Source organism: Coregonus clupeaformis, chromosome 4 (assembly GCF_020615455.1).
Source record: "Coregonus clupeaformis isolate EN_2021a chromosome 4, ASM2061545v1, whole genome shotgun sequence".
Lineage (NCBI taxonomy): Eukaryota > Metazoa > Chordata > Actinopteri > Salmoniformes > Salmonidae > Coregonus > Coregonus clupeaformis.
In genome coordinates, this window is record NC_059195.1 from 9,771,066 (window position 1) to 9,843,154 (window position 72,089).

At 42.9% G+C, this 72,089-nt stretch overlaps 2 protein-coding genes across 2 annotated transcripts; both read left to right on the forward strand.

Annotated features, from left to right (window-relative positions):
- The first annotated feature begins 5,610 nt into the window (after window positions 1-5,610).
- Window positions 5,611-37,111, forward strand: LOC121551654 (protein Wnt-6-like). Its single transcript, XM_041864364.1, has 4 exons — window positions 5,611-6,185; window positions 10,615-10,835; window positions 32,705-33,015; window positions 34,389-37,111. The coding sequence occupies exons 1-4, from the start codon at window positions 6,106-6,108 to the stop codon at window positions 34,848-34,850; spliced, it is 1,074 nt and encodes a 357-aa protein (XP_041720298.1). The 5' UTR covers window positions 5,611-6,105; the 3' UTR covers window positions 34,851-37,111.
- An 8,512-nt stretch (window positions 37,112-45,623) lies between these two features.
- LOC121551662 (protein Wnt-10a) lies at window positions 45,624-66,821 on the forward strand. Its single transcript, XM_041864375.1, has 4 exons — window positions 45,624-46,155; window positions 47,479-47,744; window positions 52,542-52,915; window positions 65,908-66,821. Exons 1-4 carry the CDS (start codon window positions 46,094-46,096, stop codon window positions 66,376-66,378), a joined length of 1,173 nt encoding a protein of 390 aa, XP_041720309.1. The 5' UTR covers window positions 45,624-46,093; the 3' UTR covers window positions 66,379-66,821.
- The last annotated feature ends 5,268 nt before the right edge of the window (window positions 66,822-72,089 follow it).

Consider the following 72,089-nt stretch of genomic DNA (forward strand, 5'->3'; position numbering starts at 1 on the left):
TGGCGTTTGACAGCAAAGGACAAGGGTTGCCTAGCAGTGTGTGTACTCACTCTACTAGGGGTGTGGTAGCTTCTTGGGCATTGTTCAGGGGCATGACGATTGGTGATCTGTGCTTTATTTTTATTTATTTTATTTAACCTTTATTTAACTAGGCAAGTCAGTTAAGAACAAATTGAGTTGGGCTTCCCCACTTACCTTTTTGAGGTTTTATCGCTTGGATTTACCTGCTGCCGGTGTGGCTCATAGTGTTCTTCTTGGAACAATGGGGTCTATGGACTTGGGCCGCAGTGGTCGATGTTAGGCAGCATTTTGTCTGGGTTACCAGAATTTCCCTGTGGGTGTGAGCCTTGGGCTGCCTTGATGGGCAGCAGCGTGCAGAGTGCACATTATCAGGGTTACCACAATTTCCTGTGGGTTTGTGCCTTGGGCTGCAGTGGCAGTGTGTCAGTGCGCATAACCAAGTTGCAGCATGTTCTGGTTCCCTACATGGGGCTCTGACAGTTCAGGCCTCATGAGGCTTCTGTAACATCCTTTTTGGAGCCGGTGGAACCTGTGTGTGCTTGGACTGCAGTGGGCTTCCTAGTTTGGTACCCTCTGAGCCAGCTTGGGGAGTGATTGTATGTCCCCATAGTATGTTATACCAAGTGACTGAAAGGGAAAGTACAGTTATGAATATAACTACTGTTCCCTGAAGGAGGGAACAAGGTATAACATATTTTGGCCCTGCGCCGTCAGGGGGTTTGGGCTTGCTGAAGAGTGGTACTGAATTGAGGAAATGGATGCGACACCCTGTTATTATAGCCACGAAGGTGGGGCTTCCGAGGGCGGGCTTCGGATCCATTGGCCCATTGGTCGTTGACTCCACCATAGTGTGGTATACCTTGTTCCCTCCTTCAGGGAACAGTAGTTATATCCATAACTGTACATTTTCATTGTTCAGGAACTGATTCAGGCCTGTGACACAAGAGGCCGGTTCAGGAGGGCGCAGAACGTTAAGAGATTAAATTTAGCCTATTGAAAATTATTGGAGCGTCCACATTATTCATAATGTAGAATACTGTAATACGGAAATTAAATTAAATTGAATTAATAAAAAGGTATTAGCTTACATCTGGAAGCTTAACAAATCAAAATGGCATTAAAAACTGTAACTGTTACAAAAGACCTACAATTTTAAGAAAAGGCCTATATTGCAGATGTTAGGTTAACTGTAAAAAGTATATACTTTACTCTAGGATACCCATTATGGGCAGTAACTGTAGAAACAAGGTAGCTTTATTCACATCAGTTGAATTTAGCAAAATGAGGTTGATTTTCACTTCAGGGGAATTTAGCGAAAAGTGGCAGCCTGTTTGTAAGGCACCTCCTTGTTATTACATTTCCATTTTCGTTTTTGTGTGTTGCACTTGCATTCAGTAGCGTCTATGAATCACATGATTATGAAGGCATAAATGTATGAAAGCATGTATACTTATTTAAAAAATATGCAGTTCTGTCCTTGATGTAGCCTAGCCTACTTGTCTATTAATGTTAGTCCTATGAATTATGTCATGTTTTATGTTTTGTGTGGACCACAGGAAGAGTAGCTGCTGCTTTAGCAGTAGCTAATGGGGATCCTAATAAAATACTATATAGCCTGCTAAATTCTTCCAGGTTGTGCCTTCTCATAAAAAATTTATGACATCAAAGCTCACACTACAGAGTAGCCTAGGTTAGCGATTCATTATTTCCTCTCTTCTCTCTGAAGCGTCCTTTACAAATATTTCCACAAGGTGGCGCTATATACTAATAAACCATGTCAATGTTTTACATACAGGAACACATTTAATCTAAAATGGTTCTTCATTCAAAAGGCTATGATACAGTATGTACAAATCAAACAAAACGAATTAAACAATATTTCCAAAGTAGCAAGGCTTGATTATGTAGTGTATCCACTGTACATAACATCATGAGGCATCATGTTGAATAATAATGTAGTGAGTGAGGGTAAAGAAAATAAAGGTAATAAAGCAAAGGAGAAAAAAAAGTTAAGAAAATAATATCTTCAATGTTGTTGTACATGCTCAAGAGAATGTATTTCTCCCTTGGTTGTACACTGTCGCGTACAGTGTTTTGCTACATCTCATTGTGAGCATTGTGTATGAACTGGGTTTATCATTCCATTGACCAGTGTGTGGCCTGTTATCTTCTGAGACCATCTCCTCCAGGAGAGATCCACAAGTACATAAATATTTCCTTTGTAAGACACAGAGGGGTGTATACTGTTGCACATTGAGACACATGCTCAGTGAAAGAAAATTCAGAAGCAGCTCCACTCATCTCCTTTTGTCTCTTTGTCTTTTAAACACAACCTAAGATAAGAACACATCTGTAGCTCTCTGTTTAATATCTATGCATAGTCACCTTACCCCTACCTACATGTACATATTACCTCAATTACCTCGACTAAACCGTACCCCTGCACATTGACTCAGTACCGGAACCCCTTGTATATAGCCTCGTTATTGTTATTTTATTGTGTTACTATTTTTCCTTTAATTTAGCAGATATTTTGTACTTTAAAAAAAACTCTGCATTGTTGGTTAAGGGCACGTAAGTAAGCATTTCACGGTAAGGTCTATACCTTTTGTATTCCGCGCATGTGACAAATAAAATGTGATTTGATTTAGTTCCATGGCTTTGTGAAAAATGACCCTATCCAATAGGACAGACCTTGGTGATATAAAGCAGCTGTACATATACCTGATAGACACACAGTGGGTCTCACTTTCACACAACACCATGGGTAACACAATCGATTGGGCCAAACCTAATCTAATAAACAAAAGTTGAACAGTGATGTTATTATGGAGTATTAAATGTGACGCACTTGGAAGATGCGATCACTGCTGGAATTAATTAGGTTTCCAATATGCCCGATTCTGAGGGGACAATATGCTGCTGAGGGGGTGATCTCATGATCAGTAAAAATATTAACACGTTTTTACAGTCAGAATGCGTAATCTGCTCAGGTATTATGTTTTTGTTGAGGAAGCATGCAGTCTGGACTCACTGAAAAGGGTCATAAAAAGGGTCAAAGGTAACAGGCAGATGTATTTGTGGGTAACATTGATTAGTGGGTGGCTTTTTCCCTCTGGGCAATTTACTATTTTCCTAATAATATTTACACAATTCTGATGAAAATATTGTGTCTGTGTCCCTCATTTGCTGTAGTCAGGGTATCATATAACATAACTCCATTTATTTTTCCAAACATACTTAGTGTTTAAATTACATATATGTGAAATCATATGGCAATATCAATGTTTTATAATAACATTCCCAGTTGCAAAGGAATTTCACAAACTTGACTTCTCAAGGGAATTCCAGAAATGACTGTGGTTTCTTTAAAAAGGTTAAGGCACATAGCTGTCATGTGTTTCTGATTTAGCCTTGATTTAACTCTGCATATAAAATATGATGTGTGATGGGATTTCTAATCATTTTGGATGATAATCCTAGGAGAATCTATTGACTGACTTTTTTGCCAAAGCAAGGGGATTGAAAGATTTGAGAAACAAAGGGCTAATGTATGGTAGAAAGATAAAGCTCTGGTAACCAGAGATAGAAGGTGCAATCCCCTGGCAGACAGTAGGTAGCCATTTCATGGTTGAATGAAAGCAGTGTGAAAAGGGGAGTGTGCTGGGCAAGGGTGGAGGGCAAAGTATGGAGCACATGCTAGCAGTAAAAAGAGATTGTTGAAGCACTGTCAGCTAAAGACATACTCTGGGTCTGCTTAGGGCTGTTCTCAGGCACACTCAGCCAAGACCCCAGGCTCAACACCCTGTTGTACTTTGAAATAGGATCTTTATTGTCCATAAAGTTTAAACCAAGTATGAAGAATCAGTCCTCCCTAACAAAAACACTCACCCAGAGAGAGAGAGAGAGAGAGAGAGAGAGAGAGAGAGAGAGAGAGAGAGAGAGAGAGAGAGAGAGAGAGAGAGAGAGAGAGAGAGAGAGAGAGAGACTACAAGTGGAGTAGTCATGCTTGACATTATGCCTCAGTTAAATATAGACAAGGAGTGATAACGCAATTTTCATAACTTTCTTATTTCATTAGGAGTGCAATTCACATATTCATATAAATAGCAGGGAATATATTGCAGGAATTCCAAAAATATAAGGATAAACTTATGTAGGCATATTTATTGGATTAGGTCAAATGTAATGTCTTGCACTCAAAGCATGTGGTTAATAAAGAGACACTTCAAACTTGATACAAAATTGCACCCAAAAAAATACACAGTTCAGTCTACTTTGAATGTTGTCCTACGTCTGATCATGAGTTTACTGTAGGACACACAAAATAAACTTTAAACATATTTGATTTAATGTCTGCTTTGTCACATGACCCAAGGATGCTTTCCTACTGTTCGATGCACATCAACCTACCATACATTGAGGCTAAGCCAGATATCACTTCTCTTTTTTCTAATGATAAATGGAACTATCACTACCGTGACACACCTGTGGCTTAGATAAAACTCTTCTATATCTCACCTTTGAAGTTGGAGCTAAAACAAAAGGTATGATTCAAAGAGACCTGTTCATGAGATAGACAAACGGCTCCTCTTCTTTACGCTCTGCTGCTCAGGGCTATCAAGAGAGAGAAATGAGCACTGTAAATGAGACTGGTGTTATTACCTGTTTGCTTGTGTCTGTATTGTGATTGATTGCATCACTGTATTGGAATGCAGAGGTGAATCTTTGATGGGCTACAAGTGAGAACAGATCTTGAATTTTAATTGGGATGCCCTTGTCCACTCTAAAGGGAGATAGATAGATGGCTAGATGAACATATTGTAAATAATTTATTAATGACTAATATGACAAAAATAGAATGTGAACTCAGCAAAGAAAAAGCACTGAAAGCAGGTGTTTCGATACAGTAGGGCCTATAATGGAAACATCATAAAATATACAGATGGAGGTAATAGCCTAGATTAAGTTAGGCTACTTGGCCTAAATAAAAATATAGATGAATGGATGAGCAGAAACACATTATTTGTTATCAGTCTGTCAAGAAATAGTTTAGCATGTTATTGCCTTTCCACAGCTGTTGTAGTTGCAATGAAAGTTGTGTTTACTGGTCTATTAGCCTACTTTATTTCAGAAAAACAAGTTATGGCCTACATTGTTTCCCCAGAAGTATGCATGTTTACGTTATCAACAAATATTGGCAAATATGGCAGAGGTAGGCCTATTTGCAACACCTGAGATGAGCTCATCCATTCCCGTGAGCTCTTATTTCTTTACTGTAAACACGCAAGGGAAATGTTTCTCTCTCTCTCCCATTTCACAAAATACCCTTGTGCACACAGGCTCTTCGAACTAATTATCCAGTTTTTCTGAGCGACAGTAAGGATTTCACTTGGCCCGAAGCTACGTCATACCGGGTGGGAGATGAGCGCATTTCTTATCCAAGGAAAATACGTTCCCACTTGAATACTGGAGCGGAAAAGTGCACGAGCGCGCAGACACCTGGGTAAACTTGTGCGCTTTGACGCCTACCTGTGAATCGAAAATTAACGACCATTTCGATTCCGAGCAACGCACAAATCCAACCGATATTACCAAGGCCAATACAATTGATTACTTTTGCGCTATAACGTCAGCATTAATTGTCCACACGGAATCTGCTGGGTCATTGGGTTTACTTTTCTGCCCAAAGTCTGGCTGCATCCCATCACCCCCGGGCTGTAGTATCCTTGCTGCCAGATTAAAATCGCTGTGCTATTGGAATTTGTGTGTTTTAGTTAGGACGTGCTTGTCACTTCTTCCTCTGGCATTTGAGTTTTGAATCTGTCTGCCAGAGAGAGGACTATGAAGAGGTTAACACATTTCACCACGGATGTCTCTTCCCTCTTGACCGAGTAATCGAACGTTAGTGATGCATCCAAAGAGGAGTTCAATTGACTTTTTGCGCGTTTCGTGGAGGTTCTGAATACTGCAGATCACCAACTCTGCAGGACGTCCCAAGAAAACAACAACACATTAATGTAATTGGCGATTGGCGGCTCTAACTTTTTAACATAACTTTTTTTTTGGTAGGATAATCTCATCATGACGATTCCATTATCTCGGACTCAACTTGCCCTGTTTTTCATTCTCCTATGTCCGGTCAATATTATTGGGTTATGGTGGTAAGTCATGCTACATACAATTAACATGTGCTCCCAGTTTAGTTGCAAATGGAAATGAGGTTTCTCAGAATAAGGTGAAACCACATTGTTATCTGATGTTCTGTAGGCTAGGTTATGCACGCGTGTCCATGTTCTTGATGTTGTGTCCATGTTCTGCAGATTGCACTAAAATACATACAATTCTGGATCCGACTCTATTGATATAACCACTATTCAAATAGCCTTGTATTGACAAGTGTAATAACATGGTAACACGTTTGATGACCTTGACCGCATTGTGAAGCTTTGTCTACAATTACGTTCTAATTTAAGGTTCTGGTTTTCTTAACCTCTCACCATACTGCAACCTTACTCAAATAAATTGTAATGATTGACTAAACAATCTCTGTCAATCTCTCAACATTTCTTAATTCACCACAAAATATTTTTTCAATACAGCATTTTTATTGTTGATATCAAACACATCTATAAAATTTGGTTATGTAAATAAAAAAATAATATAAAAAAGAAAGACCCTAAGGTTATGCCTTGGCTAGCCAGAAATATTAAGCTGCAGCTTGTGGAGGTCTGCCATTGTCTGTAGAAAAAAAAAAGAGAAATTAGTGGTGTCAGAGTTGGAATTTTAGGTGGACCTTGAGGCAGTGCCTATATGTCATCATAAAACAATTCTTTGTTCAGCACTCTGAGATGTATGAGACTTCAAAAGACTGAGCCAGATTTTTTTCTAAAGTATAATAAATGAATTTGAGACATGCACATCTGAAGGGGGATGTTTAGATAAATCAAACCGTTTCAAGTTTGCCTCTCATCCAATCTCGATAGAGGTCAGCTATTAGTACTGCTGAACTGTGAACATCTCTCCTCTAAGACAACATTTGAGCACTCAGGTGAGCATACCTGGAGGTCCTGCAGTTTGACAGGACAAAGATGCTTTCTGTTGAGAGCTGGGCATGCCATCACCCTCCTGTCTCTCTACCCCTTGTCTTTTAAAGCAAATGATTGTCAGCTTGACCAGACAGACAGGATGTCATTTGTGGGGGAGATGAAACGTCCAGAGATAAACCCCTTCTTTCAGAGCTTCTTTGATTAGGCTCTAATCATTTGGACAGAGAGCAGTGAGACCTGAAAGTGTGGAATGTCTTTGCAAGTTTCAGGACAAGTAACCTCCTGGTCCTCCTGGGTAAGTCTGGGTCATAGTCTGGCAGGCAGCCAGGAGCGTGGCCCACAGGTGTGCATATAGCGTGTGCCATTCCCACTCACCCGGCTTGGAATGGGTCATGGGCCAATCTACAGCTCTGCATCACCTGCAGAGAAGCACTTCATTATACCAGATCTTTATCGTTCTCACTCCCATTTCAAAGCAGTGTATCTTTCTGGACAATAGCATGATTTCCAATCCAGGCCATAGAGATGGGATCAGATAAATATTCAATGACAGGGCTTGGCCAGGGCTATTATGTACAGTGTTTAACCACAGACCATGTGGCCTCTGCCGATTTTCAGACGTTGGGATTTTTCAGTGCATGCGTAGGCCTCATGCTGTCCTCACTTATTGCAAGACAAACATGTGACAGACAGCAGCGGTGCATCGGTGTCATGCAGGACCCCGGTTCCAGTCACTTGATTTAGTGTTGAGTTCTAGCGATGATTGGGCCATGGCTCTGAGCCACGGACCACAGAGCTGAACCCAAACCACTCTCTAGCTAGCGATCCAGCCTTGTCGTGACTGACTTCATATCCAGCATACTTAGAGGATTAAGGAGGATGAAATTCACTCGTTTGCAAAGTAAAAAAAGGCCACATATCTACGGCCATGCAATTAATAATGTAACTTGAGGTACACATACAGCTAGAAGAACGGCTTATCTCCAAAGGATAATGTCGGCCTGCATTGAGACTGATTATTTGGATACTTGTCATTTTATCAGTGTTTCCCGCTCTATTTTGGTCTCTGGTTATCTCCATGATATTTAATGCGAGGCGCCGTTTAGAGGGCTCTTGATTGCATAGATGGCGATACATCCTCGTTTCTGTTATGATTGGACTCTGTTTCAACGTTATCATGTCCAGGAGCTTTACTGTGACTGATAAAGCAAAGGAATACAGACACATTGCATGAACAGGGAAGACTGATTGCTCGATTTTTTAGTTCCTTTTATGTGTGCTTATAAAGATCCCTATCCTTTATATTCAACACTGATAGCATCATGTTCCTCTTTGGGTCCTGTTCAGGTTAGTGCTGGTTTGGATTAACACTGGAACACAGTATGGTGGTCAAGACAGACAAATGTCTTCATCTACATATTGCAGGAGCCATACTCAGACCGCATGCTTGGTCAATGCCAGTGTTTCCGGGCCAGCCCCGCGGTCGCTAGGGGGCCCCCGATCCATAAAAAAAATTATATATAATATTTTACAAAAATTGAGGAACTCAGTCGGTGTCTCAACTTACTGTTGAGAGTTGGAATAGTAGACTACACAAGGTGCAATTTCGAAATTTGGTTACGCATCAGCAGTCTTTCTCTTGTTATGTCAGTCACTGACAATCACTTAATTAGCCCATGTCAGCAACATTTTAGTAGATTGGTAAGTTAGTCTAGCCAGCTATCAAAACTTGACCCATGGCAAAATGAGCAGAATTACATGAAATTTGTTATAAAATTGCTAAATTTTCTCCGCCCCATGGCAAAATGTGTAGAATTGCAGCAAATGTGCTATAAACTGCAACATGTTCTCTACACCCCATGGCAAAATATATAGAATTGCAGAAAATTAACTCTAAAACTAAAAAAATTTCTCTCTGCCGTCGAGAGGGGAGCCACAATAATGTTTTGCCCGTGAGGTGGGGGGGACCCCACAACAAAATTTTGCCTAGGGCCCCCAAAAAGCTAGGGCCGGCCCTGTCATTGTTCAAGCTGCGTCAGCTGCTCATGTGATATTCAAGCGTTTCTTTTGAATTGGGCTAGGAGGGTTTGCCTTTGACTTTAACAATGACACAGGACTTGGAGAAGAAACTCTGTCAAACATGGGTTGCTATTTTTACGAGTCACCTACTGCAGTAAATCCTGGTCCCTTTTTGTTGTGAGCAGCTCACTGAGCCAATTTCAAAGCTGTGATCCTAGCACACAGATCCACACAGGTTTGAAGGCCAAGACACATCAGATAATCAGGGGTTGTAAAGACCCGGGGTGTCTGCTAAGTACTGCATCTGCAGATCTTAATTACATAGGGGTGTGGTTTCATTGGAGTCAGATCTGTGTAGGAATACTAGAGCGTGCTTGAGATGTGTTCCCCTGTAATCCGTTTCTATGGAGACGTTGTCAATACATTGAAGGATGTGTGGATCCCAGAAGTCATTGACGCTGGACTGTCGGAGTCAAGTTCTCACACTTCAGCGAAGATAACTCACATTGTGGGCATTAAGTTGCTTTTCACTCCCCACTTTTAGGACAATGTGAATTATTAGGCTTTTAAGAATTTCTATATGCTTAATCTGTGCAGCCATTATGCTATTTCTCAGTCTTTCAAGGACAAGTGTACAGTATGTTGGCAGTTACGTTTGTAGTTTTCCATGACGCTATAACAAAAAAAGGTACATCTAATTGTACAAATAATTGGTATTTTGATTGAATCACAGATCTACAGTGACATTTCAGACATTGATATATAAATGGTTTTGACTTTAATAAAGTAATTGACTTACCGGAGATGGGATGCATTACATTTTAAGAGCAACTATCCTGTGTCTCATGCTTCTTATCAGACCACCATTCTAGGGTTTGGAAAGAGCGCTTGTTTGACTTCTTAAAACAAACTCACGAGGCAGATTAATGTTATTAGTTAGAAAGATTAGCTGTGACAGGGGTGAGTGAAAAGCAATGAGGTATTCTCACTCACTTCTACTCCCACATAATGATAAAAATGGACTTGAGCTTTACAGATCACATCAGCTGAACTGGAGTCAGATGCAGAGTTATTGAATAGAGGAAACAGGGGGATAGGGCTGTTCTCACATTATGTCATAGCAACTGTAATGGGAAGTACTGGCAAGAGTTCACAGTGTTGGACCTGAGGCCCGTACTCCCATTAGGAATTGAAATTAACAATTTACCTAAGTGTAAACATACATCTGTCAACGCGATGTAAGAAACCCAGCAGTTAAGATGCAACTTTCTCTCTCTTTTCTATGTTCCCTGACGATCAGCACAGCTTTACTATTTCTCTCCACACCTGAAATTTATTTTTTGTACAACTATTTGATGTCAAGTAATCAAACTACCTGACTGAAGAACACGTACATTTAACATTAGTGCTACTTCTGGGTAAGATACTTCTCTGGAATGTAACAAGACCTCATAATAATGGTATGCCACTGTAGTATGATACAGGAGTTGTAGTCACTGTCTATGTGTTGTGTGCTTCCCTGTAGGGCAGTGGGGAGCCCTCTGGTTATGGATCCCAACAGTATCTGCAGGAAGACCAAGCGACTAGCGGGAAAGCAGGCTGAGCTGTGTCAGACCCAGCCAGAGATCGTCCACGAGGTCGCCAAGGGTGCCAAGCTGGGTGTACGGGAGTGCCAGTACCAGTTTCGCTTTCGCCGCTGGAATTGCACCAGTCAGAACAAGTACTTTGGCAAAATACTCCAACAAGGTGAGTGCAGACTTGTCGTTATGGAAATAAATAGGAACCTTTAATAATTACCCCCTAGTTTTTCCAATACCTCCACACACATGCTGCCTGACATGGATAATGATCATCTAAGTGCCTTTCTCATGGTTCAAAAGTCTATCACTTAGGACGTGACCCCTTGACCCTTTGAGTGCACAGCCAATGGCATCACTTCAATTTCAGGTCTGATCCCAAGTACAGTGGAGAACAAGGCCATCTGTTGTGTGTTAACAAGACATATTTACACTTGACTGCTCTTTTGCATTAAATTGCACACTCAAAATTATCTCCTAAATTGCTTCAAAATAACCATTGATCTCTAACATCATCGGTGCTCTTTGAAGTCAGAAATAAAACTAATGTAGGGTCCTGCTACTATGCAATTATTGTCCTGCTTTTTGTACGATGTCTCGTCCTTTTTCACTTTCCTGTTCGTGGTTCATAGAGACCATTCTGTGTGTACCAACAAGGAAGTGTTTTGTCAACAAGCCACCGTTTAGATCCAATACAGTGTATCCTTTATCGGCTTTATCTTCTTAACTATTTAGCTAATACATGGCCTTTAGAGGACGTCTTTCATATTCAAAACAATTAGAGTACTGACGTACCGCTGGCACTGACAAAATTCCTGTTCTTCATCGTCAGTAATCTGACACAAGAAATGCCCATTATAAATTTCACTTAAAGATTTTCCGTCTCAAAGAACCGCTGCCTAGTTCTTAAGACTATATTCGGAGTTAAACATATCTCATGCCGTAGTCGAGCCATATAAGTAATTCCAGACGAAGCCTGTAATCTCCTGTGGTAAAGCTAAGTATTCTGCAGGTGCTTTAACATAATTTTGGTCACTCAATGAGGAAGATCTGGGTATTAAGATGATACCTCCTGTGCTACATTACATACGTCATCTTCCTGTAAACTGTGGTTTGTATCGTTCCTGTTTTGTTGCTGAGAGCCAGCAGAGGGCAGAGTGCCTGTTGTGTGGTATGTCTCCTCTGGTGAAATGTTGATCCAAACGTTGTCAGAGATACAACTAGAACATTGATTTGACCTGGTTATATGTGACCACTCTTATTGGACTGATCAGTTCACATACAGACTGATCTGAATAGCATCTTTGTAGCTTTAGTTGAGTGTGAATTGAGTGAAGAGATTTTACTGTCAGGATTAGGCTACAACATTAGCTACTCCTTTCACTGAGAACTGGAGAACTCTGTGAAACTGCTAGGCAAAATGGTAATTAATCATAAATTCCTCCATGTCTATAGGTAAGGCTTAAGTGCTCCTCTGTTTTGAAGCATTCAGCACAATTACCAAGATTTACCGCTAATGACCATTTGTCAGTGCAGGGAGATCTGCAAAGACAGGTTCACTTTCTCACATGAACCCGGTGGGCTGGGGCTGCTGCACAAAGTAGCTTACATTTTTCACCCTTTGCAAAAATAACTTGAGGCTATTTTTCTTATATATTTTAACTTATAAACCAGAGCTGTTGTTGTGTTGGCTTCCCGAGGCCAGAGGTTAGACGTGCTCAGAGACAATATGTGGTTGTGATTAGATATAATAATCTGAATATAATTTCTACTGCCACCTCAGGAATGCAGCTCAATATTCCTTTGTCAAAATGTTCCTGCTTCTGTCTGCTTCTCTGTCAGTCATCATTTGGGAGCTTTGCATCGTCTGGCTGGGTGGAGATGTTTTCTCCAGACTCCTGGAGAGAAAACAACCACCACACATTCTAGGTCCTTCAGTAGTCCTTCCTTATGAATGTGACAGACTTAGTCTGCGTCCAAAATGGCATCCTATTCCCTATATAGTGCACTACTTTTGGGAATAAGGTGTAATTTAGGATGCATACTTATTATTTTTTATTATTTATTATATACAGTACCAGTCAAAAGTTTGGACACACCTACTCATTCCAGGGTTTTTCTTTATTTGTACTATTTTCTACATTGTAGAATAATAGTGAAGACATCAAAACTATGAAATAACACATATGGAATCATGTAGTAACCAAAAAAGTGTAAAGCAAATCAAAATATATTTTATATTTGAGATTCTTCTAATAGCCACCCTTTGCCTTGATGACAGCTTTGCACACTCTTGGCATTCTCTCAACCAATGCATTTCAATTAACAGTAAAAGTTAATTTGTGGAATTTCTTTCCTTCTTAATGTGTTTGAGCCAATCAGTTGTGTTGTGACAAGGTAGGGGTGATATACAGAAGATAGCCCTATTTGGTAAAAGACCAAGTCCATATTATGGCAAGAACTTCTCAAATAAGCAAAAAGAAATGACAGTCCATCATTACTTTAATACATGAAGGTCAGTCAATCCGGAAAATGTCAAGAACTTTGAAAGTTTGTTCTAGTGCAGTCACGAAAACCATCAAGCGCTATGATGAAACTGGCTCTCATGTGGACCGCCACAGGAAAGGAAGACCCAGAGTTACCTCTGCTGCAGAGGATAAGTTCATTAGAGTTAACTGCACCTCAGATTGCAGTCCAAATAAATGCTTCACAGAGTTCAAGTAACAGACACATCTCAACATCAACTGTTCAGAGGAGACTGCGTGAATCAGGCCTTCATGGTTGAATTGCTGCAAAGAAACCACTACTAAAGGACACCAATAAGAAGAAGAGACTTGCTTGGGCCAAGAAACGCGAGCAATGGACATTAGACCGGTGGAAATCTGTCCTTTGGTCTGATGAGTCCGAATTTGAGATTTTAGGTTCCAACCACCGTGTCTTTGTGAGACGCAGAGTAGGTGAACGGATGATCTCTGCATGTGTGGTTCTCACCGTGAAGCATGGAGGAGGAGGTGTGGGGGTGCTTTGCTGGTGACACTGTTGGTTATTTATTTAGAATACAAGGCACACTTAACCAGCATGGCTACCACAGCATTCTGCAGCGATACGCCATCCCATCTGGTTTGCGCTTAGTGGGACTATTATTTGTTTTTCAACAGGACAATGACCCAAAACACACCTCCAGGCTGTGTAAGGGCCATTTGACCAAGGGTGATGGAGGGCTACATTAGATGACCTGTTCTCCACAATCACCCGACCTCAACCCAATTGAGATGGTTTGGGATGAGTTGGACCGCACAGTGAAGGAAAAGCAGCCAACAAGTGCTCAGCATATGTGGGAGCTCCTTCAAGACTGTTGGAAAAGCATTCCTCATGAAGCTGGTTGAGGGAATGCCAAGAGTATGCAAAGCTGTCATCAAGGCAAAGGGTGGCTACTTTGAAGAATATTTGTTTAACACTTTTATGGTTACTACATGATTCCATATGTGTTATTTCATAGTGTTGATGTCTTCACTATTATTCTACAATGTAAAAAAAACTTTTGACTGGTATTGTATATAAAGTTGGTGAAACATTATGCAAACATTATTAATGTGACCAGTGTTCTATGACTCTATGTATATACTGTATGGCAGCAGTCTCTAAGGTGCAGGGTAGAGTACCGGGTGGTAGCCGGCTAGAACAGTGACTAAGGTTCAGGTCAGGGTACTGGGTGGAGGCCAGCTAGTGGTGCCCCCGGTGATGCGTTGGGCTGACCGCACCACCTTCGGGAGAGCCCTGTTGTTGCGGACAGTACAATTGCCGTACCAGGCGGTGATACTGCCCGACACGATGCTCTGTCATCTATCCACGGTTTTTGGTTTGAATAACTTCTAATTGTCACAGTGGGAACAACATCCTCTATGCACTTCCTGATTAACCCAGTCACCGAGTCAATGTATACATCGATACTATTCTCAGAGGAACCCGGAACATTTCCCAGTCCACTTGCAAAACAATTTTGAGGCATAGATCTTCGATTGGTCAGACCAAAGTTGCGCAGTCCTTACCAGGGGAGCTTCCTGTTTAAGTTTCTGCCTATAGGTGCCTATTTACCTAATCCATCGCTGCATACCACTTCCAGGATACAGCTGTGGCCTCCCCTCCCTCCATGCTGACTGAAGAATATGAAAAAGGATAGCTTTCAATCATCAAACATACTACATGTAAAGGCCTGTAAAAGGTATTATGCCAATTGCATACAGTTCAATGGCCATAATAAATAAGTATGGGACAGAGGGCAACCTTGTTTTACGCCTCTTGACAAATGATTGTTGTACATGTTGAAAAGTTTAAAATATCCAGGCACTTATAAACCGATTCTAGACGTACTGTATCGAAGGCTTTCTCAAAATCTGCTATTAAGGTTATACCTAGCTTCCCTTAATTCTCATAGTTCTCAATTATTTGTAGTAGTCCATTTAAGAATCCCTTCTGATCGTGATGAATAATGTCCAGTAGGACCTTTTTAATTCTATGAGCAATACATTTTGCCAATACTTTTTGCATTGCATCACGATCAGAAGGGATTCTTAAATGGACTACTACAAATAATTGAGAACTATGAGAATTAAGGGAAGCTAGGTAAAACCTTAATAGCAGATTTTGAGAAAGCCTTCGAGAGAGATCAGTACCTATTTTTGTGTGTCCGACAGTTTGCCATTTATATACAAGTAATTAAAACATGATAGTAAAGGATATTTCAGTAGTTCATCAAATGTTTGATATATCTCTGTTGGAATGCCATCGAGGCCAGGGGTTTTCCCTGTCTGAAAGGAATCCATTGCCAACCATAGTTTGTCCTGTGTAATTAGGTATTTTTTTGTGTCGCAGATAGTTTAAAGCCCCATTCAGACTTTATAATTTTATTTTTTAAATCATCACCGTATGTCTAAAAAAATGAAAAATGAAAATAACTCAAATACCGTATATATTTTGATAATTTATTTCCCTGAGCCACTTTTGGCCCTTGAAATGCTCAGTGTGATCATGTGGGTGTTAAGAAACAAATGTGAATATATTTACAAACACAGCCCTAGTTGGCTGATAATAATAATCATTAATAATAATTTATTACATTTCTATAGAGCTTTTCATAGAATCTCAAAGCGCTTCAAGAGCAAAAAACAAACAAGCAATATATCAGGACAGGTCAACCAATAGAGGCCAAGTCTTTGAAAGCTGCATCCTCCAAAGATGGAGAGGGTCAGTTTATGGCTTGAGCGGAGAGAGCTGGTCAGAGGATGGTAGATGATAGGGGATGTAGCTCAGTTGGTAGAGCATGGCATTTGCAACGCCAGGGTTGTGGGTTCGATAAAATAATGTATGTGCTAACTGTAAGTCGCTCTGGATAAGAGCGTCTGCTAAATGACTAAAATGTAAATGTAAATGTAATAGTGATGGAGTCTGTTGATGATCTTGTAGAGGACAATCTGGGAACCAGCCTGACTCTTATAGCCACTGGACTTCTCCTCTTCCACTCTGTGTAGCACCCACTTGGGTGATGCTTTAGCAGCTCTGGGCGCCAGAAAGCTCACCACACAAAATGTAGAATAGTAGCCAGTCGTCCTCACTACGAGCCCTCTGCCTCAGCACTGCTGTATTCATCTATCTCCCATTCCTTTCACGCTTCAGGTCGACTCCTCAAATGATGTTCTCAGAAGATCAGGAATTGTCAGCCAGGTGAAAAAAAAAGCTGGTACTATGTACAGATGCATTTTTTTCAAACAACAACATTAGCCAGCTAGCTTGCTAGCCTAAGACAAAAATGGTTAACCTGTCAGTCAATCTGCAAATCCGTGGCTCAAAAACACCAGATATATGCAATAAAACCTAAATGTTATCAAAAACAAAAGAGCTGATTTAAAATCAACAATTACAAACACCTAAAAATAACTAAATATGTACACATTTACAGGAGCTCTGTGCTTAGGCTGCTACTAGGGCGCCATGGCAACTGTCTAGAGCCCACCCCCTTACCCAGATGAACAGTCATTGGTTTGTTATAATCATATCACATTGTGACATCATGATGTGGGCCAAAAGTTCCATCCCACCTGAAATTTCAGGCTTAAAAAAAAAGCTCTTACACAAAAAAGGCATTATCATAGTTTTGACAATGTCAGAGTGTTGTTTTGACCTCATAGTGTAGAAATATCATTACAAAAACAAGAAAATCACGTTTTTAACTGCACTGCCCCTTTAACATAATTTTTTGGAGAAGGATATCACAAAACCCATTGTCAAGTGAGGTTGGAGGAACTTGACAAGAGAACATGTTTAAAATATTTTACTTCCTTATTCAAAATCTACTTTGGTGTGATAAGGATTTCTCCATTGTTTGTAACTATTTTCTGTAGGTCTATTGACGTACTTAAATCTGTGGTGTAGTCCCCTACCATTATAATAGAGTTATTTGTATCTTGGAGACTAAGTCAATTATTATAAATATTTTCAAAGAAGTTTGGATCACCATTATTCGGTCTTTATAGATTTATAAACCATATCTCAAATCAAACCAAAGTTTATTTGTCGCGTACACAGATTAGCTGATGTTAGAGCTGGTGAAGCTAAATGCTTTTGTTTCTAGCTCCAGGAGTGCAGTAAATGTCTAACAGTATAAACTAATACACAAATAATCCCAAGAAAAAAAAGAAACAAAAAAAAGAAGAAGAAACAAGAGGTTAAGAAATATCAGAACGAGCAATGTCAAAGTCCGGGATATAAATACATGGTGTGTATAGACAGTATAGACAATATATAAGTAGGAAAATGGTATGTACAGCTGTAGTTATATAGGATGAGATATGTCGAGAATACAGTATGTACATATAAAGTGAGTAATCAATTAGTTAAATTTTTCAGAGATCAGAATAATGCTGCAGGAATGCTAATCTTATCTGTTCCTAAACACAGAAATAATTTCAGAACAATAAACATTATGTAAACATTCTTAAAGTTTGTTCAATGAATATGTACAGTGCCTTCAGAAAGTATTCACACTAGATCAGGGGTCTAGAGAGCTACTTTTTTTTTAAATGTAAATGCCGCGAGCCACAAATTTTTTTCTAGCTTTCAAATAGGCACATTCTTCTCTTCTCCTCTCCCCTGCAACTCTTCCCGGTCCTTAGTGTACAAGACAAAGTAGTGCACTATGTTTTCTGTCAATATACCTGGTAAAATAATGGTTAATAAACAGCGCTAAGGGGGCTATACATTTTCCCCCAAATTATGTTTTCTCAGTTGTATTTTTCCTGGTTTTAGATTTTGAATTTTAGATTAATCTCAAAATTATATAATTATAAGTTCTGAGTCCATGTCAATGGTTAAATCGCATCAGATTTTTTTATTGTAATTCCGCTTTAATTGCACATCTGGCCCTTTAATTGTGCATCTAGCAAGTGAGGAATATGCCATCTAATGTGCCGGTCTAGCGATTGTTCTGTAGCCTACTGCTGCTGCTCATTTCATGGGAAAGTTAGCAAATAACAAATTGTCATGTGAATTTCTATCTCTAATTCAACCTAAGCTTGAATCATTACCAGAGGTTGTAAGGCTCTGGTTTTAATCATCAATGATTCAAGGTCCACAACCCACAAGTATTATCTGTATATTTATTCATGGAGAGTTCTGGCGCCAAAAACACATACATACTGTTTTTATACCTCTTGACAAACAAAGGCACTATGCTCCTCCCATCTTTAGGTGGCTTTCTTAAACAGTTTCCGCCTTCCCCTTTACCCTTGAATGTTTAGTACATTTACATTTACATTTTAGTCATTTAGCAGACGCTCTTATCCAGAGCGACTTACAGGAGCAATTAGGGTTAAGTGCCTTGCTCAAGGGCACATTAACGTCATTTAGCAGACGCTCTTAGCCAGAGCGACTCACAAATTGGTGCGTTCACCCTATAGCCAGTGGGATAACCACTTTACAATTTGGGGGGGTTAGAAGGAACACTTTATCCTATCCCAGGTATTCCTTAAAGAGGTGGGGTTTCAAATGTCTCCGGAAGGTGGTGAGTGACTCCGCTGTCCTGGCGTCGTGAGGGAGCTTGTTCCACCATTGGGGTGCCAGAGCAGCGAACAGTTTTGACTGGGCTGAGCGGGAGCTATGCTTCCGCAGAGGAAGGGAGCCAGCAGGCCAGAGGTGGATGAACGCAATGCCCTCGTTTGGGTGTAGGGACTGATCAGAGCCTGAAGGTACAGAGGTGCCGTTCCCCTCACTGCTCCATAGGCAAGCACCATGGTCTTGTAGCGGATGCGAGCTTCAACTGGAAGCCAGTGGAGTGTGCGGAGGAGGGGGGTGACGTGAGAGAACTTGGGAAGGTTGAACACCAGACGGGCTGCGGCATTCTGGATGAGTTGTAGGGGTTTAATGGCACAGGCAGGGAGGCCAGCCAACAGCGAGTTGCAGTAGTCCAGACGGGAGATGACAAGTGCCTGGATTAGGACCTGTGCCGCTTCCTGTGTAAGGCAGGGTCGTACTCTCCGAATGTTGTAGAGCATGAACCTGCAGGAGCGGGTCACCGCCTTGATGTTGGCGGAGAACGACAGGGTGTTGTCCAGGGTCACGCCTAGGCTCTTCGCACTTTTGGAGGAGGACACAGCGGAGTTGTCAACCGTGATGGCGAGATCATGGAACGGGCAGTCCTTCCCCGGGAGGAAGAGCAGCTCCGTCTTGCCAGGGTTCAGCTTGAGGTGGTGATCCGTCATCCATACTGATATGTCTGCCAGACATGCAGAGATGCGATTCGCCACCTGGTTATCAGAAGGGGGAAAGGAGAAGATTAGTTGTGTATCGTCAGCGTAGCAATGATAGGAAAGGCCATGTGAGGATATGACAGAGCCAAGTGACTTGGTGTATAGGGAGAAAAGGAGAGGGCCTAGAACTGAGCCCTGGGGGACACCAGTGGTGAGAGCACGTGGTGCGGAGACAGCTTCTCGCCACGCCACTTGGTAGGAGCGACCGGTCAGGTAGGGACGCAATCCAGGAGTGAGCCGCGCCGGAGATGCCCAGCTCGGAGAGGGTGGAGAGGAGGATCTGATGGTTCACAGTATCAAAGGCAGCAGACAGGTCTAGAAGGACAAGAGCAGAGGAGAGAGAGTTAGCTTTAGCAGTGCGGAGAGTCTCCGTGACACAGAGAAGAGCAGTCTCAGTTGAATGACCAGTCCTGAAACCTGATTGGTTTGGATCAAGAAGGTCATTCTGAGAGAGATAGCAAGAGAGTTGGCTAAAGACGGCACGCTCAATAGTTTTGGAAAGAAAAGAAAGAAGGGATACTGGTCTGTAATTGTTGACATCAGTGGGGTCGAGTGTTGGTTTTTGAGAAGGGGGAGCAACTCTCGCTCTCTTGAAGACGGAAGGGACATGGCCAGCGGTCAAGGATGAGTTGATCAGCGAGGTGAGGTAGGGGAGAAGGTCACCGGAGATGGTCTGGAGAAGGGAGGAGGGGATGGGGTCAAGCGGGCAGGTTGTTGGGCGGCCTGCAGTCACAAGTCGCAGGATTTTATCTGGAGAAAGAGGGGAGAAAGAAGTCAAAGCATAGGGTAGGGCAGTGTGAGCAGGACCAGCAGTGTCATTAGACTTAACAAACGAGGATCGGATGTCGTCAACCTTCTTTTCAAAGTGGTTGACGAAGTCATCCACAGAGAGAGGAGGGGGGGGAGGATTCAGGAGGGAGGAAAATGTGGCAAAGAGCCCCCTCTGTTAGTGGGTTGACACTACATGATAATTCTAACATTTATACTGTATTTGGGGTGAAATCCTTTAGTCATTATTCTTAAAATCCAAATTAATCTAACACAAATAATAGATACAAAATATATACTTACTCATAATATATACTGAACAAAAACTTTTGACTTTTTCCACATTTTGTTACGTTACAGCCTTATTCTAAAATGTATTAAATTGTTTCTTCATCAATCTACATTTAAGTAATTTAGCAGGCGCTCTTATCCAGAGCGACTTACAGTTAGTGAGTGCATACATTATTAAAAAAAAATCATACTGGCCCCACATGGGAAATGAACCCACAACCCTGGCGTTGCAAACACCATGCTCTACCTACTGAGCTACATCCCTGCCGGCCATTCCCTCCCCTACCCTGGACCAATTGTGCACCGCCCCATGGGTCTCCCGGTCGGCTACGACAGAGCCTGGATTCGAACCAGGATCTCTAGTGGCACAGCTAGCACTGAGATGCAGTGCCTTAGACCACTGCACCACTCAGGAGACACAATTCCCCACAAAACGAAAACAGGTTTTTAGAAATGTTTGCAAATTTATTACAAATAAAAAACAGATATACCTTATTTACATAAGTATTCAGACCCTTTGCTATGAGACACGAAATTGAGCTCAGGTGCATCCTGTTGCCAATGATCATCCTTGAGAGGTTTCTACAAATTGATTGGAGTCCACCTGTGGTAAATTCAATTGATTGGACATGATTTGGAAAGGCACACACCTGTGTATATAAGGTCCCACAGTTGACAGGTCATGTCAGAGCAAAAACCAAGCCATGAGGTCGAAGGAATTGTCCGTAGAGCTCTGACACAGGATTTTGTTGAGGCACAGATCTGCGGAAGGGTACACAACATGTTCTGTCACATTGAAGGTCCCCAAGAACACAGTGGCCTCCATCATTCTTAAATGGAAGAAGTTTGTAACCACCAAGACTCTTCCTATAGCTGGCCGCCCTGGCCAAACTGAGCAATCGGGGGAGAAGGGCCTTGGTCAGGGAGGTGACCAAGAACCCGATGGTTACTCTGACAGAGCTCCAGAGTTCCTCTGTGGAGATGGGAGAACCTTCCAGAAGGACAATGATCACTGCAGCACTCCACCAATTAGGCCTTTATGGTAGTGGCCAGACAGAATCCACTCCTCAGTAAAAGGTACATGACAGCCTGCTTGGAGTTTGCCAAAAGCCACCTAAAGGACTCTCAGACCATGAGAAACAAGAATATCTGGTCTGATGAAACCAAGATTGAACTCTTTGGCCTGAATGCCAAGCGTCAAGTCTGAGGAAACCTGGCAGGCACAATCCCTATGGTGAAGCATGGTGGTGGCAGCATCATGCTGTGAGGATGTTTTTCAGTGGCAGGGACTGGGAGACTAGTCAGGATCGAGGGAAAGATGAACGGAGCAAAGTACAGAGAGATCCTTGATGAAAACCTGCTCCAGAGCACTCAGGACCTCAGACTGGGGAGGAGGTTCACATTCCACAGGACAATGAACCTAAGCACACAGCCAAGACAATGCATGATTGGCTTTGGGACAAGTCTCAAATGTCCTTGAGTGGCCCAGCCAGAGCCCAGACTTGAACCCGATCTAACATCTCTGGAGAGACCTGAAAATAGCTTTTCTGCGACGCTCCCAATTCCAATGTGACAGCGCTTGAGAGGATCTGCAGAGAAGAATGGGAGAAACTCCACAAATACAGGTATATAAGCTTTTAGTGCCATACCCAAGAAGACTCAAGGCTGTAATCGCTGCCAAAGGTGCTTCAACAAAGTACTGAGTAAAGGGTCTGAATATTTATGTAAATGTGATATTTCAGTTTTAGATTTTTAATACATTTGCAAAAATTATAAAAACCTGTTTTTACTTTTTTCATTACGGGGTAATGTGTGTAGATTGATGAAGAAAAAAACTATTTAATCAATTTTATAATAAGGCTGTAACGTAACAAAATGTGGAAAAAGTCAAGGTTTCTGAATACTTTCTGAATGGACTGTATATAAAGTCACAGTCAAAAGTTTGGACGCACCTACTCATTCAAGGGTTTTTCTTTATTTTTTTCTATTTTCTACTTTGTAGAATAATAGTGAAGACATCAAAACTATGAAATAACCCATGTGGAATTATGTAGTAACCATAAAAGTGTTAAACAAATCCAAAATATGTTTTAGGTTCTTCAAAATAGCCACCCTTTGCCTTGATGACAGCTTTGCACACTCTTTTCCAACAGCCTTGAAGGAGTTCCCACATATGCTGAGCACTCCAACTCATCCCAAACCATCTCAATTGGGTTGAGGTTGGGTGATTGTGGAGGCCAGGTCATCTGATGCAGCCACTCCATCACTCTCCTTCTTGGTCAAGTAGCCCTTACACAGCCTGGAGGTGTGTTGGGTCATTATCCTGTTGAAAAACAAATGATAGTTCCACTAAGCGCAAACTAGATGGGATGGCGTATCGCTGCAGAGTGCTGTGGTAGCCATGCTGGTTAAGTGTGCCTTGAATTCTAAATAAATAACCGACAGTGTCACCAGCAAAGCACCCCCACACCATCACACCTCCTCCTCCATGCTTCACGGTGGGAACCACACATGCGGAGATCATCCGTTCACCTACTCTGCGTCTCACAAAAACACGGCGGTTGGAACCAAAAATCTCAGATTTGGACTCATCAGACCAAAGGACATATTTCCACCAGTCTAATGTCCATTGCTCATGTTTCTTGGCCCAAGCAAGCCTCTTCTTCTTATTGGTGTCCTTTAATAGTGGTTTCTTTGCAGCAATTCGACCATGAAGGCCTGATTCACGCAGTCTCCTCTGAACAGTTGATGTTGAGATGTGTCTGTTACTTGAACTCTGTGAAGCACTTATTTGGGCTGCAATTTCTGAGGCTGGTAACCAAATAGGTACCAAATAGGGTATACCACCCCTACCTTGTCAAATAACAGCTGATTGGCTCAAACGCATTAAGAAGGAAAGAAATTCCACAAGTTAACTTTTACCAAAGCACACATGTTTATTTAAATGCATTCCAGGTGACTACCTCATGAAGCTGGTTGAGAGAATGCCAAGAGTGTGCAAAGCTGTCATCAAGGCAACGGGTAGCTACTTTGAAGAATCTCAAATATAAAATATATTTTGATGTAACACTTGTTGGGTTATTACATGATTCCATATGTGTTATTTCATAGTTTGTATGTCTTCACTATTATTGTACAGTGTAGAAAATAGTAAAAATCAAGAAAAACCCTGGATTGAGTAGGTGTGTCCAAGCTTTTGACTGGTACTGTATATATATATATATATATATATATATATATATATATATATATATTGTGATGTCACGAGAGGCTACACAGCTTTCAGCGGGATTGCTCAAGTAGTGCAAGGAGACCAGGTTCAACCAAAACAAGGATTTTATTAAAGGTCTGGGGAAACTAACGAAAGTATAACACAATACTGTTCTCTGGTGGCTCTTAAGGGTTAACAGTTCAGGGATGTCTCTTCCACATCCAAAATCATAACTCTCCCTTGCTCAAATAACTTTTCCCCAGTCTTACTGTCTTCCACGTTGCAGCTAGTGGCCAACCCAGCAAAACGTCCTTCCAAATGTCCCACACGTATTTCCACCGGTGCATATATCCAAAGGTGAGTATTTCCCCAAAGGTAAGTATCTCCAAATCCTTATATTCCTCCTGGAAGTGGACGTGCAGCACTCTTGTCCTCCAGAGAGCCCCGCCTGGAGACCGTGTCTCTTCCCTTCAACAAACCTTCAGCTCCTGATTGGTTTCAGCTGCGTGGGAAGATTGGCCATAGAGGGTTGGAGTTCCCGACCATACCAGCAGATGGAGCCATAGCTGTCTGGGTTTGCAGCCATCTCAGGGGGATGTAACGTCCCTCCAGGACACAGCCTCTCGTGACATCACACATCCCCCTCCTCGGGACCGACGTCCTCGTCGGGGTAAAGGCAGCGAAGAAGGCATCACGCCGGGAGAGGGCGTCCGCATTGCCGTGGTGCTTGCCAGCCCTGTGGACAACAGAAAAGTTAAACGGTTGCAAGCTCAAAAACCATCTGGTTACTCTACTGTTTGATTCCTTGTTCTTGGCCATCCACTGCAGAGGGGCGTGATCAGATACCACCATGAAACGTCGGCCCAGGAGATAGAACCGAAGGGACTCCAGGGCCCAGACTACAGCCAGACATTCTTTCTCCACCGTTGAATAGTTCTTCTCTCTTGGAAGTAACTTTCTGCTTAGGTAGAGAATGGGATGTTCTTCACCGTCATGTGCCTGGGTGAGGACAGCACCCAGACCCACCTCCGAAGCATCCGCTTGGACAATGAATTCCTTCTTGAAGTCTGGTGCCACCAGGATCGGACTGGAGCAGAGTGCTCGCTTCAGGTTGAGGAAAGCCGCCTCCGCCGCAGGGTTCCACTTCACCATTCGTGAGTGGCGTTTGGTCGTCAGCTCCGTCAACGGTGCAGCTATGGTAGCAAAATCTGCAATAAAGCGTCTATAGTAGCCAGCGAGGCCCAAAAATGACCTTACTTGCTTCTTGTTAATGGGCTGCGGCCAGTCCTGTATGGCCCGCAGTTTGGCTTCCTGTGGTTTGACCAACCCCCGCCCAATGGTGTACCCCAGGTAGTTTGTCTCACTGAAGGCCACCTTGCACTTCTTCGGGTTTGCCGTGAGCCCTGCTTCCCTGAGCGAATCCAGCACCGCTTGTACCCGGGGTAGGTGGCTGGCCCAATCCTGACTTTGTATAACAACATCATCCAAATAAGCCGCTGCGTACCTCTTGTGGGGCGCAAGGACTCGATCCATCAGGCGTTGGAACGTGGCAGGTGCCCCGTGGAGACCAAACGGAAGTCGGGTATACTGGTAGAGCCCCTCCGGGGTGGCAAAGGCTGTCTTCTCCCTAGACGCCGGGGTCAAGGGCACCTGCCAGTAGCCTTTTGTGAGATCAAGAGTGGTTAGGAAACGAGCATGCCCCAAGGAGTCTATTAAATCATCGACACGAGGCATTGGGTATGCATCAAATTCAGACACTTCATTCAACTTTCGATAGTCATTACAAAATCGTACTGAACCGTCTGGCTTGGGAACTAGTACGATGGGACTTGCCCAGGCACTGTGGGACTCTTCGATTACTCCCAACTCCCGCATCTTCCTTACCTCCTTCTGTATAACCACTTTACGAGCCTCTGGCACGCGGTACGGGCGCTGGTTTACCGTTCGGCCAGGCATGGTGCGGATCTCATGTTGGACCACCTCTGTGTGACCGGGAAGGGAGGAGAAGACATCCTGGTTCTGCTCCACGAGTTCCAGGGCCATCTGTCGTTGATGTGGGGACAGATTTGGACCCAGCTGAACCTCTTCTCGCGCCGGTTCCTGGGTCTCTGTGGGGGGTAGAGAGCTGAACAGCGCCTCTCTGGCGTGCCACTTCTTTAAAAGGTTAACATGATAAATCTGCTCAGTTTTCCTTTTATCTGGTTGCTTCACCTTGTAGTTTACTTCTCCCATGCGTTCAATGACCTCATATGGTCCTTGCCAGGTTGCTCTCTCTTCAACTCCTCCAACTCTAGGACCAGGGACTCAGCCTCCTGTTGTCTCTCCTTGAGTTTCTTACTGAACGCATCAGCCTTGGTTTTAGCAGAGTTTAGCTTCTGTTGAGCAGCTTTCAGTTCCTTCTCTCTCTCTGCCTCCGCATTCTTCATCTTGTTCTCCAACACCTTGTACTTCTCCTCTGCCTTCTTCTGGACCTCCTTACTACTGCGCAGGGTCTCCTCACACTCCTCGATGGTCCTGCGCAGCCTCTCCAGCTCCTCCTGTTGCTTAGGGAAGGAGCTCTGTTGGAGTTTAGCCTGGAGGATATCTAACTCTTCTTGGACCCGCCTGGTTTCTGGCTCCCCCTGGAGCCGGGATAAGTCCTGACGTGGCTGGGTTCGAGACCTTGGGGTCCTTTGGACGGGTTCTTCCCATTTGTGGTGGGGCCGCACTCCTGGGGTCTTTTCGGGAAGCATTCAGCATCTCCGCTGTGGCCTGGTACTTTTCCACAGCTTCCACGGTCAGATCAGCCGTGGTCAAGGCCTGTTGACTGATGAACCGTTTTGCCTCATAAGGCAGGGCGCGTAGGTAACGATCCACCACAACGGCCTCCACCACCGCCGCTGCTGTATTCCTCTGCGGATCCAGCCATTTCCTTGCGATTCGGACAAGTTCATGCATCTGCGCCCGAGGAGGTTGGTCTGGTTGGAAGGTCCAGCTGTGAAAGCGCTGGGCCATACCAAACTTTGTGAGTCCATATCTGCTGAGGATCTCAGACTTCAGGGCATCATAGTCAGTAACCTGGTCAGGGCCCAGGTCCCGGACAGCATTCAGCGATTCCCCGGTTAGAAAGGGGGCTAACAGACCAACCCACTGTTGCTTGGGCCAGGCTTCCCTAGTGGCCGTGGCCTCAAATGCATGCAGGTATGCCTCAATGTCATCGGTAGCTCCCATCTTAGATATAAAGTCACTTGCCTTTATTGGGCGGGTATTTTGGACCACCCTCTGTCTCTGCAACTGCAATTCCTCTGCCTTCAGAAGGTTGGCTTTCTTTTGCTCCTCCAAGAGAGCCACGTTTGCTTGCATCTGGGCGTGCTGGCCAGCAACAAGGGCTTTCAATATGTCCTCCATTTCAGTCGGCGGGGAGCCTACGGCCAACTTGGAAAACTGGGTGATCAAACCTTCGGGTATCCTCCTCTGACATGCACTATTAACGCTTGAGCGTGCCCGTATTCTCCACCATCTGTGATGTCACGAGAGGCTACACAGCTTTCAGCGGGATTGCTCAAGTAGTGCAAGGAGACCAGGTTCAACCAAAACAAGGATTTTATTAAAGGTCTGGGGAAACTAACGAAAGTATAACACAATACTGTTCTCTGGTGGCTCTTAAGGGTTAACAGTTCAGGGATGTCTCTTCCACATCCAAAATCATAACTCTCCCTTGCTCAAATAACTTTTCCCCAGTCTTACTGTCTTCCACGTTGCAGCTAGTGGCCAACCCAGCAAAACGTCCTTCCAAATGTCCCACACGTATTTCCACCGGTGCATATATCCAAAGGTGAGTATTTCCCCAAAGGTAAGTATCTCCAAATCCTTATATTCCTCCTGGAAGTGGACGTGCAGCACTCTTGTCCTCCAGAGAGCCCCGCTTGGAGACCGTGTCTCTTCCCTTCAACAAACCTTCAGCTCCTGATTTGTTTCAGCTGCGTGGGAAGATTGGCCATAGAGGGTTGGAGTTCCCGACCATACCAGCAGATGGAGCCATAGCTGTCTGGGTTTGCAGCCATCTCAGGGGGATGTAACGTCCCTCCAGGACACAGCCTCTCGTGACATCACAATATATATATATATATATATATAACAGTGGGGAGAACAAGTATTTGATACACTGCTGATTTTGCAGGTTTTCCTACTTACAAAGCATGTAGAGGTCTGTAATTTTTTATCATAGGTACACTTCAACTGTGAGAGACGGAATCTAAAAAAAAAATCCAGAAAATCACATTGTATGATTTTTAAGTAATTAATTTGCATTTTATTGCATGACATAAGTATTTGATACATCAGAAAAGCAGAACTTAAAATTTGGTACAGAAACCTTTGTTTGCTATTACAGAGATCATACGTTTCCTGTAGGTCTTGCCCAGGTTTGCACACACTGCAGCAGGGATTTTGGCCCACTCCTCCATACAGACCTTCTCCAGATCCTTCAGGTTTCGGGGCTGTCGCTGGGCAATACGGACTTTCAGCTCCCTCCAAAGATTTTCTATTGGGTTCAGGTCTGGAGACTGGCTAGGCCACTCCAGGACCTTGAGATGCTTCTTACGGAGCCACTCCTTAGTTGCCCTGGCTGTGTGTTTCGGGTCGTTGTCATGCTGGAAGACCCAGCCCCGACCCATCTTCAATGCTCTAACTGAGAGAAGGAGGTTGTTGGCCAAGATCTCGCGATACATGGCCTCATCCATCCTCCCCTCAATACGGTGCAGTCGTCCTGTCCCCTTTGCAGAAAAGCATCCCCAAAGAATTATGTTTCCACCTCCATGCTTCATGGTTGGGATGGTGTTCTTGGGGTTGTACTCATCCTTCTTCTTCCTCCAAACACGGCGAGTGGAGTTTAGACCAAAAAGCTCTATTTTTGTCTCATTAGACCACATGACCTTCTCCCATTCCTCCTCTGGATCATCCAGATGGTCATTGGCAAACTTCAGACGGGCCTGGACATACGCTGAGCAGGGGCACCTTACGTGTGCTGCAGGATTTTAATCCATGACGGCGTAGTGTGTTACTAATGGTTTTCTTTAAGACTGTGGTCCCAGCTCTCTTCAGGTCATTGGCCAGGTCCTGCCGTGTAGTTCTGGGCTGATCCATCACCTTCCTCATGATCATTGATGCCCCACGAGGTGAGATCTTGCATGGAGCCCCAGACCAAGGGTGATTGACCGTCATCTTAAACTTCTTCCATTTTCTAATAATTGCGCCAACAGTTGTTGCCTTCTCACCAAGCTGCTTGCCTATTGTCCTGTAGCCCATCCCAGCCTTGTGCAGGTCTACAATTTTATCCCTGATCGCCTTACACAGCTCTCTGGTCTTGGCCATTGTGGAGAGGTTGGAGTCTGTTTGATTGAGTGTGTGGACAGGTGTCTTTTATACAGGTAACGATTTCAAACAGGTGCAGTTAATACAGGTAATGAGTGGAGAACAGGAGGGCTTCTTAAAGAAAAACTAACAGGTCTGTGAGAGCCGGAATTCTTACTGGTTGGTAGGTGATCAAATACTTATGTCATGCAATAAAATGCAAATGAATTACTTAAAAATCATACAATGTGATTTTCTGGATTTTTTTTTTAGATTCCGTCTCTCACAGTTGAAGTGTACCTATGATAAAATGTACAGACCTCTACATGCTTTGTAAGTAGGAAAACCTGCAAAATCAGCAGTGTATCAAATACTTGTTCTCCCCACTGTATATATATATATATATATACAAAAACTAATTATTTAAAAACTCATACTTATTTAACATTGCACACGTTCCTCTCTGAATTAGGTGAGACACTGTGGCATAATGTCATAGTAATGTCAGTGAAATTATCCCAGTTGGACATGGGATAAATTGGACAAATATAAATGAACATTCAAACATTTTCAATACCACCGTGAACACTTAAAGTCAAGTACTATCTTCTTCTTAGGAGATCACATTTCTTGGTAATGATCTATCACCATAATTTCCTTGATCTCTACTATATCCTGAAGTGTGAATTACATAGGGTTGATCCTGATCCTGCATCAGGTTCTGACACTGATATTATCAAAGTGGAGATGTTGCTTCTTTCCTCTGTTCTAAACCCAGAGAAAGAGGTTATAATGGCCTTTTGTATCAGGTAACACCATTCAACTTCATTTCAAACGCTCACTGCTCCACTGGGGCAGACCGTTGCTCCAGGAGTTAAGCTACTGTTAGTTATGATTTTTCTTGTTTTTTCAATATAATCCTTTTTTTATTTTCACACCTGCGTTAAGGCACAGTGTGCATCCAGTGTGCATCCAGTGATCACCAATGTCCAGCTACAGTCAGAACACTCTTGAACATTCCTCTGGCTCGAAGTTGAGGGCTTGAGAGGGGCTTATGGCCTTGGACTCCGCATGATGAAAGAAATATGTGTTTTCGCCATTCAGAGATCAACAGAGCAGCTGCATTGAGTCAATTATCAGATTATAGTAAAAGCTGTGCGATTTAAGGCTATGCATAATTTTTAAGGTGGAATGTGTATAGTTTTGGAGTAAGTGTGTTTGTCTATTTTATGCATGTTTAGGGATTACTTGGTGTACTCACTGTTCTGTGAGTTAATAGAATGGATTTCCGGTATGCAATGAGATATGTGCTGTACAAGACTTGAACTTCTCCTGGACTGCGCCACATGGCAGCAAAATCAATCAATAAAAAATATTCACACTCGTCAGGCTTTGTCACATGTACTGCTACAGAGAGGGGCCCTGGGTTCTCTCAATTCTTTTTAACCTGAACCCATGCCTCATTGACTCAAAGATTGAGTATTAAAAAAAGATTAGCTAATTCCTCGTGAAGCCCCTTCTGGCACAAAGTGATCTCTCAGGCAGGCCCAGGCATAGGCTGCTGGAGAAGTTTGGAATTTGTGTCTCGGAGGAAATTATAAAAGGGTGTTCAAATCAAGAGATATTTTTTTTCATAATCTCCTCTCCCTCGTAGTCATGTAACTGTGTTTTTATTATCTTAGTCAAGCGGGTCGGTCACATGTACAACTGAACAGACACACTTTTTGATTGTGTTTGTAATAAAGTTTAATTTCACATTATGAATTGAACGTCTTCTATCCAATGTAGATATGATGATTGCATTACACATTGGTGTAGTAGTCCGGGAGCTAAAGACAAGCGAGGCTAAAGGACATAACTCTTAACTGAAACAACACTGTAACTTGTCTAGACATTGAACTCCTTAGAGATTCGGTGGAGGCTAAACAGTTGTCTGCAGTTGTTTTCTCTATTTCCACCTCTCTTGCTGAAACAGTAAACAGGTGTGACTGTTAGACGTCTCCCTTCAATCCCTCTATGGACGCTTCCCAAATGACACCCTATTCCCTATGTATTGCTTATGGGCCCTGGTCAAAATTAGTGCTCTATAAAAGGAATAGGGTGCCATTTGGGACGCTGGCTATATGAAACCTCCTGCAGCAGCAGCTGACATGACTGGCCTGTCTAAGAGGAGTCTCAACAGAAGTTATTAAGTTAGTCAGCTTTGCCCCTTCTGTACACTCAATTGGCCTGGCGAGGGAGTCTATACAGCTGGTTGAACCTGAGAAGAAACAGTGATGGTGTGTGATAGGGAATGGCCTGCACGATGCACATGACAGGCAGGCAGGGAGGGGCTTTATTGGAGCAGTATGTAGGGAGGACTGAGGAGGAATCAGTATGAGGTGTGTTCAGGTGGGATGTTCTTGGGCTGGAGCTGGGCTAGGCTGGGACTGGGCTAGGCTGGGACTGGGCTGGGATGGGCTGAGGCTGGGCTGGGTTGGGGCTAGGTTGGGACTGGGCTGGGATGGGCTGAGGCTGGGCTGGGTTGGGGCTAGGCTCGGGCTGAGCTGGGGCTGGGGTTGGCAGGGAGACGTCACACACACAGAACAGGCCTGTATGGAGCCATCACTGGGTGTGCAGACGGACAGCTGGTATTAATATCACAGGGTGCCTGTCTGCAGGTCCCTCGCACGGCACCGATTCTGTTTCACTAGATTTAATGAATCCCATTCACTGAATCATGCGATATGGAATTGGCACAGGGCAGAGCGGTGACTGCACGCTCATGTCTTCCAGCTCCAGAAAATAAGTCATTCATTTTAGCTTCGACACAATGGACTGCTAACTGCCGATCTCCCTTCCCCCCATTCCTTACAATAGGCCTCCTTGTAGCTCAGTTGGTAGAGCATGGCGCTTGCAACGCCAGGGTTGTGGGTTTGATTCCCACGGGGGGGGGGGGGCAGTATGAAAATGTAAGTCGCTCTGGATAAGAGTGTCTGCTAAAATGACTAAAATGTAAAATAATATAGCAGCTCGAAACAGTGAATAGAGATGTTGTCGACAACTGACCTAAAATACAACTGGATATTTTCCAAAGAACAATACCGAATGATGTTGTGGTCCATAAGATAAAGACAGGGGAATCTTCAGTTGCAGCTGTACATCCCTCTGGGCCAGGGTGGTAAGCCCCCCTTCTACAGAAATAGCCCTGCAGCTGTGTGCTAGCCCTATCTGAGATACCAGGGGTATTGAGGTTTTACCCAAAAGGCTCCGACCTTCCTGTTTCAATCTACGCAGGCCGGCACCCGTGTCTCACTGGGCCTTGGCTCCGGCGGACCTGCTCTGACTTGGAGCCAAGGCAAGGCCCTGGGTACTTTTCAGCTTGAATTAACATATCAATGGCTAACTGTGAACTTTAACATCTTCGCACAAAGCAACAGTCTTGAATGATGCAGAGGTTGTTGATTCTGCTCGCCACAAGTCTTTAGTGTCACACTCCTGATGGAACACAATAACACTAGAGCCTACATTAACATAAAACACTGGCGGCCCACTCATTGGAAAAGCACTAAATGACCTGGGTCACTCTTTGTTCGCTCCTCTGATGACACCACTGTGTGTGTGTGTTTGTGTGTGCGTGTCTGTGTGATCTTTCAGACATCCGGGAGACAGCGTTTGTGTACGCCATCACGGCGGCTGGGGTGACCCACACGGTAACGCAGGCCTGCAGTATGGGGGAGCTGCTGCAGTGTGGCTGTGAGGCAACTAGGAGCAGGGCTCCCCCCCGGCCTGCCTCCTTCTCCACCACTACCTCTGGCGAGGGAGTCAAGTGGGAGTGGGGCGGCTGCGGAGACGATGTGGAGTTTGGCTACGAGAAGTCAAAGCAATTCATGGATGCCAAGAGGAAAAAGGGCAAGAGTGACATCAGGACGTTGATCGATCTCCACAACAACGAAGCAGGACGACTGGTACAGTGAAACTTTTATTTTATTTTTTAATAAGGAGTGTGACAGTCCCACTCCTTTCATACTTTTTCATGCTTTATTACAGCGGATAGATATAGAGAGGAAAGAACAGTGGGTCGAATTCGAACCCATGCTTGCAGTTGTACAATGTTAATGTGCTCTAGAGGCAGTAGCTTATAGAACGCTAGACCACCCCAGGCTGTGAACTAACTTTTTATCATTCACTCCAAACACACTCATCTCGTATGTTTTATTTGATCTCTGCTGATATAAGCAAAAGTACAGGAAAGGATACTTCAGATTTTTTGTTGTTGATTATGTTCACCTGATGCTCACCTTTTTTGGAAACAAAGGTGAAAATTAGGTTTAGATGCTGAAAGTATTAATTGTCTAGCTGAATGTTCCTCCTTTCATCCAATGCATCATCCAAGACAGCCTCTAGCCATAGTTTTGTAACACTGTAAACTGATATTTTAACAAGAATCATGTTTCTGAAACAAGGAAACAAGTGAGAGCCACACAGTTTGTTTTCAAGCCTTTAAGGCAAGTAGCTGCTAATATTTATCCTTGTAAAACGTACATTTTTCCAGCTCTCTGTTAAGGACTAAATAAATGTATGTTGACAAAGTGAAATATTGGAAATACAATGACTTTCTTGTTGATAGGGAGAGAGGAACATTGCACTCAGGGTTTCCCCTAGTATTTTTTTTCACAGCAGTGGTGGCAAGGGTGTGGGGGGGTGCATTGCTACTACCGTTAGCGTAATGACATGCTAGCTGTTCCCATATACTTCCAGTCATTGAGCCAACGACTATCCATTTAAAAGCGCATCTCGGCAGAAGCGGTGGCAACAATTTAGCAGCAGTGGTCCATCGCTGCTAAATGAATATAGGGGAAACACTAACACAGTTTGGAGGTTGTCTGCTCTTTTGAGAAGGTAATTACAGGTTATTGCTCTGAATTTCCTGGGACTTGCTCACCCTTGTCAGTATTGCTTAATCACAGTATGTTACACTGTCACACAAGCCAAAACCTTTCTAAGGGGTCAGAGACAGGTAAATGGGGAGGAGTGGCTGTGTAGTTGGGCCAATTATAGTCTCAGGAGGACAGCTTTGGAAAATAACATACAAGTAGCAAAGGGAGCCCAAATGTAGGAACAACAAAGTGATCTTAAAGAGCTACTAGAGGTTAGAACTCTGCATGCAGCCAGAATGGGTTAATTACCACAAGTATAACTGAATGATTTCTGTTCTGTTCTGTTCTGTTGTCAAGGTCTGTGAGCTCTGGGAAGGCCAGAGGCAAGAGGGGGAAGGTAAATTCCTTCTGTATAGCGTCTGCTTTTATCTCACCTATCTATCTCTGTGTCTTAACTACAGGCGGTGAGGAATTATATGAGGATTGAATGTAAATGTCATGGCCTGTCCGGGTCTTGCACACTCCGGACCTGCTGGAAAAAGATGCCTCACTTTCGCGAGGTGGGTGATCGCCTGCTGGAGAGGTTTAATGGAGCTTCCAAGGTGATGGGAGGCAACGATGGCAAGACCCTAATTCCTGTGGGCCAGAACATCAAGCCTCCAGACAAACAGGACCTGATCTACTCAGCCGAATCGCCCGATTTCTGCTCACCCAACAGGAAAACGGGCTCGCTGGGCACGCGAGGCCGCATGTGCAACAGCACAGCCATGGACGTGAGTGGCTGTGACCTGCTGTGCTGCGAGCGTGGCTACCGAGACGAGACGGTGGTATTCGAGGAGAACTGTCTCTGCCGCTTCCACTGGTGCTGCGTGGTGCAGTGTAAGAAGTGCTCGGTGAGGAAAGAGCTCAGTCTCTGTCACTAGCATTACAACAGAGGAACTTGGTTGGTTTCAGGCCTGGCCTCTTCAGCCTCAGAGGAATAATGCACTGAGATCAGGCTCCCACAGTTCACTTCAGGAGCATGCTGAAAGATGAATGTCTTATCTAGGATCATCTTGGACAGACAGCTGCAGTAACTCTCCTCTCAAGCTGTAGAACAGTCCAGAATGGCCACTACTTCAGTGCTCACCACATAGAGCTCTATGACCCTGACCTTAGGCTCTTTTAGGCTCTTTTTAAAAGTTACATTTCAGCTCCCAGAACTTTCTAGAACAGAATGCTGGGTCCCATGTCATAGAAGACAATCAGAAAGTTTGGTACCTGTCATCTGTACAGAGCTGTTAGCCTCTAAGGCAGTGGTTCCCAAACGTGTTTGCACAGTGAACCACCCACCATAAGCCTTTAGAATTAGCCATTGACCCAGAAAATAGCATAACAACTGTTTCTAGCCTCAAACCCAATGCTAAGACCCACTAAGAACATGCGGCCTACAACCCACCATTAGGGAAATACTCTGCATAGTCAGTTAACCATGTAAGTATGAGGGGTGACTATTGTAACGAAAACATAATGACTTTGCGTGTGGAAAATAAAGCATGGTGATAAGATAACAAGCACACCTGCATGCTATTTTCCTATGTAACATAAATGTCCTTCATGAGAAAGGTAAATGGACATGCACCACATGGAATACAGGTTTTTTGTATCAAGCACAAAATGTATAAAAAAGGGAAATATGGGGTTATGTTTTTGGAAGACGAACCCCATGATGTTTCATGGTGAGGAGCTGAACTGACATCCGAGAATATTATTTATGAACATTTTATGACAAGACTACTCATAGCGATAAGGTAAGGAACGTGCCTACCATCTCTCTGAAAAGCACTTTGGATATGGAAGCTATCTATGTAAACCATATGTTACATTTTGATTTTGTTTGTTTGAGTAGTTTGCAAATGGAAAAATATGTTCAGACTTTTTTTTGTATGAGGTGCAGTATCGAGAAAGTACGATATTATTATGTTTATCTGTTTAATATAAAGGGCTTTTGTAATGCACTTTCAATTAAAGCATTTGTTACGTAAAGATTTGTTACGTATAGTCATGTTGTGCAGAATGGCCAGTCACAATCACATACAATGCCGACGATGAATCTATACATTTGTCTCTTTGATAAGTCAACTTGCTGAAGTGAGTTGGATGTTAGAAAACCCATTTATTTTTACTTTCTTCCTACATTCTTTAGAATAGGCAGATAAGATCTCCTTGCTTGTTTTTTGGGAAATAAAGCATTCACTGTGATTAATAATAATAACGATTCCTCATGAATTGTGTTGTACCCAAACACACTGTACATTTTCTGTTGATGTGCATAGTTATAAGTTATTCAAATGTACTGTGTCGTACCCTTCTTTTAGAGTATGTTTTTGTTGCTACTTACCTTTCAGGGATCTGTAAGACAAGAAACCATTGGCAAAACAAAGAGAGAGAGTACGATGAGAGATCACATCGCTATAGTTTATGACCAGATTATTTCTTGCCAGAGGGTTCATAGTTAATATTGTAACCATGACAGTTACTGCACACTGCACAGGATTACTCTATCTTCGGAGCTACTAGCTCTATCTGTGGAATCAGCAACATTTTGTGTTTAATTTAATCTAAATACAGTTTTTGTACAAAATAATATCACTTTAAGGGAGAAAAACTTGGTATAACAAAACTATTCTGACTAAGCTTTACTACAATACTAGGCATTCTTTACATACAGCATGTTAGCAGTAGAATGGACCACTTTACCATGTTAAGTTTAAGCTGTAGTCTACCAAATTATGAAATCAGACCAAATGTGGCATTTCATATGTGAGATAAATGCATGACCAAGCAAGGTCTTGGCCTATCCATTCCCCATAGAACAACTTTTGGACTTGTTGGGCTGCCAGGAGTGTTTTACTGTTACTGTATGTATGTTTAAACAGCACTTGTCAAAATGAAAGGTTGTTTTGTTGTTTTCTGGATTGAAGGCAAGACACAAGTTTAGAAAACATGATTTTGTCATGGAATGTTGAATGATTTAAAGATAATTTCTCAGCATTTGTTTGGATTCATAGACAGAGTTTTGATACTCTCATACTGGGTTGTTCATTGATTAAACGTTTTGTATTCTACAAAGTTCATTTCATGTCCATTTAGTTGTTTTCCAGTTACAGTATTTGTAGAAATGTAATTCAATTGACAAGTGAGTTTCTGCACTTACTATACAAATAAAAAGTAAACTGTTCTCTCTAGTCTTGATTTATTTGTATTTTTTGTATTCTGGTCTGTGTAGCAATTAATTCAAATTTCATTTTTTTGTCTAATTTTAGTGCCTTTATTTGTTAGACCAAGACAAAGCAGAGATTTAAATGCATAACCCTTTATAAACGGGTAGATTTATAGAAACGTATGTTACTTTTTCCTTCCATTGACCTTCAACACATTGTGTAAGTGTTATTCAAATTGGTTGACTTCATACTGGGTCAGGGTTGAGGGTTTCACCTCACTCCGTTCCAATGACCATTCTGTAAGATATATTTTCAACACTTCTGCTTCAACTATATCCTTTTGCCACCCAACAAAAAATGTGTTGTTTTGAGTTATTTATGATGTTAAAAAAAATATATCCTGCTGTATTAGTTTGAGCCTTGCAAGTTGACACAAGTTCATTTTTTCCAGGAATTCACGCTGCAGTGGAGCCAGCAGTGTTTAATACAGAGGTAGGCCACAGACAGGGAAAGCGCCAGGAGCGCTCTCTCCTCAAGCTGCCACGGCTCAGCATGGGTAAAAACAGAGGAACTACATAGACAGTGGATAGATTTATAGAAGCCCTGGTATTAATGTGACTGCCTTTCTCTGCCTGCCTGCCGTGTTTCAATGGAGAGGTGTACTTTTCCACGTCTTCCTCCGAACAGTGCCCTGAGGAATGCGGTGTATTCGGATATGTGTCTGCCTTTGCCCGTTGATTGAAAAACACAATGAAGGCCTGCCACTCTAAGTGGCTATATGTCATGAGGCAGACACATTTCCTTGGATCAATCAGACCAATAGGAGTCCTCCTGGGGTAATGTCTGACTATCATAAGGGCAATGATGAATGAACTCCTGGTGGTCTAGTCACTGAGCTTAGAGGTTCTCATTAAAGGTGCATAGTCTAGATACTGGAACCTTTGGCTACGTCCCAAATCGCACCCTATTCCCTATTTACAGCCCTACCTTTGACCAGGGGCCAGAGTTCTGTTCAAAAGTAGTGCACTATATAGGGAATAGAGTGCTGCCCTGGTCAAAAGTAATGCGCTAAGTAGGGAATAGGGTGCCTTATGGGACGCAGGTTTGTCACAGAGTGTAACTGTTGACATGAGAACAACTGAAAGCCAGTTAACATGACTTAGATGTGAGTCTCTTCTTGTTAGCTCCTTTAATTGGGGAGATTGTTCTCTGTTGTCAGTCAGCTTGAATCTTGACCAGGAACAAAGGAGAGAGTAAGAGCAAGAGTAATTGTTACAGGTAACATAACACCCATAATGTTCTGTGAACTTCTCTTGATCTTCACTGAGATGCTCTTGACTCTATTCCCAAACGTTGTGTGAGGTTTGATCTGAACGAACTGCAAAAATCTCTGAAGCTGGAGACTCTTATCTCCCTCACTAACTTTAAGCGTCAGTTGTCAGAGCAGCCTACCGATCACTGCACCTGCACACAGCCATTCTGAAATTAGCCCATCCAACTACCTCATCCCCATATTGTTATTTATTTTGCTAATTTGCACCCAAGTATCTCTATTTGCACATAATCTTTTGCACATCTATCATTCCAGTGTTAATACGAAATTGTAACTATTTTGCACTATGGCCTATTTATTGCCTTACCTCCATAACTTACTACATTCGCACACACTGTATATATATTTTCTGTTGTATTTTTGACTTTATATTTTGTTTACCCCATATGTAACTCTGTGTTGTTGTTTTTATCGCACTGCTTTGCTTTATCTTGGCCAGGTCGCAGTTGTAAATGAGAACTTGTTCTCAACTGGCTTACCTGGTTAAATAAAGGTTAAATGAAATAAATACAATCGTAATCAGTCTAATTGTAACCCACGTATTGTAAACCTCCGTTCTAGTCTTGTGTCAGCACTGTGTTTGGATGAAGCAATGATATTTACGAGAGAGACGTGCCGCTGGAGATGGAAGTTCAGCTGTTGTCTGCCTGGTGGACTGACTGAGAGGGGCCCACCAAGGTAGGTGGCAATAGAGTACGTGTGTAACGCAATTACTTCAGCGTATCATTACTTTGGCTGGATGAACTCTGTGTAGTAAAAGTAGACCTTGTTATCCTTCACAGTTTAAACATTGCTGTTTGGTCGGGGAGTGATTGAGGAACCTGCTGTTTTAGGTTGACTTGGCAATGCCGGTTCAAAAGAAAACAGGCTTCAAGACAGTCCCTCCATTGTCAATAAACACTGTTGTTTGCTAACACTCCATACGATAATTTCCTAATTCAGTTTAGCCTCTGTCCTTAATCAAATGTTGATTTCACTGTTTGAACACAGCCCTCGTGTTGAGTGTTTATTATATACACTACCGTTCAAAAGTTTGGGGTCACTTAGAAATGTAATTGTTTTCGAAAGAAAAGCAATTTTTTTGTCCATTAAAATATCAAATTGATCAGAAATACAGTGGAGACATTGTTAATGTTGTAAATGGCTATTGTAGCTGGAAACGGCTGATTTTTTATGGAATATCTACATAAGCGTACAGAGGCCCATTATCAGCAACCATCAGTCCTGTGTTCCAATGGCACGTTGTGTTTGCTAATCCAAGTTTATCATTTTAAAAGGCTAATTGATCATTAGAAACCCTTTTGCAATTAAGCTAGCACAGCTGAAAACAGTTGTGCTGATTAAAGAAGCAATAAAACTTGCCTTCTTGAGACTAGTTGAGTATCTGGAGCATCAGCAATTGTGGGTTCGATTACAGAATAAAAATGGCCAGAAACAAAGAACTTTCTTCTGAAAGTCGTCAGTCTATTCTTGTTCTGAGAAATGAAGACTATTCCATGCGAGAAATTGCCAAGAAACTGAAGATCTCGTACAACGCTGTGTACTACTCCCTTCACAGACCAGCGCAAACTGGCTCTAACCAGAATAGAAAGAGGAGTGGGAGGCCCCGGTGCACAACTGAGCAAGAGGACAAATACATTAGAGTTTCTAGTTTGAGAAACAGACGCCTCACAGGTCCTCAACTGGCAGCTTCATTAAATAGTACCCGCAAAACACCAGTCTCAACGTCAACAGTGAAGAGGCGACTCCGGGATGCTGACCTTCTAGGCAGAGTTGCAAAGAAAAGGCCATATCTCAGACTGGCCAATAAAAAGAAAAGATTAAAAAAAAGATGGGCAAAAGAACACAGACACTGGACAGAGGAAGATTGGAAAAAAGTGTTATGTACAGACGAATCGAAGTTTGAGGTGTTCGGATCACAAAGAAGAACATTTGTGAGACGCAGACTAAATGAAAAGATGCTAGAGGAGTGCTTGATGCCATCTGTCAATCATGGTGGAGGCAATGTGATGGTCTGGGGGTGCTTTGGTGGTGGTAAAGTGGGAGATTTGTACAGGGTAAAAGGGATCTTGAAGAAGGAATGCTATCACTCCATTTTGCAACGCCATGCCATACCCTGTGGACGGCACTTGATTGCAGCCAATTTCCTTCTACAACAGGACAATGACCCAAAGCACAGCTCCAAACTATGCAATAACTATTTAGGGAAGAAGCGGTCAGCTGGTATTCTGTCTATAATGGAGTGGCCAGCACAGTCACCTGATCTCAACCCTATTGAGCTGTTGTGGGAGCAGCTTGACCGTATGGTACGTAAGAAGTGCCCATCAAGCTAATCCAGTTTGTGGGAGGTGCTTCAGGAAGCATGGGGTGAAATCTCTTCAGATTACCTCAACAAATTGACATCTAGATGGCCAAAGGTCTGCAAGGCTGTAATTGCTGCAAATGGAGGATTCTTTGACGAAAGCAAAAGGACACAATTATTATTTATATTAAAAATCATTATTTCTAACCTTGTCAATGACTACATGTCCTATGCATTTTGCTATATTTCCTATTCAAACTCATTTCATGTATGTTTTCATGGAAAACAAGGACATTCCTAAGTGACCCCAAACTTTTGAACAGTAGTGTATGTTAACATTTTATAGAGTCCTGGGGCTTTATGTATCAAGCGTCTCAGAGTAAGAGTGCTTAACTAGGATCAGGTCCCCCCTTTCCATGTAAAAAAATTATATATATCCTAAATCAGCACCAAGATGCAGTGCCAGCTCAGAGGACGGTATGATCTTTTAACACAAGATGGCGATGTTTGAACAGGGTGTTTTTTTTCTCTCCCCGCTGTGCCATGCTTCAAAGACAACTCCTCAAAATGTTGTGTCATAAAACAGCTGGTTAATTACAAGAGGGTTGACTTACAACACTAATACATCTGGGTTTGGAGCTTCTTGTTGACTGTTATGGGGCTTTCAAATACTCCACAGTATAATTCTCTGTTCAAGGCCACTGGCAAGTCACAGTAATCTGTTTTTGCCTGGTCAGCTCAGTGCACTCACTGGTTGCCTCCCAAATAATGGCACCCTGATTCTCTATATAGTTCACTACATTGACCATAGGAGCCCTATGGGCCCTGGTTAAAAGTAGTGCAGGGAATAGGATGGCATTTGAGACACAACCACTGTCCCAGTGGGCCAGGTGCTTCAACAGACTGAACTCCCTGCTTTCTCGCTCATCCTTATCTTCATCTCCGTGACCTGAGACCACTCCACTTAGAGGTAGTTTTGAAGGAAGCCCATGCTCAGCATCTCTTCAGATCTCTATCTCCAACCCATTTCTCTCCTGAGATTGTTTATCAATAATGCCTCAAGCAACTCTTTCCTCCTTCATCCAGTAACTTTCTGCACTTTATGTGCAGTTTACCTAAAGTTGTAAAAGTCCAATCCTTATTTTGATGTGATCCTTGTCTTGATAAACAAGACATTGGTGGATGATTCACAGGAAGCCATGGAGAGAGACAGAGTCCAGATGGTTGGGTCAGCACAGCCCACTGTCTATAGAGAGAGAGAGAGAGAGAGAGAGAGAGAGAGAGAGAGAGAGAGAGAGAGAGAGAGAGAGAGAGAGAGAGAGAGAGAGAGAGAGAGAGAGAGAGAGAGAGAGAGAGAGAGAGAGAGAGAGAGAGAGAGAGAGAGAGAGAGAGAGAGAGAGAGAGAGAGAGAGAGAGAGAGAGAGAGAGCAGAGAGAGAGAGAGAGAGAGAGAGAGAGAGAGAGAGAGAGAGAGAGAGAGAGAGAGAGAGAGAGAGAGAGAGAGGGGGAGAGAGAGGGAGAAGGAGAGATAGAGAGACCACCGTCTATAGCAGAGAGAGAGAGAGCGAGAGAGAGCGAGAGAGAGCTCCCACTGTCCAACAACAGAGCAAGGCTCGGAGAGACTGTGCGTGCGTGCATGTGTTTGTCATTTCAGTTACAATACTTATGCAATTAGCCAGCTACTGCAATTCTTTGAGCAATTGCACAGCAATAAACATCAAAATTCTTGTACCTCTTATGTTTTCTACCCTACATACCTCTCTGGTCGTATCACCAGCATTGCACACACAGATGTTCTTACACAATAACAATAGCACGCAAACATGGTAATTATGTCAAATTAGGGAAACCCAGGATTAATTCAAGCGGTAAAGAAAATAAGTGATGTTCAGATTTTCCTCAATGGGTTGTAGAGTGCCTGAGCCAGTTGGTAGGTAAACATCAGCACAGAGGATTCCCTGCTTATTGCTATGTTCAAACCACAAACAACTACCAGGTCATGGGATGCATTTGAATAGCTGGGGATACCCAGACACAAGGCTTCAGAATAGAATTGAATTGAATAGAATAAAATTGAATTTAAAAAAATTATAGAATGGAATGGAATAGAATAGTGGAAATTGTTGCTTTTTTTCCAATAGCATTTCACTTTACTAATTTGTGGACTGCATTGTGGATGAAAGATGTCCAGAAGAGGGAGCCTCGGTTTTCACAACAACAACTTTTCCCAAAGTCCATTGTGTCCCCAGTCTTTTTGTAACTCATGGATGTAAAGAGACTGTAACACCATGAGCTCTATGTATCTAGATAGCTAGTCACACATTTCTACAGTCAGTATGGGTACGACCCAAATGGCACCCTATGTCCTATATAGTGCACTACTTTGGTACCCTGGTTAAAAGTAGTGCACTATAAGTGGAATAGGGTGCCATTGGGAACGCAGTTTATATCTTCCCATGGAAATATGACAGAAACATGAAGGACTGCACTTGTATCTTCATGTGCTCCTATGCATGTCAGACATCAGAGAGAGACAGAGAGCACAGAGAGCGGCAATCTACGTCCCAAATGGCACCCTATTCCCTATATTGTGCACTACTTTTGACCAGGGCCCATAGGACCATGATTTGCGACACACCCTATTTCAGCCTGAGCTCCAGCATGTCCTTTCCAGATCAATACACTGCATAGACACCACACTTTCTCTGCATCATTTCACCACACTTCTGACTCTCTTGCTATAATCAAAACAAAACAAGCCACATTTTTCAAAATCCCATAAAAAGTTTAAACCCTCCCCGAGGCGACAGATTAGTGTACCTTCTGTGAGTTGTTAAGACCGTCCAAAATAAAGTTCCACTCATCCCCAAACTATTTTCAGTCCCACAATGACTAGTTAATTGAAAACCACACTGTTCTTCCTCCCAGAAGATTGTAACATAGATACAAAGAAACAACAAGATCAGCCTAACCTTTCTATTGCACCATGCATCTGTTGAACAGTGCAGTTTCAATAAACATGATTATAACTATAATGTCTTGGCTTTTAATGAACTAAAACAGTTCATTCCCAGCTTTGAAGTGTCCCTGTATACTGTAAGTCTCTTTATTTTAATTTGCATACAAATTCTGCAGAATTTTACTGTACCACAATCACTCAATTTCTGTAGTGGTTGTTACTATGGAGATGTACAGTAGTGTAGATGGGAATTCTCCAACTAGTAGGATGGAGTATTCTTCTATATATATATTCACTAAATGTGTTTGATCCCTATTAATGCTGTACATAGTTGTAATGTAGTACAAAAGTAATGAAGCAGCATTATCATAATACAGGAACTGAAGTTCCCTCTGGGAAAAATAAAGTTATTCTATTCTATTCTAATATGATTTTTTTTTTTTTTACGTCTGTCCATTTTTGGACTGCGAGGGAGAAAATTCTTAGAAAAGAGAAGTTCATTTGATAGCAAGAATTGCCATAGCATCCCTTCTGCTATTTGAACAACAATGCAGTACAACCTTTCACTCAAATTCATTGTAGATTTCCCCCTCTCCTCTGAGCCTCTGAACACAAGGGGCTTCTCCCAACAGAGACCTGTCGTAAATTTGTAATGAGGGACATAAATACAAGCACAACTACTTCACTTCAAGAGAATGGTAGGTGGACAGAAAAGTTGGAATGTAATTATAACTGACAATAAATAATATTGGTGAATATATAGTGCCTATCCTGAAGTATGAATATAGTGTCAACTGTAGCAATAGAATAATAATAGAATAATATAATCTACTGTATAAACCTTTAGATACATGTTATTGGTAGAAAATAGCCATGGTTGGTCCCTGGACAGGACACTGTAAAACATGCTAAGTTTTAACTCAAATTACTTGAGGAAACTAATTGCCATGACTCATTTGAGTAAAGCAACACATTTTTTGTAAGTTAGAAGTAGCCTACCCTTAGTTGACTTGGAACCGATCAATTTAATTGAACAGAAAATGGATTCCCCAGTGAACAATGGGAAACAATTAGGTTCCTTGTGTGTTAGAGTCCTGACTGCAGATCTGCTTGGCAAAACCCCACGGCACACCAGATGGAAGCAGTATTTTTTTTCTTGAGCTTGCAACATTTTGCTATTAATTCTCAGAGAGGAAATATGTCCACTGTAATATATCTGACCTGAGGAAAGCAATAAGTGAGTAATTGAAGCAGAACAGTGACTCAGTCGTAATGGCTCACAATGGTGGTTATCTGCAGTAGTATGAAGCAGACAGTGGGACCATTGCCATGTATCTACCCCCAGTCAAGTAGAGAGGTTCAGACCATATGAACTCAGGTTGTGACTTCACATTGTCAGAATGCACTTTACACTGATGGCCGTGGCTAAAGGTTCTATGGTTTTATTTCTTCATCCCACCGCTCTCTTAAAAGCCTAAGATGAGTAATCACATGGCTTTTATTTAGACCACATGGCTCTTAGGAAAATAAATCAATGGACATTCAAATTAGGGTTGATTGAACAAGTATAAAGTAACTCTAGTTAGGAAGAAAAGTTACAATGTCATCATAATTATTAATAGTATTATTAAATGTCATTCATAAAAGTATAGTCCCATGTCAACTCATACTCTGACTGAAAGTAGATCAATTAACTTTTTTTTAAATCATCATCCTCATCCTCAATCTCATCATCATCATCATCATCATCATAAGAAAAGAGCACAAAAAGTATTTGCTGCTGTCCCAGACTTCCCCATTTAGACCTCTTATCTGGGAATCTCCATATCTCCTAACAAGACACTTGCCCTCTTCTGCCGCTATTCTTTACTCGGAGTGACGTCGAAGTGGGCTGGCAAAGTGCTAAGTGGTGTAGTTCAGAATGCTATCAGTAAGCTACAAGAAAAACATTAGAAGTCAAGATAGTGCGCGTTAGTACACCCACCGCTTTCGGATGTATTCCAATGCTTATATCTTGCCAGAGCTATCGAACAATTGCGCAGATGTGAGATAGCATGAAAGAGTGTTCAGTCAACTCTCTTCCAACTTATTATCTTCATTCAATAAGTTAAAAGAAAGTGCAGTCAAACTTTGTCGTTCTTTAAATGACTTGTCCTGCAGTAGTTAGGTACATCCAGCACTTTGTCTGCCTTTTATCAGATCTCAAATCAGATACACACTTGAACCCAGGACCTGTCGTCCTCAAAGTGCGTCGCCGGGAACTCTGGAGTGGACGAGCCTTTGATAAAGCTGTCAGATTTTAGAGGGACATAAAACTTGTTATAGGCGCTCTATCTCTGCACTTATCTGTTGTCAAAAACGAGCCATACAATGGATTTCTCATTCTGCCTCCTAATATGTCTTCTGAGTGCTATCACTCTGTTCAATCAAAGGTGAGTTGAGAAGTTTCATTTACTTTAATATTTTACCTGAACATTTATTTGAATAGTAGCTGGATGCATTTTACTTTTACTGATGTAGTTATTCATCTTCAAGATTTACTCATAAATTAATAAAATAAATAATTGTGACAGTGTTTATATAAAGTTTGTATCACAAGTATTTATATAGTTGCTACATTATTCAGGTGTGTTTTAATGACATAACCTAGCTACAGTTAACCCAGTCTTGTCTATGTTGGCATTCAGGTTCATTGTAGGCATTGCTCTTGTATGCAAATCATATTGTGCAATTATAGCACTGTACAATAAATAACTCAAAATAATTTTTAAGTTAGCAAATCCTGTTAGTCCAACATTAGAGGGGTTCAGTTGGTTATAATCGCATAATAAGTATAATATTGCAGCTAAAACAGGCTTTGTTCCATGTTGGGTCAGTGTAGGTAGATACTTTGGATACTGTAATAACCCAAAATTGAATGAAAGGGTTATACCATTTTTATTTATGCATACCTGTTTAATGATCAGGATGCTGTACCACAGATAGACTACATTTTAATCATAATGGACATAAATGTTCCCAAGTACTTTTCTAGGATTATTTATTGACTTGAAAAGTTATCCCACACTTGTGGGATGTGTTTATTTTTTATTCTTGCCAACATGTCGTTCCATCCCCTGTTGTGACATGCCCCTTCATTCAATACCAGATTACAAGATTTAAAGTTTGATGTCATAGAGTGCTTTGAGACATGGTAAAATGAGTTGTAAAAATGCAATCTGTTATTTTACATATACATGTTTCATTGGTCAATACTATGATTACAGTAACAACTCAGCAAATATGAATGAATGCACAAATGGAATTTGATGTAATGAACTTCATGAGATTGCCTTTATGTGTTTGTGTGTGTGTGTGTGTGAGTGAGTGAGTGAGTGAGTGTGTGTGTGTGTGTATGTGTGTGTGTGTGTGTGTGCGTACTTGTGTGTGTGTGTGTGTGTATGTGTGTGTGTGTGTGCACATGTGTGTGTGTGTGTGTGTGCACATGTGTGTGTGTGCAGGAGCCAATATATTTAAGAATGCATAACAAAATAATAATAAATAAAAAAATTTTTTACAATGTACCACTTTCAGATCTTCAACCACTTCATGAGTCAATACTGTCAGAAACAATTTACAGCCATAAACTCTCAGAAGTGTAATCCTGACTCCTGTCTTGTGAATGACTGTTGTTACACATTATTTACATGGCACAGAAGTATCAATCATGTACTACAGTACAGGCACACCTTAACATTAAATCTTCTGTGTTCCAGGGTAGATTCCAACGAGATTCTAGGGCTGAAAATCCCTAATATTGACCCCATTCTCAACGCCAACACTGTGTGCTTGACCCTGCCTGGACTGAACCGCAGACAACTGGAGGTGTGCATGAGAAACCCAGACGTCACCGCCTCGGCCATCCAAGGGATCCAGATCGCCATCCATGAGTGCCAGCACCAGTTCAGAGGACACAGGTGGAATTGCTCCAGCCTGGAGACCAGGAACAAGATCCCATACGATAGTGTGGTTTTCAAACGAGGTGAGTCACCTTACAGAAAGTACGGGAAAGGGAACCCCCTTAGTTAAAAAGGGTGCTTCTGATTACCACGTCTGCATCCCAAATGGCACCCTATTGTCTATATAATGCCCTTCTTGTCAAAAGTATTGCACTATAAAAGGAATAGGGTACCATTTGGGACATATACCACAGGTCCCCTTTACTCATCCACTTCACACACTGACTCATAAAGCTGTTTGTCATTATTATTATTATTGGAGGAGTTGTTGGTTTTCTGGCATTTGGTTATGGATGGGTATGTTTTGTCTGAGGCATAGAAACTCTAAATGATAGATATAAACAACCACTTTTAAATGAGGTGATTCATCCGCTAAGAAATGCATACTGAATTAATATTTTGTTACATAGTTGCAGTACATTAAAATATATTTTCTTGTACTACGTTTTATTTGAACTGGGCACCAACAAACATACAGTAAGTACAGTATCCCAACGGCAGAAATATAGCTATTAAGCTAATGTGAGTCTTTGTTTATTTAGAAGCTTTTATGAGTGGGTTTTACACATGCAGCATATTATGCATGCCCTATCTAATTGTTTGTTTGGATATCTAATTTTACTACAGGAAACGAATGTCATATCCTCTTTACATGAAACATATATCTGCCTGTTTATTTATTCTGACATACTTTATGGGGCCATATTTCTACATTAACCTGAATTAAAGCTAAGCTAAAAAGCCAGTGAGACACATAAAGTGAGCCTTCTCGAGGCCTGGCTAATGCTTTTACTCTCTGCCAGTGCAAGTGCTGTGAATTTGCTCTCAGCACTTTCCCAACTCTCAGTGGCAATACATAAACCTGTTTAGTTGGTTTCTGTAAGACAAAGTGACAGTTTTCTTTAATCTTTAATTAATTTTCCCACTTCCTCAGCCATCAGTTCAGCCGGGCGTGCCTCTTTTAAATTATTTGTTAGACTGATTTGTTCCAGGTCTTTCGCCTCAGCCTGCTTGGGAGGAAATCTAAAACAGCATTTTCATGTCTGTGTCTCTGGACTGCATCTAAGTGCTGTCCTCCGTCCCCCATGGAATCATGGCAAGATGGAGAGGGAGAAAAACGACTCTGTGTCTGTGTGCCTTCATGCGTGTGTACATGTGTGTACGTGCGTGTGAGTGAAAAGGGGATGATCAATGAAACATAATCGACTATATGTTATCTATCCTCTAAACCAGTGTTTCCCAAACTAGGGGTCACAACCTGATTTGAAAATGAAGCCGCGAGAGAAAGTCTTGAAAAAAATAAAATAATGCTTGGTTCATAGAGCCGGGGTTACATCAGTAACCTCCGGTAGCCGCTAGATGCGGTTGTAATAAACAGAGCGGTTTCTGTTTTCTTCCTACAAATGTGGCTCTATCTTTTGAATGGTTTAACCTTTTACTGTAGTGGGCTAAATCAGGGCCACACAGAGTGATTCTTGGTAGTCTTAAACAAATCCACTTTGAAACAAAAGTATACACCTCACACACATGGTTATGGGCTTAAAAAAAAGAAGACACCTATACCATGTCAGATATAGAGTTGAAATGTATTCAATTCTTTGTTTGCATCCCAATATTACACGTTATATACATCATAAAATACTGAAATATAACAAAACTGTTTGTCGTAAAAAGATAAATACATCTTTATTCATTATTCATTATGAAAAATATGAATAACATTCCACCCATGAGGCCAAAGAGGGTGCTTTTGGTAATTGACTGCAGAAAAGAGCTACGATCCAAAATATTATGACCCCATTACTGAAAGAACACTCTCTGTTTCCCTCTACAATGCCAACAAACCAATGATGATGTTCTTTTTTACACAGAAGATCATACAAAATTATTGCCTGAATACTTCCCAGTACCTTTCTGATGCATTTAAATACTGTCAAAAGTACAGTCAGACTGATTTGTAATAGACTGTCATAGCCCCAATTAAAAAAGTAAACATCGGTCGTTGATTACATCACTTTTTTTACATGGTGGGGTTGGCCATTTTTTTATAGATAAAAATGGGGTCGCGGCCCAAAAACGTTTTGGAACCCCTGCCTAAACCCTTTGGATGCTTTTCTTTCAGGCATGGTAGCATTTTTTCTGAATATGTTTTCTGTATAGTGCAAATTCCAGACATTACTGGTTCACACCTGATTGAACAGTGCAGTTTTTCATTAGTCATGTGCTCCATCTAAGGTAGACAAAAAAGGGGACATACGTGATGCAGCTTTCAAAGGTCTAATGAATCAAGCTCAAATCTGCATTGAACTGGGGTCATGGCCAGTTTAGGACTTGGGTGTGAGCATATCTTTATTTAAATGTTTTTTTGGTACTTTTTACTTTTTTTCCCCAATTCGTAGTTACAGTCTTGTCTCATCGCTGCAACTCCCGTACAGACTCGGAAGAGGCGAAGGTCGAGAGCCATGCATCCTCCGAAACACGACCCTGCCAAGCCGCACTGCTCGCTTAACCCGGAAGCCAGCCGCACCAATGTGTCGGAGGAAACACTGTCCAACTGGCGACCGAAGTCAGCGTGCATGCGCCCGGCCCGCCACAAGGAGTCACTAGAGCGCGATGGGACAAGGACATCCCGGCCGGCCAAACCCTCCCCTAACCTGGACGACGCTGGGCCAATTGTGTGCCGCCTCATGGGTCTCCCGGTCGCGGCTGGCTGCGACACAGCCCAGGATCGAACCCGGGTCTGTAGTGACGCCTCAAGCACTGCAATGCAGTGCCTTAGACCGCTGCGCCACTCGGGAGGCCGGACTGAGCATCTCTACAATAGTGACAGATAGGGCTGTTTGGCTGTAGGATTTCCAATCAAACTGTAAGCTTTAAAGGGGAAATCAGCTGTTGAATCACAAATCGGTTTCCCCGCCCCTGTTTCGGTAAAAAGCTGAAGGTTGGGTCTGGAGAAATGCAACCACTCTCAAGTTCATAGACAGAGCTATGGATGCAAGAACTGACCATCCATGATATAAAATTTTTTAGTTTTAACCATGTTTTGAGGCTATAGTGTTAGTTTACATTTATTTGTTTACTAACATTGGAGCAAAACAAGCCTATACTTTGGGTTCTGATCGGGTATGACAGTTTAATTAAGCTTATGAGGCAGTAATAAGTTATATTATTCAAGAATCAATGGGTACATATCATTAAATTATAAGTCTAAAAATGGATGTCTCAACTGCGGATTGCCCCTTTAAAGTCTTGAACTTAACAAGTTATTTGACATATTCTAAACATGTTTGTTTAATAACACAACATTTCTCTTCAGTAAGTTATTCTGAGAAGGGATGGTTTTAAAGGAACTCGGGGAGTCATGGTTACAGGCTATTAAGTCTGACCGGCACTAAGAAGAGTACAATATAGACAGATACTCTGTATGTTACCCCGTTACCCTAGAAATGGGGAGCACTGGACAGAGAAAGTCTAGGCCCATTAACTTGGTGTAACAATGTTAAGATTCTCTAGCACAACTGGAGAAAAACCCTCAGAATCGCCTTACACACGTGTGGATCCACTGTCAAAGATGTGTCAAATATGACATATATATATACAGTATGTGGGACAGGCCCTGCCCTAGGCATAAGCGACATTGCCTGGTTACAGTTTTGACTTAAATCGGCTTGGAAATCTATGGCAAGACTTTAAATTGGCTGTCTAGCAATTATCAACAACCAACTTGACAGAGCTTGACATTTTTTTTAACGAATAATGTGCAAATAATGTGCAAATATTGTACAATCCAGGTGTGCAAAGCTCTTAGAGATTTAGCCAGAAAGACTTACATCTGTAATCGCTATTTCAAATTCAATAAATGTGCAAAAATTCTAAAAACATTTATTAACTTTGTCATTATGGGTTATTGTGTGTAGATGGGTGAGAAAAAAAATATATTGAATCCATTTTGAATTCAGCCTGTAACAACAAAATGTGGAATAAGTCAAGGGGTATGAATACTTTCTGAAGGCACTGTATGAGTATTTACAATCCCCTTCTCCAAATGGATGACTAATTTACCTAGCTCTTATGAATAGCTCTTATCAATATATAAATTACAGTGTATGGAGAATGCTGTTATTTCAAGGTCAGAATACGGTGTATCTGTAGACACACCTCTGCCACACCTTCATTTATTTGATCTCCACCCTGAACGAATTGCGGTTGAATAGCATGCTATTCTCATGCTTAGGTTCAAGGTCAGAATATGCACAGAGAGAAAAATGCATAAAAAGGGAATTGCCTTCCATTTACCCGCACTTAACTTGAGTCGTAATTCCCCCCCATGTGAATAGGCAGGCAGATCAAACGGCTGACAACAGTAGCCAGGCTAATTGTAAACATGCTGGAGAGCTCAATAAAGGGAGAGCTTTAAAGGGGATTAACAATACGGTGCTCATGTCTTCTGCACCACCATCGGCCACTTCCATCCCTGCTTATGATCACTGTCAGATCCTTGTGTTGAAAGGATGGTGGATGGTGGGGGTCTGTTCACTTTCAGCCCCTGAGCCTGGAGACATGCAAGTGTTTGGGCTTAATTACTATTGTCCCAGATGTTTCTCTGCCTCTGTTGTGTTGTGAGGCACGGTGGGGGTTTATACTGGTACTGCAGTCTATCTCATCAACCCATCAGGACTCATTGGACTTCTCCTCAGCTCAACAGATACTCATCTACTGCACTGTACTGTATATGCAGTAGGAATCAAAAGGTGTACAGCAGGATTTCGATCTTAAACATGTCCCGTCCCGCCCCCCACCCCCCCCACCCCCCTCCCCAGGTTTCCGTGAGAGTGCCTTTGCATATGCCATCGCAGCGGCGGGCGTGGTCCACGCCGTGTCCAACGCCTGCTCCATGGGGAAGCTGAAGGCGTGCGGCTGTGACGAGAAGCGGAGAGGCGACGAGGAGGCCTTCCGCATCAAACTGAACCGGCTGCAGCTGGAGGCCATCCACCGCGGGAAGGGCATGGTGCACGGTGTCATGGAGCACTTCCCTGCAGACCTGCCCGGGCCTCAGGACTCCTGGGAGTGGGGAGGCTGCAGCCCCGATGTGGACTTTGGGGAGAAGTTCTCTCGGGACTTCCTGGATTCGCGTGAGACCTACAAGGACATCCATGCCAGGATGAGGCTCCACAACAACAGAGTTGGCAGGCAGGTGAGAGGAGGCGTTTCAGCTACTGAAGTGGGCTGTTTGGGGGTGGTGGGTGGGGGGAGTTATGACTGTGCAGAGGGGTACAGCTCTCTTCTCTCTAAAGAAAATACTATTTGAGAAGGTCCGGTCACACAAAGGTGGCAAGGTCCGGTGGCAAGGTCCGAATGCGTAGTAACAAACCCCCACCTCGCAACCCATGCGATCCCAAACTGTTCAAACTGTTCACACCCCTCTTGTTGGCAGAGAGAACATTTCCTGCAATTCTACACATTTTGCCATGTCTTATGTGGGTTCATATGATACCAGGGGTCGAAGCCCGACTGAGTTCAAATGTTTTATTAATTTTTTAGTTGGGATCCGCGGTCCGTATTGACCCCGTTCTCTGGGTCCGGATCCAGCCTGTGGTCCACCTGTTGAGAATGGGGACTTAGTGTGTGGGGGCCCATAGGGCTATGGTCAAAAGCAGTGCACTTAGATCGCCATTTGGGACACATTCTTAGTTCACTGAGGAGTTTTTTATGGAAAAGACACATTAATGCAGGCACAAAATGAAAGGATTACGACTCGAGTCCTAATGATAACGTCATTTTGAGGCACACGCTCTGATTTTATCGGCTCAGTGTCAGTAGTGACCTATCAAATACAGCTTACTCACTGATTTCTCCACATGATGCAATTGCCTTGCATGTGTGGTCTCTTTGAGTCAGGCTTCCTCTCTCACTTAGTTTGTAATCAGGCTGTTGTAGCAATACAATAACAACCATGGAAGCAGCTGAATATGTTGTTTGAAAGTACTCATAGTTTTAGTATGGTTTATCAGATATCAATATAGGAAATCGTTAATGGATTGATATGAAATAAATGTCATAGCTGACATTTATTGGCAAAGTTGGTGTCGTCACCACCCCTCACCATATACATTTTCCTATCATTATTACATTTCAAAGCAAGATGCCTCCTTATGCTTTTTGTGGATGCCATAGCCAGAACTCCTGTCCAAGCAACTGTGATCTTGCAATTTTGTCACGCCCTGGCTCTGGGGACTCTCGTATGTTGAGCCAGGGTGTTAATTTCTATGTTTTGTAATTCTATGTTGGCCAGGGTGGCTCCCAATCAGAGACGGCTGTAGCTCGTTGTCTCTGATTGGGAGCCATACTTAGGTAGCCGTTAGGCATTCATTTGGTGTGGTTTCTTGTTCCGTGTTGGTTGGTGTATGTAACCAGGGACGTCACGTTATCGTTTTGTTGTTTTGTTCGTGTGATCATTATTTAATAAATATGTTCGCATTCCACGCTGCGCCTTGGTCCTCTGTTCCCGACGATCGTGACAAATTTATGCATGCTCAATTTAATCTACTTATGTGTTCCTATGGGCAGTGTAGCATTTGGCTAATAAAGAAGCTTGGTTATGATGGCCATAAAGCAGTGGTCTGGAATTCGAACGTAAACATCAACAATTTCCTTCTAAAAAAACATGGTTATCCTTAACTGTAGTTTTCTTTGGTTGATGTTATGATACCATAGGTGATCAATTGAATAACATTAGTATGGTGTTCCATGGGTATTTTCCCAGCATATAGTTGATTTCATGGACAGATGCTTGAGGTTGCCATGGTATTATTAAATGACAGCGATAAGTTATGGTTGCTCCCAGGCAGCACTGTTGCCATACACAAAAGGAGCAGTACATTTCACATTGTTCGACGCTTCCTCCTGAGTAATTTGGTCTTGAATCTTTTCATCCGTTTACTTCTGGTTTCCTTGATTATTCAGACAAAACACAAATGTGGAGTTACTCAGCCAAGGAGCGTGAGAGAAAGAGAGAGAGAGAGAGAGAGAGAGAGAGAGAGAGAGAGAGAGAGAGAGAGAGAGAGAGAGAGAGAGAGAGAGAGAGAGAGAGAGAGAGAGAGAGCGAGAGAGAGACTCAGATGATTGTCCTGATTTTCATGTGCAGCAGGGCCGGCAATAAAGCCATGCTCTGCCCTACACAGTGACCCATTATTGTGTCCATAGCATAGGTACAATGAGCCATGAAATGATTTACTTCTTGGCCAGTGATATACTGTAAAATCAGATGACATACATTGAAAAAACTAATATAATTTCCAAATCAACAGTCAGTTTAATTTAATTAAGAATTTCAGAGTTTCTATGTTATGTACTATGAGGCTACTGTTGTTAGTTGGATGACAAGACCGATGATATATGATCAGTGTTACACCCCTTTGTTTTAGGAAGTTGCACTGTTATGACAAAAATATATCAACATTGGGAAGATAGAGAGGCGTAGCTAGCTACTGACTTTTGATCTATTTGACAATCAGGGTGATAAGTTGCAGGGAAGATTCATAGTTTGGGGACATTGAAGCTCTGTTTTTGACAAGAGGCCTATTTGGCAACAATAGCTGATTGTGCTAGAAAAGTACCTGCTGCTACTGGGAAATGCTTTGAAACTGTCAAAACTGCTTTTGGAGACAGCTTCTTGAAGGAGAGCCAAGAAAACCGGAACTATTAACATACACATTGGTTGAAACAAAAGCTATCCAAGTTGATATCCAAGAACGCTGTCCAACAGTTGCACTTTGTAATTAACAGGAAGATTATCATGAAATGTATTTCAGTATGGCTCAATTACATATTGCTGGAATTTATATGCAGTTTATTGTGAACAGTTTTAACGAACTTAATGTACATTATCTGACCTGTGTTTTGACACAGATTTTGACCAGAGTTGCATTCAAAGCTGCAGAGTCGGTGCATCTGCTAGTCGTCTCTCAGATCAGGTTACACAATGCTCTGGGTATGTGGAGTGCAGTTCTCTTAGCACACCTCATACATCAATGCTTTAATAAGTTCTAAGCTGGGAGAAGAAAACAATTGAAGGTACAAATGAAATATACTAAAGCAGACATCAGAGGTACAGTATGACTCATGGAGTTATGCATCGTTAGAAGAACACAGCCAGAGCAGCACCTTGACAACTTCAAACAGAGCAGAAAGCCCCCCCCCCAAATCAAAATGAAAACACTGACAGGTGAGGTCTCAAATAATACCTCCTCCCTCCCCCACCTCCCCCAACCCCTCCCCATAAAAAGGAGCTGTCTTTTGTAGAGGAATGTGGCGGTTTTAGTGGGGTATACATGTCGCCTCATGCCCACCCTCTGGTTGTCACAACGTTCAGTCTTGTTAAAAGCTCTAATTAGTGGCTGTTGGCTCTTTGGAAACAGATGTTTAAACCCAGCAAAAGATTTTAGACATCAAACACGGCGGAAAGTAAAAAGAGATTCGCCCTTCCTTCCCCCCAAATACAAATTTCAGAGAAGTTTATCAGTCATAGAAAAAGGGATATTTTTTTACCAAAGCACATCCCTCTCATTACGACTATTTTCTCTGCATTAATTCTAAGCAAATGTTTAGTAAAATGTACTGTGCAGCAGTGTGTTGTGTATAATTATGTGATGATTGATCGGAACATGGTTTTCGAGGTTACAGTGGCTGTCGATAACATGGAAACATTTGCAAGGGTAGTAAATTCCTTTCGCTAACATTTTCATTGGAATCACTCAATTTGACCTGCACAGCCACAACAAATGCTGGCATTATTTCACATAGCATGTCTGTTTTCCCAGCTACAAGCAATGTGCCTGGATAGTAGATATTAGCTCTCTGCTTTTATGTTGTATATTTTGATTAATGAGGTCTCTCTCTCGCATATGTAGCAGAGCTTATTACACATTGACTGTGCCTTGTGACCAGTTGGTCTTTATAAAGTCTTTATGGTGGCCTGTTGGATCTCCATTAGAGGTGTATAGCATCTAAGGAGAGGGAGCATTCCATTGGGCCAACAGTGGATCAGTTTCACCACCATGGTCTAGGCTCTCACAGGGGCACAACCAAAACAAATGCTCAATACTGTTTAAGGCACAGCATGTGGAAGCTATCCATGTAATAACATTTTATTAGAAGGCCCAAATTGGATCTGTGAATGTTGTGTACAATTAACTGAGAGTAATATTCCACGTGATTGTTGTGTAGCGGACGGTTCTCATTAGGTTGTTACTTTATGATGAAATGATTGTTCAGTGTCAGTTATTGTGTGGCCTCGTTTTAATAATTATTTGATGACGTGTTTGAATTACTTACTTGATGCTGAAAGTTAATGTGTTGTGGGTTTGTTTATATTCTTTGAAATCTTGGCTTTGTGTCCCTTTATGGTTGTTATTACATGTCTTTGAAATGAACTACATAAAGCAGTGTACAATGTTACTTTGTTTGTAAAAACGGACGTTTGAGATTCCAGGACAGATATATCTCCCATAAATATCTAAGTTGTAACCCACAGAATGTAGCAAACTTCATAACTTAACGTCATATTTGCTAAACATTGAGTCATTATAGTACTCTAAATCTCATTGAAGATAGACAACATACCAGTAACAATCCACAAACAAGACAGTCAACAGAAGTAATTTAGGCCATAACATTTTAATAGACTATTCAATAAAAAAAATTATGACACAATAAGGATGATAGGAATAGGGGATTAAGCACGTTGACAATATTAAACAGACACACTATTTGATAGAGGAAAGAACATGGTTTGCGTCCCAAACGGCATCCTATTCCCTATATAGTGCACTAAATAGGGAATAGGATGCCGTTTGGGACACAGACATAGCAAAGCGTTTAAGTGCTCTGTACACCATGTAATACCTAGTATTGCCTGTGGTCCTAATCTGCTACCAATATGTCTTATTTGATCTCAGTCTGGGGCTGGTTTATAGAGGAGTCTGTCTCACTCTTCCCCAATTAAAACAGCCCAGATGTGTGTTTTTAACGGTGGTCTGCCAATGAATTTGAGGGCAATTTTTTTTCCTTTGCATAACTACAGTGTTAGTTTATAAGACCTACATATGTAGTCCACAGTTTTCATTGAGACTGACAGTCAAAGGCCTGAGACAGAGGCCTTTGGAGGATATGACCATGTGTAGTTAAACATGAACGTCTCCTCATACATTATAAGAGGGCATTCAAATCGAGACGATACACTAGAAAAAAAAAAGGTTTCTTCGGCTGACCCCACGGGAGAACCCTTTGAAGAATCCTTTTGGGTTCCGTGTAGAACCTAATATGGAAAGGATTCTAAAAGGGTTTCTTTAAAGGGTTCTCCCATGGGGACAGCCAAAGAATCCTTGTATGCAGTTTTCTTCTAAGATGATACTGTTGTAATACCGAGGTACCAGCCTAAATATTGTAAGTATTGTTTGTTTATATCACCGTTTATTTCCTTGTCCATGTTGCCGGGGACATCTGACAGTTACCATGTATAATATGCTTTGTAAACATGATGGAGTATTGTGTGAATACACCATAGAGTGAGACCTGTACAAGACAGGCAGTATTAGCTGTGTAATGAGACCATTGTTAGGCTATGGTTGCATTATACTATATACTGTATATCCCATAGGCCATAGGGCTCTGGTCAAAAGTAGTGCACTATATAGGGAATAGGGCGCCGTTTGGGACGCGGCCTATGAGATGCTAATCACTGGATGGCAGACACAGACATGAGCATCAGATAGTTCCTGTACTCTGCTCTCTGTTCTCCCTCCAGGCCTGTCTAGCCTCTGGGCCTATGAGTGAGATTCTAAAACCCAGTCAGTTCCGCTTCCAAAAGGGCACCATAAATCACTGCCATATCAGCGTCTCTCGTCAGTCAGTCACTTCCAGGAGAGCTCAGCTCGGCAGCGGCTCACACACTCTTCCTCCCAGTGCCACAGGCACACCCACGTCGACTCAGCTCATGCCCCCAGGTGCACCCTGGGACACGGCGTGGAGGAAAGGGAACAATCTTCCTGATCTGTGTTATGATTTAACTGGATAAGAACCCAAATGCAGACAAGTACACCAAGCCAGAGAAGTTAACAGGTTTATTTACAATGTTCAAAGTCCAGGTTTCCAAATATATGGGAAGAGCAAGTCCAGGTACAGGGAGGGTAACAGATCCAGATCAGGGCAGGTGTGGTACCGTAATGTCCTAGTGTCCGTGGTGAGTCCAAAAGAGAGGTCCGGTAATGGAGAGCAGGATGGTGGTGGCAGGAGTGAAGCGGAGGCAGGAGTCAGGTTCCAAATATCTGTGGCACAGGAGAAAAAGTAAATAGAACAGACCAAAAACACAAAGAGCAAAAATAACCAGGTTGAGTCGGCAGCGAGACTAACATGGTCGTCTTGACTATGATCTGACGATGAGTGGTAAGTTTGACCGGGTCTTAAAGGCTGAGGTGATATGGTGAATGAGCTGCAGCTGGAACCCTGACTCCCGCACACCAGACTTCACTCCTGCAATCAAGGACAGACAGAGGGGAGGGAGAGAGCAGAGAGAGCTACCTATCAGCAGTAGGCCTAACAGTACCCCCCCTCTACGGACGCCACCTGGCGGCCGGCGGGGTTTATCGGGATGTAACCTATGAAACTCTCGGACCAGATCAGGATCCACAATGAAGCTCCTGGGCACCCAGGAACGTTCCTCGGGACCATAACCCTCCCAATCCACCAGGTACTGGAAACCACGACCTCGGCGGCGAACATCCAGAAGTCGCCGGACAGTGTAGACCGGACCCCCACCCACGATCTTGGGCGGAGGAGGGGGACGAGAGGGCGGGCACAAAGGGGCTAACCGACACAGGCTTAATCTGGGAAACATGAAAGGTGGAATGAACCCGTGAGGGAGGCAGGAAGCTGTAGCTTAACCGCGCAGGGGTTAACAATAGACAGTATCTTGAACGGTCCTATAAAACGAGGCGCCATCTTCTTAGACTCCACCTTCAATGGAAGGTCCCGTGACTTCAGCCATACCTCTTGACCAGGAGAGTAACCGGGAGCCTGGGACCGGTGACGGTTGGCTTGCCTCTGCATGTACGCCGAAGCTCGGGACAGAGCTACCCTGGCCTTCCTCCAGACCTTGAAGCAGCGGCGCATGTGGGACTGCACCGAGGGTACCGCAAGTTCCCTCTCTTGGGAAGGGAACAGGGGAGGTTGATAACCCAGAGCACACAGAAAAGGAGACAAACCAGAGGAAGCGTTAGTCAAGGTGTTATGAGCATATTCCACCCAGGGGAGCATGGAGCTCCATGACCCAGGGTTAGACCCAGTGACACAGCGAAGAGCGGTCTCCATCTCCTGGTTCGCTCTCTCGGCTTGCCCGTTGGTCTGGGGGTGATATCCAGAGGACAGGCTGGATGTAATGCCCAAAGCTTTACAGAAAGCTTTCCACACCTGGGAGACAAACTGGGGACCCCTGTCAGAGACAATATCCGTGGGTAGACCATGAGAGCGGAACACATGTTCAACCAAAATATCAGCCGTCTCTCTGGCAGTGGGCAGTTTAGGTAGGGCCAAAAAATGAGCGAACTTAGAAAAACGATCAATCACCGTAAGAATGACAGTCTTACCAGATGAGGGGGGAAGTCCAGTGACAAAATCCATAGCGATATGCGACCAGGGCCGGCTGGGTATAGGTAGAGGTCGTAGATGACCAGCGCTGGCCTGGGTGGAGTTTTTACTTCGTGCACATACCGTACAAGCAGCAATGAAGGCTCAAGTGTCCGCCTCCATCGTGGCCCACCAGAACTTCCCGTCGCACAAAGTCAAGGGTCCGCGAAACTCCAGGGTGACAGGTAAGGGGGAGGCAGTGAGCCCACTGAAGTACCTGGGAGCGAGCAGACTCAGGGACAAACATCCGGTTAGGAGGACCCCTCCCAGGGTCAGCTTGATGATGTTGAGCCTGTCTAACAATCCCCTCGATGTCACATGTGATGACTGCAATACTGCAGGTAGGAGGCAAAATGGGTTCAGGGTTACTACCAGTATCAACAGCCGAATGAACACGAGACAGGGCGTCAGGCTTGACGTTGCGTGACCCAGGACGGTAAGACAGAGAAAAATTGAATCTCCCAAAAAATAGTGCCCACCTGGCTTGACGGGGTTGAGCTGCTTCGCTGACTGGAGGTAAGCCAGATTCTTATGATCCGTCCAAACGATGAAGGGTTGTTCCGCCCCCTCCAACCAATGTCGCCACTCCTCGAGAGCCAGCTTAACGGCGAGCAGTTCACGATTTCCAACATCATAATTCCTCTCTGCCTGAGAAAGTTTCCTTGAGAGAAAAGCACAGGGATGCAGTTTGTCATCTTCAGGAGAACGTTGTGACAACACTGCACCTACCCCAGTGTCGGATGCATCCACCTCCACGACAAACTGGCGGTCGGGGTCCGGCTGCATCAGAATGGGAGCCGAGGCGAGCGATGTTTCAGTTCTTCGAACGCTGATTCGGCCCCTTCATTCCAAGCGAACGGTCGTGAGATGGAGGTGAGAGCGGTGAGTGGCGCCGCAATGCGGCTGTAGTCCTTGATGAACCTCCTATAGAAGTTCGCAAACCCCAGGAATCGTTGAAGTTGTTTGCGGGTAGAGGGAGCTGGCCAGTCCGTGACAGCAGAGATCTTAGCTGGGTCCATCCGCAGCTCCCCCTGAGCTATGATGTAACCCAAAAAAGAGGTCTCAGACACATGAAATTCACATTTCTCCATCTTCACAAACAGTTTGTTCTCCAACAACCTTTGCAACACCTGGCGCACATGCAGTTCATGTTCCTGGGAGGACTCTGAGAAAATCAAGATATCATCCAGATAGACAAAAACAAACCGATTCAACATGTCCCGAAGGACATCATTGACTAGTGCCTGAAAAACAGCAGGGGCATTAGACAACCCAAAAGGCATAACCCGATACTCAAAATGTCCCAAGGGTGTGTTGAAGGCAGTCTTCCATTCATCACCCCTTACGAATGCGCACCAGGTGATACGCATTTCGTAGATCCAGTTTCGTAAAGATGGTAGCACCATGAAGGAGGGGAAAAGCAGAATTAATCAAAGGCAGAGAATACTTGTTCTTAATGGTGATGTTGTTAAGTCCACGGTAATCAATACAGGGTCTGAGGGTCTTATCCTTCTTAGCAACAAAAAAGAATCCCGCTCCTACAGGTGACGAGGAAGGACGCATAATACCTGCCGCCAAGGAGTCCCGAATGTAGTTCTCCATAGCCTCCGTCTCCGGCCGGGAGAGATTGTACAGGCGACTGCTGGGGAGCGGGGCTCCTGGCTGGAGGTCAATGGCGCAGTCGTAAGGCCGGTGAGGAGGAAGAGAAGTAGCTCTGTGTTTGCAGAAAACGGATGCCAGGTCATGATACACGTCAGGAACAGCAGAAAGATCCATGGACTCCAGTGGAGGTTGAGGCACAGTACTGGCAGGAGTCTGAGCAGAACACAAACAATTCACATGACAAAATGTGCTCCATGAAACAATGCTACCTGTCACCCAATCAATGTGTGGATTGTGTTTTATGAGCCAGGGGATACCAAGGACCAGGGGAGTCTGTGGGCAGTCGATAATATGGAATTGAATGTTCTCCTGATGATTTCCCCGACACTCTAAGACAAACAGGAACAGTCTGATGGGTAATGCGGGTCAACAATTGTCCATTTAGACCCTTAGCCTGCAGCGGACAGTCCATAGGAACAGTCTCCAAATCCATTTGTTGAGCCCACTCTCTATCCAAAAGCTTTCGTCGGCACCAGAGTCAATCAGCGCACTAACAGAGAAATTCTGGGACTGCCACTGAAGGGATGCCTGGAGCAGAATGCGGGGAGAAGAGGAAGAATCCGCTGCTCGGCTCACCAAAACTTCTCCCATTAATGATGAGCCGGCCCTTTTCCCCGGACGAACTGGGCAGGAAGGAACGAAATGACCAGCTTCTCCACAATACAGGCAGACCCGAGCCTGAATACGACGTGCACGCTCCTCTGAGGACAACCGTGCACGACCCACCTCCATGGCTTCGGGTTCAGTGCTCCTCGTATCGACTCGGGAAGACACGGCTCTCTCCGTAGGGACGATGCAAGGAGGAGTTTGTTGATGACAGACAGGTTGCTTGGAACTAACACTCCTCTCCCGGCGGCGCTCCCGAATCCGATTATCCAACCTGATAGTGAGTGAAATAAGATTATCCAGCGTAGGCGATTCATCATATGACACCAATTCATCTTTTAAGGTCTCAGACAAAGCATTGATGAACACTCCTTGTAATGCCTCGTCATTCCAACCACTCACTGCTGCTAAAGTCCGAAACTCCACTGCCATCTCCGCCACCTCACGAGCCCCCTGCCGAAGAGAAAACAGCCGTTTCGCAGCCTCCTTGCCTCGTACGGGGTGGTCAAAAACCTTCCTCATCTCCGTGGTGAAGGCAACGTAAGCGTTGCAAATGTCCGACTGACTCTCCCAGACCGCGGATCCCCAGGCACGAGCGGAACCGCTAGTAGAGTTGATAAGGTAGGCAATACGGGCTCTTTCTGAGGCGTAGGTGAGGGGCTGTTGTTCAAACACTAACGAGCATTGAGTCAAAAAATCGCCACAGGTTCCCATGTTCCCGTCATAGCGCTCTGGAGCAGGAACAAAAGGCTCTCTGATCTGGGCTGAAGGGGTAGTAAGGGCAGATACTTGATTGGAGAGTAATTGAACCTGATTAAGCAGCACCTGACTGTCCTCAGCAATCGTTTTAAACAGGGTATCATGTTGGCCAAGTAAAATGCCCTGATTGGCTATGGCAGTCCAAATTTGAGTGCACTCTGGGGTGGTATCCGAGCTACTGTCTGCTGGGTTCATGTTGGTCAGATCATACTGTTATGATTTAACTGGATAAGAACCCAAATGCAGACAAGTACACAAAGCCAGAGAAGTTAACAGGTTTATTTACAATGTTCAAAGTCCAGGTTTCCAAATATATGGGAAGAGCAAGTCCAGGTACAGGGAGGGTAACAGATCCAGATCAGGGCAGGTGTGGTACCGTAATGTCCTAGTGTCCGTGGTGAGTCCAAAAGAGAGGTCCGGTAATGGAGAGAGCAGGATGGTGGTGGCAGGAGTGAAGCGGAGGCAGGAGTCAGGTTCCAAATATCTGTGGCACAGGAGAAAAAGTAAATAGAACAGACCAAAAACACAAAGAGCAAAAATAACCAGGTTGAGTCGGCAGCGAGACTAACATGGTCGTCTTGACTATGATCTGACGATGAGTGGTAAGTTTGACCGGGTCTTAAAGGCTGAGGTGATATGGTGAATGAGCTGCAGCTGGAACCCTGACTCCCGCACACCAGACTTCACTCCTGCAATCAAGGACAGACAGAGGGGAGGGAGAGAGCAGAGAGAGCTACCTATCAGCAGTAGGCCTAACAATCTGATCATCATCACCGCACTCATGTCAGACCGGGCCACTTATGGTAAGAGCAGGCAGGTCCCATTTCCTAAACTGTGACAGCTCTGAGGTTTTATGCCTGTTTTGGTTTCAGTCATCTCTCGTTTGAGTGTGTCATTTTTGTGTCCCACTCTTACAGGCTTCAGGATATTGCTTCATCCAGTTTTTTTGATAGTAAATAAACCTACTAGTTAGACAGTTGATTATGAGAATTAATGAAAACAACTACAGTAAGGATACAATTAGACCGGCCAGTTCAGTGTGTATCTAAAGGGTTAAGTGGGTTACTGTTGTGTAATTACAGGGTGTATATATAGCCAGAAGGATACAGTTCAGGGAAGTAACTTGGTCTGATGTAAAAACGAAGCTTAAAAGGCCTGAAAGTATTTCCCCAGGTTTGTGATGGTGGTCTGATTGGGCTGTGATCGATAGTTGTTAGCTTTGGCCCCAGTGAGATCAAGAGTGTTGTTTCTCTTTCCCTATCATTACTAATGGATGACTCAAGTGGGTCCATTTATCACTCTCCCACTCTACTCATTCACACAGAATAACACTTTCTCTCTATTCAATGGGAACACCTACGAGAGGCCCTGAAATGGAAACCCACAGCACGCAAACCCAAGCCTTAAAGAATTCATGCTCCTCCACAAAGTATATCTTCTTTTGGCAAATGTTCAAAATGACCTTTAGTCTTAGAGTGGCTACGACGATCCCTTGGCTCAAACCATCAGAAGGCTCTGTTTAATGGATCAGAACACAGCTGAATAATAGAGTGGATTTCGACTCGTTTTTACCAAGGGAAAACACGTTTCAGGGTCTCCTCGCTCTTCATCAGATGCTAGCTCAAAACAAAGAAAGAGAAGCCAGCACATGAAATAGTGCAGTTTCATCTCAGCTCGTTTTAGCTGTGACTCACTCACATACTGTAGTAGTAGAAACTTAATCCTTTAGCATTCGACAGACTAAACTTGACTACTCTCAAAGTTTTCGAACGTCTTCGTGTGTGTGTGTCCCAGGGCAGCTGCGTAGAGGCCTAGGAGAGAGTAGAATGTGGGAGTGCTGAAGGTGTGTGTTTGTGCTTGTGCTGTTGATAGGGGTGTGTGTAGGAGCATCTGTCAGTGCTGAGGGTGGCCCCTTTTCCTGTTGGTAATTGGATCTAAAAGTGTATAACTCAGGCTGACAGATGAGTGCATTGTTGAGAAAATGGGAGGTCTGGGAGTGTGGGAAGGACATCCTCATTCGGGATGTGAACTTGGCATTGTCTGAAAGAGCACTACTACAGTACAGCTTCGTCGAGTCAGTTATTCCAGGCAAAACATCTCAATAGTAGGCTAGTGCTACCTACATATTTGTGATGCCTGTAATAATTTTTATGCCTAATTAGTTACTCAGCAATATGAAGCATACACACACAGCCCATGTTGGGAGTGGTGGCCAGGATCAAGTGGAAGGGAGTTCCACCACCTTAGAGTGAGAAATAGTTTAAATGAAGTGTATTTCTGTTGAACATTACTGTAGAAAAGTTAAGCCAATCATTTTAGTGACAATTATATGTGATAAATGTTAACAGTTGTGGAATGAAAGAGGAGTCTAATCACAGTCTAGTTGATTTGCCTAATTTGATGAGTGAACATGTGTCCTACTACAGGATGGGATGAAGGAGGATGTTAACGTGCAGTTCCCTGTTCCCCTCTGTGCAGGTGGTGATGGACCACATGAGACGGAAATGCAAATGCCACGGGACATCAGGAAGCTGCCAACTGAAGACCTGCTGGCAAGTCACACCGGAGTTCAGGGTGGTAGGCTCGCTGCTCAAGGAGCATTTCCACATAGCCACCCTCATCAAAGCCCACAACAGGAACACAGGCCAGCTGGAGCACGCCCACCACCCCACACACAGACGCAGATCCAACCTCAACGAGCTGGTCTACTTTGAGAAATCTCCGGACTTCTGCGAGAGGGATTTGCGGTCCGACTCGGCCGGAACGCAAGGGAGGATCTGTAACAAGACGAGTCCAGAGATGGACAACTGTGAAAGCCTCTGCTGCGGGCGAGGCCATAACATCTTACAGCAGACCCGCAGTGAACGATGCAATTGCAAGTTCCACTGGTGCTGTTACGTGGTCTGCGAAGAGTGTCGAATAACAGAGTGGGTCAGTGTCTGCAAATGAAGAAATGCAGAAATGCAATAATATACCTTTTTTAAACAGGGAAAGACTGCAATACACCCATTCCCTTTGCAATGGACTGCCATTTCCATTAGTAGAATGGAACGCACGAAAACAAGACTGGAATATAGCCAGTTCAAAGAGGTGTACAATCAGAGTGTGCACAGCATGTGTCCAACCACCATAGTTCAGAGCATCTGGAGCTGCACTGCCTTTCATCTCAGAAAGTGTTTTTAGATTAAAGATAGTGAAATACTATGGATAATATTGATAACTGAGCACTCATGAATTTAAACTAGGGTTCCGAAAATGACAAATAGCTGATTTTTTTATCTATAGATGTAAAACAACTGCCTGGGTTTCCGGTAATTTAAGAAGAAGAAGAAGAAGAAGAAGAAGAAGAAGAAGAAGAAGAAGAAGAAGAAGAAGAAGAAGAAGAAGAAGAAGAAGAAGAAGAAGAAGAAGAAGAAGAAGAAGAAGAAGAAGAAGAAGAAGAAGAAGAAGAAGAAGAAGAAGAAGAAGAAGAAAACTAACAGCAGATATAGGAAAGAAAGAGGTTGTTCCAGAATGTCATGTCTGCTCTTGCTCTATACTCTCTATACTCAGAGCCACAAGTTAACGATGTTAACTCATATGGGTTGTTTTGTAATGTTTCAGGTTACAAAATGTGCCAATTCTATATGTCAATCTGCAAAATGGCTACCATGTGCCTCAATAAAGTATATTTGTCCATACTGGTAAAAAGAAAGGAAATGTGGACTATGTTGACGGTTGTGGGTGTTCTCTTGCAAGGATGGAGTTGTGAAGACAGAGGATCAAGTTATAGAGACATGAGTAGTTATACAGAATGGACATCAGAAACAGCCTGAGGGCAATGGTGGAGCTGAGACAATGAAAAGACTGGGCCAATTGGTCTGTGCTGCTCTTGGTACAGTTAGTAGTTGCAAACTCTGGTAATCTATAGCCCTACCTTTATACTACTAACTGTTACGATATAGTCAATGTAATAAAGCACTACAATTAGCTCATAGGTTTGACTCAATTAAGTTTAAATGTTATAAAACTATCGTAAAACCACCATTAGAGTTTGTGCAGATGAATGGTTAAAACTCAATGCAAATATAAGGTTGTATATATCCTTGCTTGCCAATAGGTCCATTGTTTGTCTGTGTTGTGTGTTTTATTATGAAAATGTTATTTCCCCATAGAATATATGAAAATGCATTTCATCAAAGACCTTGTCAGTCAGGGAAATGTATTATGAGCAAACACATTGTGTCCGTGTTAAAAAGACTGATAATGTGTTACTGGTATATTGGCACAGATTATTTTGATGCAGATTAGTAGTTTGCACATGCATTTTGTTCTGGAGAACTTGTATTTTGGGGATATAACATAGCTATATGCAATTTGTTATAAATGTATTATTTTTCATGTTCGATGGTCATGGTTATTTTCTAAGTTATTTTATTTTTGTGGATAACTTAATATTTGTGAAACAATAAATAACTAAGTATAAAAGGGACTTTAATGTGATGAAAAATGAGAAAAGTACATTTGTTAAAATAAATAAAGTGTAAACGTATATCTTGTCATGAGTCAGTAGGTTTACCGGCAATGCGCATCATCACGACTTGTTTGCCTTCCATATATGTTGTTTGCGTGCAGCACCACTGTGGCATCCTGGTTTAGTGATGCATTCTCAGTTCCCTAGTGTAGGTTGAAGTTACCAAGTCAAGTGTAAGAATGTGAGAGATATGCTTTCAAAGTAAATAGATGTGCACTATTAATGTGCAAAGTCATACAGACCTATTCTTATCTAAACATACAAGCTGAGAAGAAAAGCTCTCCCTCTTTCCTGTGCTATACTAGTAGTATGGCATCCAGTCCAACTTTCAGTGCATTTTTGCCCTGGTGAGGACTGCTTGCACTGTGAGAACATGGTGTGCCTCAAAACCCTAGGTTGACGTTTGACATGTAGCTTTTGCCAACCACACAGAGATATCCCCAGGCCTTTTGTCAGTCTACAGCGAGCCTCATCAGCAGCCAAATTGCAGCGAGCTGATCATTTCAGCCTTATATAAACAGGCAGAAAATATACAAACAGTACATGTAGAAGATGATTTTAAGCTTCGCTTTGATAATTCCTTTTGTCTCTTTTTCTTTAAAAAAATAACCTGTGACTTTAACATTTGAATCATGAATAGGTATAATCATCCAGATAAATACTTGGTAAATATCAAATGACAAAGAAATGGACAGCAATCAATCATTGGTACTAACTGGTGCATGCATCCAGGTCTGGACTTGTGCAGTTTATTAGAATAGTATCTCCTATTGGTCTTGAGAGTATATCCCAAAGTTATTCTAAACGGAAGTACCTAACATTAATTTGGTGATTGAGATTTATATTTTTGATCCCGTTGCATGGACTGGCATGTGTGGTATACACCTCTTTTATACAAAAAACAAACATTCTGATGCTGCAATAATTAGTCGAGAACACACTGGACCTACAGTAAACACATACTCATCTTTGCACAAATAAATTATCCAGTAGTGCACACTCTCCAGCCTATTCCAATGAAATAGCAGAAAAACCTTCAATAGCATTTTAATCAGTGTTTTTAAACATCAGAAAACACTGCTGCCCGATGTCTGACCTTGGTGTATAGAACCTACATGCCCTGAATTAAAAACCATGAACTGTGTCACCAACCATATATTTAAAGAGTCTGCAAACTTAGGTGACCAAAAAGGTAAGCAACCAAAAATGCTAGTACATTACTCTCCGCAAACAAGCGTTGCTCATGGTGGTGTTAACGACAGCAGGAAAAGCCAGTAGCCATAAAGAAGGGCAGAGGAGAGTAGCGCAGACCTCAGAGCTAGCAGATGGAAAACAGGCAGTGCACTGCCAAAGCCTGACGTGAAATAAAAGTTCTCTGTGCATATTTTTCCAAGGGTGGATCGCGTAAAGCAGATCCGAGGGACCAGTCCATACAAGCAAGGTACCAAACCGAGAGAGTATTGACAACACGTGAACTTCTGAGCGACACAGTTTTTATTGCGAGAAGAAATAAGTCATTGTGATTTTCTTTGTTGAACACAAACACACAGTGAAGTCCAGAGTCAATAACCATAGCATGTCTATTGAAAGTGTTACATGATTCATTCATGCTTGTTTGACCATAAACTAAGGAGGAATTGTTATCACAAGAGACCCATTTTAAACTTGTTCTTCTAATTAGATGTCGACAAACAGTGATGAACTTTGACATTATTTTTGGCACGAAGGCCACACGTGAGTGCTGTTACAGGCATAGGATTACTGGTCTGTTTGACATGTCTGACATGAGCAAGCTCTGCTGAAGGCTGACAAATTATGAACATACATTATTGTTTTATTAGAATCCTTTAGAAAATGTAACCATTTCTCTCATGATTAGACAACCAGTGCCCACCATATCTGAGCACAGGTACGGTGTCCATATTATGACAGCCTCAGTAAACTCCTGCTGAGACTAAGGCTGTCCTAATATGGACACCGTACCAACGTACGGTACCGTGACTACAGTGAAAGAGGAGATCAAGGGGCAGTAGTGTTCCCTCTGCTCCTTGCTATCAGTACCATTAATCTGGGGAAGGGCTTGGTGATTACCAGACCCATTGTTTACAGACACCCTTCCTATGGGCGGTCAGCCTGTGGTCCTGTCTGTGTAGCTGTACGGGGCCACGGGCCACCTCCTCTAGAGACCCATATATGTTCGTAAAGGAATGAAGGGAAACATTCGTTGTGCCACTTTTTGATAATAGTCTTCAAAATTGGCTACTCCAGTGGCACAATGGTTAATCACAGATTAAGGTTGCAAAATTCCGGTAGATTACCCAAAATTCCCAGGTTTTCCAGAAATCTTGTCTGAATCTTCAAAAAAACTTGGAACCCTATCGCAACCCTATCACAGATCAAGCTCATAAGTAACAATGGGAAATAAAACGTTTGTTTGCCTGGGGATGTCTTGACATTGGAAAATATGATGCCCCATTGAGTTACATGGAACCCTCCCAGCAAACATGAGTGGGCTGTAGGTTGCTTATAAATGGGCTGTAAGTTGCTTGTAAATGGACCATATGAACAATCCATAGTTGAAACTCAATCCCTGCAAACAATGAGCCGTTAGGACGTCACAAAATGGTTGCCTGAAGTCTTCAGTACGTTGTGTCATGGTCCCCTGGAAGGTTTGTCTAGTTCCCAGTTGGTCCCAGGGAAAGTTTTAGGATGTTGTGTCATGGTCCCCTGGAGGTTGTGTCTAGTTCCCGGTTGGTCCCAGGGACGTCACCTGTTGGCCGCAAAGAAACGTTCTCCCTACCAAGGCACGCGCACCCTAGTTTCATTACACATTACCCCTTGTTACTGTTGCCAAGCCCATCAAGGCCCTGATTGGTGAACCGCTGATCCAGTCACAGCTCTTGGTCTTTTGGCAATGTTAGGGACACCCACACACACAGTGCTTTTAAAATATAGTGTTTTCAACTTACATATTTGACACACATGATTACATTGTGTATGTTTATTCATATAGTAATTATTATTTAACATTTCCTCACCTGGAATTTGAACTCACAACCTCTTGTTCACAGCATTCTAATCTTCCTGCTACGCCACCATGTCTGAATCAATGACTGATTTCACCTGTAGGCCTATTCCTATACTTTACACTTCAAAGTAAATCTCAGCGCTGTTAAAAATATTATATTTATCGTAGTAATTCAGGAGTTAACATTAAAACAGAATAATATTCCCCACCAACATTAGACAATTATACTGAAAACCCAAACTCAAAGTGCTGAAATAAGTAAATTAAATTGATGAGAGAATAGTCAGATTAACTGATATCTAAAATAGCAACGCAGTTGGCAGAGATGTATTATAGGCAATGAATGTGTAGGGAACTTCCAAAATTCTACAGACTTTGTGGCGCAGCAGAAAGAACAGCATACCCCAAATCCAGAAGTTATGAGTTTAAATCACAGGTGAGGTCATATAGAAAAGTCAGTAATGATCATGTCAAATGTAATTCTCATTGATTAGAGATATTTTACACTATGTTAGCTGAACATCGTACCACGTACCTTAAAATGCCCACTACCATTTAATTACCTTACTTATAATGGTTTGGGACACCTGGGACCATCAGGTGACAAAAACCTCCAGGGGTCCATGACAAAACATCCCAAGAACGTCCTAAAAACGTCCCCGGCTCAAACCTGGAACTATAAAATGGTCCCCTAGAGAACGTTCCCTTGGGGCCATCATGCGACGTCCTAAGGACTAGTAAAATAAAAGTCCTGAGAATGTCCTAAAAAGGTTATAAAAGGTCCTCAGTGACATCCTGGGAACTTACAGGGAACTAGACAAAGGTCCCCCAGAGAACATTCCCTTGGGACCATCACGCAACGTTCTTAGAACGTTCTCAGAATGTCAGTGGGATAAAGTTGCGTCAAAACCCTTAAGGGACCTAATGGGAACGTCGCCGAATGTCCTCAGGACGTCCCCTGTTTGCTGGGATGTCTGAACTCAGGGATGGAATGGGGGTATCCAGTTTGCTCATGCATTCTGTTTAACACCAAGCAGTTGATCATATTAGTTTGGCCAAACATGCTATAATACTTTATATAATCGTAATGCCTGAGTGGGCGATGTTCAAAGACGTTCA

Coding starts and splice junctions, on each gene's coding strand:
- LOC121551662 (XM_041864375.1), top strand. CDS start 46,094: ATGGATTTCTCATTCTGCCTCCTAATATGTCTTCTGAGTGCTATCACT. Junction 46,156..47,478: donor ATCACTCTGTTCAATCAAAG/GTGAGTTGAGAA, acceptor TCTGTGTTCCAG/GGTAGATTCCAACGAGATTC. Junction 52,916..65,907: donor ACAACAGAGTTGGCAGGCAG/GTGAGAGGAGGC, acceptor CCCTCTGTGCAG/GTGGTGATGGACCACATGAG.
- LOC121551654 (XM_041864364.1), top strand. CDS start 6,106: ATGACGATTCCATTATCTCGGACTCAACTTGCCCTGTTTTTCATTCTC. Junction 6,186..10,614: donor AATATTATTGGGTTATGGTG/GTAAGTCATGCT, acceptor GCTTCCCTGTAG/GGCAGTGGGGAGCCCTCTGG. Junction 33,016..34,388: donor ACAACGAAGCAGGACGACTG/GTACAGTGAAAC, acceptor TCTTAACTACAG/GCGGTGAGGAATTATATGAG.